We start from the raw sequence: 72089 nt of genomic DNA, 5'->3' as shown, positions 1-72089 counted from the left end.
CTAACTCGGACCCAACTCTTTTTAAAAAACAAATCTAGGCCCGACCTTTTTCTAAACAAAAAAACTTGGCCCATACCTGATTTTCAAAAAGGGCCAAACCCATATTTCAGAAGGGGGCTTCGGCCCTATTACTTAAAAATCCATACCAACATTTTTAAAGCAATCCAAGCTCAACCCTCTTTAAACTCAGGTCTTGACCCATCAAAAAAAAGCTTAAAGCCCATATTTTGAAACACCCGAGATCCAAGTGCACATCAAAGTTTACAAGCCCGCATTGAACCAACCTAATAGGTTGACTCGCCCGAGTTAATCCCAAACCCAGATCATAACCTGATCCTTCGTAGGATCTAAGTTACATGGACCATCATCAAGGCAAAGAATGGTTGAAGAAGGAATTGAATTGAATCAGTGGTCCATCAATGGTCGACTTAATCATGAAACCTTTCATTAGTCGATAGGGATTTTTTCAGAATTCTAGCAAAGTAGTTATTTAGGTCACATTGCATTCATGCACTTCACGCATAGCCATGCACGATAGGCTACATGCATGTTCATATCCCTATTTGCATATATTTTTGCACTAGTTACACCCATGCATAAACACCCATTGCATAACATAATCATGCATTCCATGCTTAGTTCCATAACCATGCATGCATAATTATCTCCAATAAGTCGGTGATCACATCCCTATTTTCTGTGAAACCAGTTCACTAAGGTGGTAGAATCAAGATCCAGAATCCTAACATTGAAAAGAAAAAGACCATCTCTCTGCATCCTTATAATACCAGGCGAAAGGCAAGAGAAATGAGCGAACAACTGGAAAATAGAGTCCTGGGCATAGAATAAGGATAGGAAGAATTGACTGAGAAAATGAGCAAAATCCTGGAATTGTTGATTAACAAAGGAAAAGCAGTATAGAATGATCCTGAGACAGATACGAACCTCACTCATCCTCTGGGGTTCACCCCGGTTCATGGACAAACATCAGCTCCACCACCTAGTGTCATGGGGGGTCCAATGCCAAATATATCTCCCTTCATCCCTACTGTGCCAGCATAGGGGTTCCTGGTGGCAGGAACTCCCCCGTTAGTAGCTTCTAATATTGGGATAAACAAATATGAGGCCGAGCATCACTGTGACATATTGGAAAAGTGCTTGAAAGCAATTGAAAGGTCTAATACTTTCGACTCCATTAATCCTAATGATCTTTTCCTGGTGCCAAAGGTCACTCTACCGCCAAAATTCAAAATGTCAGACTTCGAAAAGTTCGACGTAACCTGGTGTCCTCGAACCCACTTAGTGATAAACTGTCAAGCGATGATAGCTTACTCAGATGGCGAAAAGCTGATGATGCACTGCTTACAAAGTAGTTTGACCAAGTCTACTATCCGTTGGTACATTCAGCAAGATAAGGCCCTTGGAAGGACTTGGCCAACTCCTTTTTCACTCACTACCACTATGTGACAGAGATGACACTTGACCGAATGACTTTGCAAGAAATGGAGAAGAAATCCACTAAAACGTTCTGAGAGTATGCTTATAGGTGGAGGAATATGGCGATCCAGGTGGACCCCCCAGTAAGTGACCGAAAGATCATTTTTTTGTTCGTGAGCACACTAAAAGACCCCTACCACACGCATCTTTGGGGAGCAACTCCCTACGATTTCATGGATATTGTGGCTATAGGAGGGAGAATTGACGTCGACATCAAGGTGGGTCTAGTCAGGGATGGTGGAAACGAGAAATGGACAAATAGGAAGAAGGATAAGGAAGCTCATATGATTCAAGGGCGACAATAACAAAGAGCTCATAGCCAAGGGCCTAAAAGAAATCTTGTTAATTAGATAGCGCATACAGGCACAGGGTCTCAGTTTGTTCACTATGGGCTTACGCTTACACAGAAAAATGTTTAGACACAAAGAAATGGTCCTAATAGGGTGGAACCAATTCCTATGTCTTATTCGAAATTGTTCCCCCAATTGATAGAAAGAAGGCTCATTTCAACGATCCCTAGAGTAGTCGTACGACACCCCCTACCACAATAGTATGACCCGGATGCTAGGTGCGCACATCACTCCAATTCTTTGGGTCACACCGTTGACCTCTATTGGATGTTTAAGCACAAGGTACAATCGTTGAGGGATGTCAGTTGGTTGGTCTTCGATGATAAGCTATCAAGGATCTAGAGTGATCCTCTACCCAATCACGAGGAAAGAAATGGTTAATATGTTGTAAGAAGATCTGGGAGCTGAGGTCAGGCAAAAGAATATGTCAATTATGGATCCTGGAGTTCTCATAAGAAGCCTGAATGGATAGATTTACTCTTTGACCGTAGGAGCAAAAGTACACAAGGGGCAAGTTTTTTATTATCTAGTTTATTTCATGTAATGATGTCATTTTAATTCCCTTTCTTCTAGTAGTCTGTCGACACTATTGTCTCGGACAATTTCCCTTTCATCAATAAAATGAATTATGCATTTTCTCATATCACTTGTGTCATGAGTTCAGTTGCCAAAAATTTGGTTGCTGATGTTTTGTGCAAAGATAAGGAAAATGATAATATCAATATTCATAAGCTAGAAAGTGATGTTAATTTTGAAAACCAAACATGGGAGGTGGAAGTAAAGGAAGATGAAACAATTTCTCTCACCTTATGAACTCAGATGTTGCGAAGAAACAAAGAATCTCGAAGGAATTCAGTAAAAAATTTATGTTGTATTAAGAATTCCATGTCAATTCGTTATTCATGTTTTGATCAAATGATAGATGGTCATCCTTAACCAAACAGTATCCCTAAAAAGAACCAAATATTGATTTACCATTTGTTAACCCATTTGAGCCTGATTGTTAAACCAGTTTTTCTTAAAAGTCAGTTCATCATAAATTTAACCTGGGTTCGGGTCTCCTAGTGCTTGACAAGTCATTTGAGACAATAATTATTACCAAAAGGATGGTAGGTCATTTTTTTGCTACCCAAAAGAAAGTCAAGTAAGAAATCCTTTGCAAGCCCTTTTGAGCCTGAAAAATTCAATTCTTAATAAACCTGTCAAAAGATCACACCCCACACTGGGGAAATTTTAAAAAGACCAGTCCCAAATAAGGTACAAATAAAATACTAAAAAGCCCTTCATGAAAGGAAAAACAAAAAGTGCAGTAAAAGAAGAAGATGCAGTAAAAAGAGAAAAATAAGGAAAAAGAAAGAAAAAAATAAGGGACATATTTCATATGTGATCTTTGGCCAATTTACGCTTGATAAGATCGATAATTTTGAGCCTTATTTAACCCTTTTCTTCTTTAGCCTATACCCTCAACCTATATTACGGTCTGAATTAAAGTCCTAACCAGATTGGTATATATTGTTGTCTCTAACGATTTGTCATACTTAATCTTGAGTCTGAACTACGTAATGACCTGATCTTGATAAGGTACGTAGACAACTTGTTCAAATGACAAGTTTGGTCATATATCTTGCAAAACGCCTTAACTCAAACTGGGGCAGAAAATGTTATTATGGGATGGGATTTTTGAGCCTTAGTTTCCCTTTTTCTTCTAAAAACCTATATCCCCAAGCCTACATTTCATCTCGAGTCTTAAAGACCATCTTGAGATTAAAACATGGAATGAACTTGACTAAACTAAAGGCAACAGTTAAACGAGAGATTTCCAGTGGTTTCACAGCAGAGTGAGACGAAAAAGGGAGAAGTGGCCCTCGATAAAACTGGAGCAGTCGAGGATCAGTCATTCAGTCTGGTAAATTAACATCAATGTCATATGGCTTTTGAATACATGTATGAATTCTCCTTGTAATAGCATTGGAACATGTAAAACAATTATTTTGTGTGGGTGACCTTTTGATTTAACAAGTGGATGTCATAATTGCATAATCATTCCTCATTTGAAAAAAAAAAAAAAAAAAACCTTCTTACTCTTCCAAGCTTGAAAAAATGACGGATAGTCGAAGAGTTTCGGAATTACTAATAGGCTTCTTGTAGAGAAAGTCCCCGTTAGGAATGTATGATGCGGGTAAAATCAGTCACAGAGTAATCTAATTAGGGCAAATGTCATGATAAGTTTCACACGAACTGATTTAGAGATTTATTTCTTCAAAAGGAATTTAACAACATGGCAGTAAGCGGTTACAGATGCATTTAACTTGGGCAAATTCCATGTTCAGGTACCCTCATATCAGAGTATAGATTGAAGACATGGCTAAGATCAACGTTAAATAAATGCAACAGGGGCAGATCCCATGTCGAGTTCCAGTGGGGCCAGTTTAGGTGCTTTCCTATCATAAGTAAAAATTGAAAACATGATAGATAAAAGTGATTGGGGTATATATCAGGCTGAGTTTCAAGAGAGCCAATTTAGGGGCATTAACATTGGATTTGGAATTTGAAAGCTGGTTCAGATCAAAGATTGGGTTGTTGATTATAGGCACGTTGGATAAAGAAAGTTGACGCAACATTTTACATTTCATGCATTTCCATTGCATACAAAAAAAAAGGGAAAAGAATGCATACATTTCATATCATGCAACATGCATACATATCCCCATGTTCTAGTATCATATCAAACAGCTTGTGTGCATCCCCGCATTCTAGCATCATAAGTAGCAACATGCATACATCACATAGCATCATTCGTTCACACTTGTCTTATCATCCTTGGCTAAGCAATCCATGTCTCACTAAAAAATTGGGGCAACTGACCTAGGTACAAATTGATCCATTTACTCTGAGACTAAGCAACTGGCCCAGTTCTTAGTCAAGTCATCCACTCCAAAGTTGGGGCAATTGACCCTAGTCCAAATTTTAGCATCCACTTTGAAATTGGGGCACTAGCCTTTAAGAATTTAAGAATTTCATATACTATTGAGACAAGCTGCGGTCCCAATATCATATATATACTTTACATTAAAACATAGTCACCTATGCAATTCCAGTATTTTCACAATCTCATTCATGCATACTTTCATTCATACTGTGGTAAAAACCGACTCGTAACCTCTCAGTTTTACCCTTTTCTTATACTTGGCCCGGTATCTAATCGGCACCTATTTTCTGTAAATTTTGATAACCACTAGGAACCTTAGTCCCCATAGTTCATATACATGCATCTCAAATCAGTATAAATTCAATTCATATTATACATCACACTTATTTGGTCAATTATACATTTCATATAAACTAGTTCGTAAAATGTCATTTTTGCTACTACTAAGAGTTTCAAGCATCTCCTACTTTAATTTTAGTGCAAATAAAGTAGTTTAAGAAATTTGGAGATCATATGCCAAAAACCCCATTTTTGCCAAAATCGTAAAATGGTGAAAACGGTAAGAATTGGCATTTATACCCGGTAAAACTCTGCAAATAAGTAGTCAATAAGTACATATAATCATAAGCTATGTATCCTATGGTTTCTTTTTCTAAAAATACTGATGTAAACAAATCCCCTTACCTTTGTCCCGAAAATTGAAACACGAGCTTATTGATTCAAAACTACGACACGAGATCCTCAAAACCTAAAAACTGAAAAACAATACTTCAATATTATTCAATCTATTACAGATCTACCGAAACAAAAATGAATTCAGATCCTTACCTCAATTTTAGGGAAAATCCCGAAAATCTTCAAAACGACGATCGGATTCGCGATAACTGTAGAGTTTCCTCCCCTGATCCATGTAGAAACCTCTGATCGTCAAAATGGATGACGAACAGTGAAGGGTCATAGAGAGAGAGAGAGAGAGAGAGAGAGAGAGAGAACTTTTGGGTTTTCTTACCCCTTAAGCAACCAAAAATGATATTTATAGAGCCTTTGACCGAGTCAAACTTATTGACAAAGCGGCACCTTCGTCGATGAACCACCTGGACTGTTCGTAGACGAAGCTCTTCCTTCGTCGACGAACCCCATCCGGATACTTTCTTAGTTTGCTCGATATTTCTTCGTCGACGATGCTCTGAATTTCGGCGACGAAGAACTGAAGGGACTTCATCGACGAATATACTGGCTTCGTCTACGAACCCTGTTAAAATTACCTTTTTACCCTTTTCTTATTTATTTTCCTTATTTGTGAGTTCGGGTCTCTACACATGGTGACCCTAGTACCATAGTAAATGATGACTCGTACCAAGATGAACCCAAGTACCATAGTAAATGATGACTCGTACCGGGATGAACCCGAGTATCATAATAAATGATGACTCATACCGGGATGAACACGAGTAGCATAGTAAATGATGACTCATATCGGGGGTGAACCCAAGTACCATAGTAAATGATGACTCGTATCGAGATGGACCCGAGTACTATAGTAGATTGGGAAAAATCGTACCGGGCATGGAGACCCAAGTACCATAGAAAATAGGGAAAACTCGTATCGGGTATAGTGACCCTGGTACCATAGTAAATGATGACTCGTGTCAGGACGAACCCGAGTACCACATAGTAAATGATGAATCGTACCGAGATGAACTCGAGTACCATAGTAAATGATGACTCGTATCGGGATGGACCCAAGTACCATAGTAAATTGAGAAAACTCATACCGGGCATGGAGACCTGAGTATCATAGCAAATAGGGAAAACTTATACCGGGCATAGTGACCCTAGTACCATAGCAAATGAGGAAAATTCTAAAAAAAATCATTTGAATGTTGGAGACATGTTTTGGTTTTCAAAGACCTGTGCCCCAACCTCTTGGGTGGACGAAAAAATTTTGGGGGAAGGAATTAATTGGTCCTGAATAGCTTGCCTTAGTTTCAAAGTGGTCATTCTGTGTTTGGGGTCAGTTGCCCCAGTTTCAAAGTGTGTCACTCGGTGCTGGGGTCAGATGCCCCAGTTTCAAAGATTATCATTCTACACCTAGGGTCAACTACCCCAGTTTCAAAGAATGTCATTCTATGTCTAGATCAATTGCCCCAGTTTCAGACATTAGCAAGAAGAGAATGGCTCAGTATAGGATGCAAAAGGATTATTCAACCACTTATTCACCAGGACAAGTATGAATGAATGGTTCTCTATTACTATATGTATGCATGTTACTACTTGTGATGCTAGAAGGCAGAGATATATGCATGTTGCATGAGACAATGTGTATGCAATTTGTATTTTCTTTTCTATGCAATGCATGTCGATGCATGAACTTTCTTCTTCCAACGTGCCTATAATCAACAATCTCAACTCTGACTTTGGCCACTTTAAATTCCAATCCCATATAAGGGTCCTTGAATTGACTTGTTAAAGATTCAACCAGTCATTTGCCCCAGTTACATTCTTGACCAAGCTTTTAACTTCTACTCTGATGTGAAGATACAGGGACTGGCTATGGTAAGGATCAAATCAAAATTTGCCCCAGTTGTCACTGATCGTGGCCAAGCTTTCATCCTCTAACTTCCACTCTTACGCGAAAGCACTGGAACTAGCTATAATGAAGCTCATCACAAAATTTTCCCCAGTTACATGCATCTGTAACTGCTCCTGACCATGTTTTAGAATTCTACTCTGATGTGAAGGTACCAAGACTGGCTACAGTGAAGCTCAGCCCGAAATTTACCCCAATTACATGCATCTATAACTACTAATCTCTGAATTAGATCCTAATGAGCTTTGCGGGATACTTCTTTGACTATCCAATTATCTTTTAGAGTTTTTGGAGGACAAGAGGGGTTTTATGGATGAGTAATCATGCATTTTGAACATCAATTTACAAAGTCAAAATGTCATGTGCACAAAATAGATGTTTCACCATATTCATGCTATTTTGAAAGGAAAATTTTATACCAGTATTTGAAAGTCATATGACATTGATGTTAATCTATCGAGCTGAATGACTGACTCTCTCCTTTTTTCGATTATCCCAGTTTTATCGAAGGAAACACTTCCCCTCCTTTTGTCTTTCACTGGGAAACCAATGTTGCTTTCCTGTTCTATCTTTTGTCCATAATTTGGTGTAGCTTGACCCCTGTTTTGATCTCGAGATGGACTTTGGGACTCGAGATGAAACGTAGGACTAAGGATACGGGTTCTCAAAAAAATAAGGAAACTAAGGCTCAAAATTTCCTTCCCCAAATCATATCTTCCGTCCTAGTTTGTGGTGAAGCATTTGCAATGTATTGACCGAACTTATCGTTTGAACAAGCTACCTACGCACCTTTTCAGGATCAGGTCATTGCGTAGTTCAGACTCAACATTAAGTCTGAGAATTCATCTGAGACAACAATGCATACTAATCTGGTCAGAACTTTCATTTGGACCATAGTGTAGGCTTGGGGATAAAGGTCAATGAAGAAATAGGTATGATAAGGATCAAATTTTGCTGATATTATCAAAGGTAATCATTGGTCAAGGATCACATGTGATGTATATCCCCTTATCTTTCCTTATTTCTTTTTCTATCTTTTTCTTCTTTTTTCGCATCGTTTCTTTCATTATCTTCTCATGAAGGAATCTCGGCTCTATTTTAGTTTGAACCCCATTTGGGACCAAACCCTTTTAAAATTGAAGCAGTGTGGGGGTGTGATCATTTGACAGGTTAAACAAGAAATTGAATAGTTTGGGCTCAACGGGGATAACAAAGGGTTTTTCATTTCTCAATCCTCTTTCTAGGTAGCAAAAAAATAGTCTGTCATCATTTTAGGTAGTCAATTATTGTTTCATATAATTTGTCATACTCCTGAAATCCCAAACCCAGTTTAATTTTGGAAAATGACTTTTTAGAAGAAATGGTTTGTCATTTAGGCTCAATGGGTTTAACAAATGGCAAATCAATACTTGGTTTTTTATAGGAAAATTGGTCAGTCAAGGATGATCGTTCGTCATTTGATCAAAACAAAAGCAATGAACATCTTAAACTTATGGAACAATCAACACCATTTCATGCTTTTTGACGCGTGAATTCATAGGATGAGAAAATTTGTTTCATCTTTTTTATCCTTCCTTTCCTGACTTGAATTTTTCAAAAATTAACATCATTTTCTGGCTTATGAATACTAGTATTATTGTTTTCCCTATTCCTGCATGAAACAAGAGCACACAAATTCTTGGCAATTGAACTCATGATGCAAATGATATATGAAAATACATAACTTCATTTCATTGAAAGGAACGAAATTCTTTGAGATAGAAATGTCACAGGATTACAAAGGGGGAATGAAAATGGAAATAAAGAAGACAAAAGCACCATATGACGTGGACGAGACAGTCAAATTTCTGCCAATTTGTATTTATGCTCTGATGGCAAAAGGGTAATTCATTCAAGCCACATTTGATATATTCCTCCACCTATCCCTGGCTCCCAGATTTTCTCACAGCATGTTAACCACTTCCTTCCCCGTGATTGGGTAGAGGATCACTCTGAATTCCAGACTATTTATCATCAAAATGCAACCACCCTACATCTCTCAATGTTTTTACCTTGTGTTTGAATGCCTAGCAACGCTCGATGGTGTGCCCAGGAGCATTGGCATGATATGCGCACTGAGCATTTGGGTCATACCAATACGGGAAAGGTGGTAAGACAGGAGTCCCCGGAATAGTTGAAACCATGTTATATTCAATTGAGAAAATAAGTCTGAATAAGTTATAGGAAAGGGGTCTATCTTCCTAATATTCCTCTAGGCACCCCTTTCCTGTGTTCGGTCCATTGGTTAGGTGGGCATAGGCCTAGGAGGAACAAACTGAGGCCTTGTTCCTTCCTGTGCAATCTGATTAATGGTGGGTCCAAAAACAAAATTCTTCTTAGGCCGCCGATTTTTGCCTCCGTGATGATAATGCCCCTGAACCATTTGATCTTCCTCATCTTTCTTCCTACATGTTCATTTCTTGTTTGATTCGATCTCGATGCTATTGCTTTTGACCTGACCTACCTTGATGTCAGCCTTGATCCTTCCTTCGGCTACCATGATGTCTATGAAATCGTGGGCAGTTTCTCCCAGGAGATGCCTATGGTAGGGGTCTTTTAGTACTCACAAACAACGTGATGGCTTCCAGGTCACCTACCGGGGGGTTTACTTGAACCGCCACATCCCTCCATTTGTAGACGTATTCTCTAAAGGTCTCAATGGGCTTCTTCTCCATCTCTAGCAGGGCCATCCGATCTAACACCATCTCTAGCAAGGCCATCCGATCTGACACCATCTCCATAACATGACAATATTGAGCTACAACAGCATTAGCAAGATCTCCCTATGTGCGAATCTGCGCTCTATCTTGGTGGATATACCACCTGACCGCCATACCCATTAGACTACTTTGAAAACAATGCATCATTAACCTTTTGTCATCAAAGTAAGTTGCCATTGCCTAACAGTATAGTCACAGATGGGTTTGAGGACATTGGGTCTCGTCAAACTTTTCAAACTCTGGCACCTTGAACTTTGGGGGAAGCACTACCTTGGGCACCAAATAGAGGTCTGCGAGGTTGACAGAGTTGGACGCATAGGTCCCTTCAATAGGTCTTAATCGTTCTTCGAGTTTATCGTAGCGGTACTCAACTGCATATTTGCTTGCGCCTACCCCCGTAGTCATTACCGGAGGTACTCCAACTCCTAGTACTAGCACAGCTGGGATAAATGTGGCCATATTCGGTGGTGGGCCCTCTAGGATAACTAGCGGTGGTCCGGATGCTTGCCCACAGACCAATGTGAAACCTGAAGCGTGGATACGATCCATTTCAGCTTCATTATCCTACTTCTACACTATCTTTTCCTTGTCTAATAGCAAACCTAATATCCTTTTTATCTGACTACTCAACTCCTCCTGTCCTTACTCTATGCCCAGGACCTGGCTTTCTAATTGTTCTGCCATGACTTTCGCCTTTCTTTAGGTATTGTAAGGATGGGTAGAGGTGGGCTCAATATTGGAATTCTGATCTTGAGTTCGTCCTGATTTTATAGGAAATCGAAATGTGATTACTGACCCATTAGAGATGAAATCTTATGCATGGATGCATGCAATACAGCCTAAATAATCATTTAGCCAATGTCCCGAGAGAACCTCATCTATTAACGATCTCGGGAATGATCCATTTTCCCCTTGCAGGGTACTTTGGGAAATAAAATTTGACTTTCTATATATGAATTGGGTCTTTTCTGATACGAATGCTTAAATGGATGCAAGATGTATACAACACAAAGCATTTTCCAAACATATGTACAAAATACATGGATTACAATCATATGGAGAATGATGTAGCTTTTGTCCCAACCCCAAGGGTAGGTATATATACAAGGTTTTCTGCGGCTCTATCTTAAACAAAGGATTTTAGATAAACAATGTGTGGTTAAGCTCTAACCCTATAAAAAAGGTTCCCAGATTGAGACTTCATCCTCCCTCACAGAGGTCCGGACAAAGTTCGCACTGAGTGGAGTGGTTCGCGGGTCCCCATAAGCTCCGCCACATAGGGACTGACACTATTACACTCATTTCTAATCCTAGCAAGGAAACCCCGGGTATAAAGCTGTGAAATTGTGCGAATCTTAAGCTTGATCCCCTACCCTACATCCATCAATTCATTATTTACAATTAAACACATGTTTTATTCAAACAAATCATGTAAACAAGTAATCACATGTCTTTTTCCATCAACCATGGCAACAAGATATTCGCAAGCAAATAGATGTTTAATCAAGGTATTCACAATTAATTGTATGCTTATTCAGTCAATAAAGTCATCACCATCAGAGCCAAGTATTTACTTATTCACTTATACTTACTGTGGTTATTTGCAAAGAACCTGCAAACAAATAAACATATGAATAATATATACAAAATGGGAATGAGTAATCAAGAAGGCTTATTATATTTGAATTTCAGGATAATCCTCCATTAATCATCGGCTCAACTCTCAAGCATTCACAGTGGAGTCCTCAAACTGTCACGATGTTTTAGACCCGTCAAACACGCATGGGTGTTGTAATAACCTGAACTCAAAAAAAGTAAAAGAAAATAAATAAAAGGAAAAAGGAAAAATAAAAGAAAGGGAAAATAAATTTAAAATCTAAGATTTGCTCACTCGGGACCTCTTCATCAACGAGGGACTGAACTTCGTCAACAATCTCTAGAAGAACACTCGTCGACGAAGACAGGATATTCGTCGACGAGGTTTGCTATTCTTCCTCTTTTAAATCTTCTTTCTTCCCTTATTCTTTATTTATCTATCTCATTTACTATTTTTCCTAATTATTTAATCGTTATAATTTTTCGGATTGTTATAGTTTGGATCGAATAATTCGTAACTAATGATGGATAATCCGTCATTCTCATCCTTAAAATAATTTTTTTTAACATCCAATAAACAATTTATTTTATAACACAATAACTGAAGTTAATTTTAAAATTAAAATTTGGTAATATATTAAACATTTAATAACCAATTACAAAATTATAATTTTTTATTTTATTTTTCACAACATGAATTTAGAGATTTTTATTTTGATCACAAGAAAACTAAGTATTTAGGTTTGACTTTGAATATAGACATAATGTAAACTTAGAAACAAATATAGTAGTGCGAAGAGTTAAGAGGGTGAGATTAGACCTTAACTAATAGAGCTTATGCTAATAGGTTTGATGTCTAATAAGCGTCAATATATAACTCATTTAGAAGCAAATAAAAAAAATTTTAATTGTATTTGCCTTATTTAGTGTGTGAATAGATTATTATCAATTTAATCGGGTCAGATTCTACTTGGATTAACAAATTTTTATCCATTTTCGTCACTTCACTCATTAGAAACGTGATTGACGGCCTAGATCGATCTGGCTAAAATCTATCGTCGACTTGTGTCCATGAGATCGTTGCCCCGCCACCATCAAAATTCCTTTTCGTCCATTTCCTCAACCCTCCTCACTCACTGAGTCACTCCCTTCTCCGTCTGGTTCAGTCGCACACATACCTTCAGAGAGAAAGAGAGAGAGAGAGAGAGAGAGAGAAAGAGATCATGGAGACCAAGCCAAGTGAAATCGGCAGTTCGAAGATGTTCGGAGGGTACAACAAAAGATACAAGCATTTCAGCCCGACTTTGGGATGCTCCATGACTTTCCACATCTACTTCCCCCCTTCACCTTCCCCTTCCCCCAAATTCCCTGTAAGTTCTTTATCATTCTTCATTTTCTTACGTGCTCTCTTCTCGTTTCCCATCTCCCCCGCAAAATATCGAATTTAGGGGTTTACTGGGGTTTTATCTTCATCCTATTTAGCGTTTATGGACTATTGGTTTATAATTCATGCAGTTTTTGAGCAATATTGTGTTTGTGGATCATGAATGGTTGAATTCATGTTAATGTGCTGTTAGCGGTATCGAGATCATTGTTTGCGTGAATTAACGTGTGGCCCAAGTCATGGCCAACTTTTGGCAACCTGATTGGTATTGTTCTTTGAAATTATAAGGTGTGAATTCCGGTCTTATCCAAGGGGGGGTGAATTAGGTATTTTTAAAATTAAGTCTTTCAAGTTCTAATTATGAAAACTATCAATTACAAACTTGCAAGTTACTTAACAACTAACTCAATGTTTCTCAATTAATCAATTTAATGTGTGTATTTATCAAGCATATAATTTTACCCAATTACTCACAAATGTACCAAATGTTCAATACATACACAATAGGCAGATCATTTCAATGCAAGCAGAAATTAAAAAGAGTTAAGGGAAGAGAGATGCAAACTCATTTTTTACGAGGTTCAGCCTACCTCAGCCTACGTCCTCGTCTTGAGTAATCCATTCAAGGATTCCACTAAAAATTCGCTCCTTTAACTGGGACGGAGCTTCCCTTACAATATGTTGCTTACAAGAGGCGTAGCTTCCTCCTCAACCTCGGTTCACAGCCCAAACTGTTATATAAAATAATGAATACAATTTTTGCAATAACTCAAAATACTTCTAGCCAACGTAGTGAGTACAAGATAAATCCTAACACATAATCATATGATAAAACATGAAACTCAATATGTATGTCACAATATGATCTATATATGAAGAATGAGATGCTTCACAAATCTACCATTTAATCAATATTTTCCCAAAATTAATTTTTATAAATAAATACTTTGAAAAACTTAGGGTTTGATTTTAGAGTACTTTATGCAAGAATGTAAAATAAGATCCCTTGTAAAAATGGTCTTGAATAACACGTAGATCTAAGTTCTTGCTATCAAGTAATTTATAAAATTTAAATCTTTGAATAAAAAATGTGTCTTTGAATATTACAAAGATTTAAACACTATTTTTCAAGTACCTTTTGCACTAATAATGTTAATCTTTTGAATAAAAAATATAACTTTAAGTGTCACAAGGATTCAAGTTTTAGGATACTATTCCCAAAAGATTTTTCAAATAAATAATTATAGGAAAATAGGTTTCTTGCTCCAAATAAGATTTTTAGATAAACAAATAATGGATAAGACGACCGTTTAATAAAAGATTGAATACTCAATAAAATATTTTTCCAAACCTTAAGATCAAACCTAAATTAGCAAAAGTTGTGCGTGTATTCACTTGGATCTTGAAGATGCGAATGCTCAGACAAATATGAATTCTTTGGAGTGCAGGCAAAAGTTCTTAGTCAAGAATCAAAGCTCTCAAAAGTATGCCAAAGATTGATGCAATATGTTTAAGGCTCTCAAGAGATAGGCAAAAAGTATTCTTTTAGGGTTTAAGGTTAGTGTATATAAGCAATCTCACCATCTAAACAATTTCTGACCGTTAGATCATTTAAAATATTTTATTTACGTTCGTGTCCGCGCTGAAACACCGCTCTGCGCCGTGACCTTCGTCGATGAATGGGTACATTCGTCGACGAGGCCATGAGTTCGTCGACGAGAGCATTGTCTAAACTTTTTGAGCTCTCGGTATATTTTTGTCGACGAGACAACACTATTCATTGCCGAATGACCTTCATACATTCATCAACAAGGCCATGTGGTTCATCGACGAGACCTCTAAAATTTGCCTCTAAAAATTCTTTCAACCTAGAACTAATGTAAATGAATCTTTCATGAAATGCAGGAGGCCTAAAGTCATTCTAGTGAATGTTTGAGCTTCAAATTATATCATATGATATATGTAAATACATTCAATTCTGAATGCTCATTCCCATTGAAGATCTTGAACTTGAAGCTTGTTTTTTCATCCTTTTATTCCTCTAGTTCCATGGATTAAGTCAAGTGATATGTACTTTAAGTTCTTCATGGCTTCCATACAAGCTTACCGTTCGTGCATTTTAAATCATGATCTTGTTCACAAACTCAATTGCACAGGTCAAATACCAAGTGATTTGTCATTATCAAAATAGGATTGGACTCATAGAGTCAACACAAGGAATTCAATGTCAACAATTTTCTATATAGTTTGCCTGCTTTTGTAGCTAAATTGATAAAAATAGCCTATTTTTGCGAAGTTTTTAACTAGATTTTCCTTCTGAAATTGAAAGCAAATCATGTTGGCTCTTGTTTTTCTCTAATGTCTGCAGGGAAAAATTCTATGGTTGTTTTATAATTTAATTAGAAGGTGATGTCAACGGAATGAGGAAAATTATCAAAATTTCTTGTATTTATTTGATGAGTTTGTTTATAAAAGGGGCTTTAATGTTCTGTTCCCTCCCATTCCAGTAAATTTAATCTGTTTTTCCACCTTGCATATTAAGTTTGGTGTTTTGCATTTTAGGTTTCATACGAAGTATGGAATTGGCTGGCATTATATTTGTAGCTCACTTTTTTTTTTGGCCCCCATCCAATATTGTGTATGTTCATTATCATACAAGACACTGGAAAATGTTATGAAACTTGTGAAGCTAATAGTAATTATCCGCCTTATATTTAATGATTTTTCTAGTTGCAGGATGTCTAGCCTACTACATTTAGTTGCTTTGTGGAAGCTACCGTCACCTAAAACATATATACATGAACACCCATACACATACCCGACACCACATAGACAGATAGCTCCTTTTCTTAAGAAACAATTGGTAGCAATGAAAGTGATATCAATAAAACATGATCAGCTCCATTTAGTACTCAAGCTTTACTACCTGATTTATTCTAAGATGTGATTTTAATTTTTAATAAAAAACTTATCAATATACTATGGCTATCCACCGCAATAGTGCTGCCACTATTGTGCTGACAACATTGTTCCTCCTCTTCTATTATCACTCCTCACCAGTCACCACCACCTGCTACTGTTGTGGTACTGCATGCATGTGCATCATGTCTAGTGTCAGTCGTTTAAAGCTAAAGATGTTATCTTGTTGGAAGGTTCTACATCCTATGCCAACACATCATGTAATTTGTTGAGGTTCAGTTATTCTCGTAAGTTTCCTTTCTCTGCATTGCATGATAATTTTATTGATATTTTGTATTTCAAATGTTCATCTGAATCGTTATAATTATTTCTTTTCTGAATATTTACCATGTATGCATTTTAAAAATTCTTTCCCTCGCCTTTTGCAACTCTTTGTAAATTCTTTCTACATGGTGATTCTCATCTAAATTTTGAACTTTGAAGTGTAAAAGTTCACATATGAAATTGATTGCCAGTTTCAAATTTACTTCATCAGTTATTGATAAAGTAATCAATCATTGAGGGGCATCAGCCATGAGAGCTTTTATTAGTAAGGAAAGAAGGTTGATTTTCTCCTTCTTCTTTGTCTTTGCCTTTGCCTTTGCCTTTTTTTTCGGAAGTATTAACTGAAGATCATAATAGGTAACTTGTTCAGACATTTATGTATCAATTTTCTTGCTTCTGGATATTGATGTATTTATTTGTTTATAGAACTTATAAATTTGAGAACTGTTAGTTCATCTATAATTTATGAATTTATAAGCAGGTACTTTACTGGCTTTCTGGTCTTACCTGCACGGATGAAAATTTTATTTCTAAATCAGGAGCTCAGCGTGTAGCTTCAGATGAAGGCGTTGCTTTAGTTGCCCCTGACACATCTCCAAGTAATTCAGCTACCTTTTTGAACTTATTTTTAACATGATTTTACTGCATATCAATACCTTAAATTGGTTTGATCTAATTTTTTGGGTTCTTTATTATGTAACTTTTATTTTTATTTTTCTTTTCCTCTTCTTCCTTTTTATTTTTTTTGAGAGTTATGTGATATGCAGAGCACGTGAACTAATTTATGGGCTAAAAAGGACCATATAAAGCCAAGAAAATGCTCTTTCCAGTTTCCATACATTTGATGCCTTCTAAAATCTGGATTCAAGTTTGTTGATAGATCTACTACAAATTCAAAATTTTTTCCCATCTTGGAAGCATCAAAACTCGAAGAACCTCCAAGTGTCAGGATCAGACGAATCTTTGATCTGTACTGACACATCAGAAATTAAATTGAATGGTCTTATTTTCTGATGCAGCCTTGATATTTCCTGGCACAGCTCCACACATTTTGGACACAGCCCCAGCACTTATTGCCATGGCCTGGCACATTTTTTGTTTTCTTCTTGCATTTTGTTGCTAGATTACTACTTGTTCTTGGACTAATATGTTTTTTGCTCCCTTTGCAAGTTTTTTTTTTTTTTTTTCTTCTGATGGGGTTATTGGACTTTTCATTGTTGTTACTTTTATGATTATGTTATGAATCTGTGGTACTTTTATGTCTCTGTGGCATGAAATTCTCTAATATGAATGTAGGCAATGAATGTAGATGAAATATATTTGTAGATTGTGCATGAAGAATACCTACAGTTTTGATCGTATATTTATTTACTTCAACATTTGACATCTAAAAGGAAAAATCAATACAAATCTTGCCTGAATATTTATTCTTAAAATTAATTTACTGAGGTGTCTTTTTGAAGTGCCGTATCCTAGTTTTATGAAAACCATCATTTGCTTTTTTATCAATACCGTGTCATGTCCATGTTACGTGTTGGTGTTGGTGCTTCTTATCTTCCCATCAGAATCACTTCAATTTTTTTCCCAGTTTCAAATTATTGAAGCAGTCTTTGAAATTGAAAATCAAACATTTTGGCTATTTATGACTATATATATGGATAGATATTGACAAGATGTGGTACTACATTGAAGAGAGGTATGACTATATTTATTTGTTTCATTTAACAGTAATATTTTTGCAAAAGCCTTCTTATTGAGGCAACAATGAACCTGCACCTTTGAGGAACTAGAGTTTGACATAAGGAAACTTGTATGTTGTGTATTGTGTTAAAACCTGGTGCTCTCTTGCTGTTCCTGCGATAGTGCTATATAAAATTTACAGATCTGAACCTTTTGTAGGATGAAAACACTGCAATTCAAGTTACCAGAAATGGGCCTGATTATTATTCAGATTTGGGTCTTGGATTTGTTAGGTTATAAAGAGGTGTCCATGAATGAGATTCTTTGTTCCATTCATGTAATAATGTTATATGTAACTAAACTTGATTACTTTGCAATTTTAAAGTGTTACATGAATACTGAAGGAAACATAAAACAATGGTTTTATTCACTTCAACCTATGAATAGGCAGGGAGTTCAGTCAGGGGAATGAAATAAAAGCCACTGGAATTTTCCTTCTTCCTTTCCCTTGAAAGTTTTGGTGAATGGCAATAGAAGTGTTCATTCTCTCTCTCTCTCTCTCTCTCTCTCTCTCTCTCTCTCTCTCTCTCACACACACACACACACATGTTGTGGAATCTTTTTTTTCATGGAAAGAAAAAAGAAATTGTGCTGCTGAAATGAGGGAAGGGAAATTTTTTGTTATAAGAAAAAAAATTTCTTTCTTTTTGTCTTCTGTTCTTGGTGAGATTGGCATATTGGTTGGATCATTGCATGGTAAATGGATTTGGTTTGGGTTCAGTCAACATATCTGGTTTATCTGTTTGTGAATAGATCCTTAGGCTTGAAATGTTGCAGGCACTAGACAAGTCTGGGCCTTTCTTAGCAATTAGTAAATATACCAGGTGGTTCGCAGTTCTTATTTATTCACCATTGAGTTTTGACATTAGTGCTTGAAGCAATGAAATTTCGTTACTTTGTATTCTTCAATATGACAAATTAGAATGACACAGCAAATGCCTAGTATTTCTTTATGGTTTCAGGTGATACTTTGAAAGTTTTCCATTGCACAAACTATTCATTTTTATATGCTCTGTCCTTACCTGTATTATACGGGGTTGATCTGGTTGCTAGGCAGTTGCTTTCAATCATTATTGAACTGCCATTTTACTTGGAACCAAGATTTTTGGGTGTTTTTTTGGTTCTCTGAAACCAATGTCTTAAAAGGCTAAATCAAGGCTCATTTCAAGACAAGGCATGCCTAAAATGTCTGAAGGCTTATTCTAAAATACCAAATTTCAAAAAAAGGCCAAGCATTACACACTGAGGCGCATGCATTGGTATAGAAGGCATGCCTTTTGTGCCTTTAGTTGAGGCTTCTGCATTTTGAGTATATGTCTGTGTGAGTCTCAAGTTAGAGTTGGCCAGAAAAATTTAAAATGTATATACAAGTAATTTTGTAACATAAGTGATGCAGGAGCAGCATCAAGGTTCTGCAGCCGTGGAGAAATTAGAAGAGAGGAAGGAAGGGGAAGGGAGGAGAGAGGAGATACTAGGGGGGAACTCACGTTCAATTCAATTCAATTTCATCAACAACTGCCTACATCATGGCTTTCACACACTATTTATAAGAAAGCCTCTAAACATATGAAATTACACACATTGCCCTAGAACTACATTACATTACAAACATACCCCTACAATACACAATTACTACAAACAAGCCCCCGACATAAATAATCCTAATACAAGCAACTACATATATATACTTAAACAACTAAATAACTAAGCACATTTGGTTTTTGGACCCCAATAAACCATTCACTCAATTTTTTGACATAGGCCTCCTAATTGGGTCAAAATGATCCATCCAAATAGCCGCTTCTTGTCCTACATCAACAAGTTAACCTCAAAAACTCTTTATCCTCAACCTTTCCAAAATAATTTGAGTTGCATCTTAGGTCTTGAAAATAATTTGAACTTGGTAATGTTAAAAGTATCTCTTGGCATGATTTACTCATTGTACTAAAGTTAGTTTTTTTTTTTTTGAATGGCCAACAAATAATTCACCAATTATAAGTATTTTTTTTTACATTTTATTTGTAGTTTTCTTAATTTTTTCTTTATATTTACATATGTTTATCTAGAATTAAATTCTCAAAAGGCTTATGCCCCAGCGCCTTATGGCTTACGCCTTGTCTTTCAAAGGTTAAAATGTCTTGCCTTACGCCTTTGTCTTTAAAAACTTGCTTTGAAACAATAACGGGAATGAGGAAATTTTAAGAAAATGGTTCACTTCCTTAAGGCACTTTCTTTTTCTTTTCCTCGTCCCTTCCAAAACCAGTTCAAGGTTAATCTCTTGTTATGGTAGTAAATAAAATAAATGCAACGCCAATTGCATAAGGCTCCTATGGCATATTAAAGTTTGGGGAGAGCATGATGTACACAGCCTTGGAGAGGCTGTTTTTGTGACTTGAACTTGTGTTCAACACCCTTACCATTGAGCCAGGGCGTGCCTTCTTGTTCCTGAGTAAAGGTTGGGAAGGATAATAATAATAATAATAATAAAGTAAATAATCCATAACTTCATGAAACTAAATTGTGCAGATGGACAGGAAAATATTTTAGTGTGGAAATAAACATAATTTGTTTCTTACTCATGTTATTATAAAATTAATATATTTTTTAAAACTTCCTTGTATTAGTAGTTATGGTACTAGGAGCTGTGTTATTGACTTTCTCTTTTCTGAAAATTTTCTGTAGGAGGATTGAATGTGGAAGGAGAAGCAGACAGCTGGGACTTTGGTGTAGGTTAGTGGCACATATTAATCCATTGTTTATGACATGAAAATTTTATCACTACTTGGAATCTGAGCATTTATTTTTTTGTGGCCTTAATTCCATTTTTTTTTTATGTGTTGCTTGTGATATTGTTTTAATGACTCTGGAGTGCAGGGGCCATATCAATGCATTTCTGCAATAATTTATATGCGACATTGCCATTTTAAAAAAAATAATGCATTAGTGTTCCTATTAAGGTATAAGCTTACACAACCATGATCTATTTCTGAGCTGCAAGTGGTGTGCATGTCATGAATCACCTCCTCTTACTCTTCTAAATAAAGAAGTGTGGGTTCTATATTACACTAGTATGGTACAATTGAATATTGTTCAGTGTGCCTTGTCTATGTGAATGCTAGTGCAATGCCTTTATTGTTGAGGATATAATACAAGAAAACTTTTTGATAAGTATAGGATCTTCTAGTCAAAAAGCAGGCAGCATACAAAATATGAAAGGTATGGATCTCTTTGATCCATTATATGTATAATCCAGAACTCAAAAATCATTATGATTCTAACTCCATTATCGGATGAAATCCGAAGAAACAAGTACCTATTATAGAGGTAAAATGCACCGTCTTTCGTAAATTTTATCTCACTAGCTGCTTTAGAAAGTAGCAGCGTTAGTGCTTTATAAACAGCATAGAAAGTGTTTTTCTTGTGCAATTGTCAAGCTTTGATGCCCCTACCCATTCCAATCCAATTTTGGAGTATGGCACCCATACATTACAACCCTGGGTGCTAGGGAAAAGGATTAAGAGGTGAATAAAGCACTCTTGTGGACTATGAAATTGCTGGTTGTTCTGTTCATATGGATCGTGATTGATGTGGCTAGCGTTTCCTTTTATCTTATATGGGAGTTGTTGAAGGTGTTTATAAAAAATATAAATTATAAAAAATTTGATTGAAAGTCTCTTGATTTGTCATTCAATGGTAAAGGGCTTTTGGCTGCACGTAGCTCAACATTACTTGGAATAAGATATTTTGTTTTTCTGGTTTATTTTTCCCAAGCAAATGCCATGTGTGAATCTAAGATTATGAGGTTCAAAGTTTTTTAAAGCTGCCTCCTGTAAATTTTATTTATAGAGTTTCAAAGCTATTAAGGTATATGTTACTACCCAGTGGGCAGTTTTTCTTTTTCCTCTTCCAATTAGATCCTCCAAAGATTATTTCTTGACCAAATAGAAGATAAGCAGTAACCTGATAATCAAATTCATCTCTTGCAATGTTATTGGTGAAACTTCGAGGAGTGAACAAAACATCTGTAATTTTTTTGGTTTTGCAATGTAAACATTTACAGTATGTTCATGGGCACAGTATGATTCAACATATTGATCTTTCCTGGTTAACTGCATTGAGTGTCATGCTTATGATAAATTAAAAATTGAGCGGCACAGCTGAATGCTGCCTGACAATGATCTTTCTGTCCTTTGGTTCCTCTCTGTTGGTGATTACTATTATGTTTATGATCACAAAAATATTTAACTTGAATTCCAATTATTTTCTCGTTTGTTGTTAGAGTTTTATGATCACACTTTGTAAATCTCTAACTGATACTTGTGCCGTTTTAAATAAACTCTGAAGAAGAATACTTCAAGGTGGTATTTCTAATTGGTTTTCTTATCTTTCTACATGATAAATTTTTTTTTTTTTTTGTGATGGCATATCCTTTGTCTGAACCTTTGCCTCAAAGCAGACAGTTTTGTCAGCTTTCTGATGTTTCTTAACCAGCATGAAAACTAAAACATCCAATATTTTTCATGAAATACAGAACGTGAGAGGTGCTTTAGGGTGCAGTTATTTTGTAGGCTTAGGACCTGATCAGTTAAATGTTCAGTTGCAGTTTTTTCTACTTGGAATGGGACATAAAATGTACACAAAATTCACATTTGGTTAAGTGTTTTCAAAAAACTATATTTATAAACATATCCAAAAACACCCTAAAAAAATTGTAGGTTTTTAGGAAATGATTTTAAGGTGTGTCTTTTATTTCCAGACTAAATTTTACAGATACAATGAAAACATGGATGTGGGAAACAACAATAACCCACTTTTTATTTATTATTATTATTTTATTAACATTTGCCTCTTAGATCAACCATAACCAAACGTAGTTCTATTGTTTTCATTTCTGGAAACAATTTCGAAAACAGCTAAGAAAACATGCTTTTGACTATATTTCATTTTCAAAAACAACAATATGGAAACTCATTTTTAGATCATGACCAAACAAGCCTTAAGATTTGTAGAATTGGATTGGCTGAATACTATTGGATTGGACTAGATTGGAGGATAATTGTCCTTTCCAGTCTGCATCTATAATGGTTAGTATAGCAAATAGGTGATAAAATGGAATATTTTCTTTAATTTTGTTTTTATTCCCTTTAGGAAGGTGGACGAGCCAGCTCTAGCCCATGACCCTGTGAGGGGGCTAGGAAGCCTCCTCCTAGTCGGTCCTATCCTAAAGTTGTGGTGTACCAAACAGAGGCTAGGAGTGCTTAACCAAGCCTAGCCCATGAAAAAACCTGATCCTTATGTCTCCAGGTCCACTTTCTAAAGCAACTGTAGGTTTTGACATTAGAAAGATTGTTGCATTGCTGCTGCTTAAATAATATAGAAACTAGAAAGGGTTTTTCTTTCTTGCTTGTCATGCCTTGTTAGGAATGAGCTTACTGTTTTGAGCTATTGATGACTTGTTTTCAACCAGGTGCTGGATTTTATCTTAATGCTACACAAGAGAAGTGGAAGAACTGGCGTATGTATGATTATGTCGTCAAGGAATTGCCAAAACTTTTGGACGAAAATTTTTCACAACTTAATACATCACAGGCATCTATATTTGGCCATTCCATGGGCGGGCATGGGGCTCTGACCATCTACTTGAAAAACCTTGACAAGTATAAGGTATTTGATAATAATACTAGACGTGCACCTTATGCTATCAACAATTTAAATGTCAGTGGATTTTGTGGTTTTAATTTACTGTATAGAAATCAGTTTTGTAGTCAATTTTGCTTTGTAGTTTTTTCCCGTATTGATTCTCTGGTATTTAGATGAAATTCCTGACAATTTTGAAAATTTTAGCAGTTTTAATTTAAAAGTTCAATGTATTGCATTGTGATTTTAATTCTTTCTCACTACAAATGTACTTTTAGTTCTTTTTGGTCATTGTTTTTTTTCCTTCCCCACCTCCCCTTGGTTTTTCAGTCAGTATCTGCATTTGCACCAATTGCCAATCCCATAAACTGTCCCTGGGGCCAGAAGGCTTTCACAAATTATCTAGGCAGTGATAAAGCTGATTGGGAGGTAACATATTTAAGAATTCAAATTATTTACTGTTTATATTGTCAATGTGCTTTAAGTATGATCAATATACTCCAAATATTGCAGGAATATGATGCCACTTGCCTTATTTTGAAGTTTAATGATGTGCATGCTACCATTCTAGTCGATCAGGTAGCGACTCAGGTGTCTTTCTTTTATGTAACTGACCAACCAAAAATTGGATTACTTGCGGTCTTGAAATTCTGTTTAAAAAACAAGGTTCCTTCTTTTGTTTGGAGAGCTGAGAAGTGTTTCCCAAAGCCTAAAAGCAATAAAAATACTAGATAATTTATGGGAGATAAGGTCTGCTTCAAGAAGTAATAAAACAGTATTGGTTTCTTGCGGATCATCCGTCCTTTGGCTTCTAACATTGAAAAGCATTTACCACTGGTAGTTTCCATCTTTGCTTTACAAAAAGGAATTGGTCCTTGTCAATAAAAATCAAACAGGATAGACCATCACTATTTAACATCTCATGAAGCAGTCTTTAATAATCCATTTTTAAAGGTTGTTCCTGTGCTTTTCTAATTTGCAGCTGTATTTGTGCAGGGGGAGGATGACAAGTTCTTGCATGATCAGCTGCTGCCACACAAGTTTGAGGAGGCATGCAGGAGTGTTAAAGCTCCACTCCTTTTGCAGTTGCAGCCTGGTTACGATCACTCCTACTATTTCATTGCCACCTTCATTGATGATCACATCCGCCACCATGCTCAAGCTCTTCGCCAGTAATTTATAAACTTTAAAAATCTTTTCTACTCTGGACTATATCCTATTACTGTGATTTTATCTTCGCATCAGTTTCCAAATCCTCTCCCCATTTTCCCCTCCTGAAAACCCATCTCTTATATGGAGCCTGGAGGTGAGATCGATGAGCTCCTACTCCAAGGCTTGTCCATGTTTTAGGTATTTGTTCATCAAGAAGGGTTCATTTAGACATGCCCTTGCAAATATGACAGTTCTTAAATGCGACATATATATGACATGGGTGCAACTTGTGGTGTACGAATGATGTTGCTTATGACAAGGGTTTGCTTGAAATCTTGCTGCCTCACTGTTTTGCTTTAAGTATCTTAACGCCTTTGCGAAGACGAGATAAATTATACAGAATTGTTTGACAACATGTACATTTGGTGGATATGGATGAAGCTCCATACTCTGTATTCTGTTTTGTTTAATTTACAGAAATTTGGATTTCAAGCTTCCATATATAGGTATATTTTGTGGGATTATTAGCTGGTCATGTTGATTTGAAGTTTGTTTTTTCTTTGTACCTCTGCTTTTTCTTCTTTTCTATATGAAGGGACTGCCAGTAGTTATTTGCTCTTAATGCTTATGCCTAAACCATGTTTTTAAATTTATAAATGAAATGAGAGAGAAAATGTCGCAGTTGAGTTTCCAACTCAATTGGCAGAGCATGGAAAACTCTGATTGAAGTTTTGCACGTTTAAAGAAAATCTTTCTTCGGTATGTTCTTTTTCTGTTCATGTTTTATAAGAAACGGTCGGGTCTAGTCCTTTGTAGTATTTGATTTGAAACTTTGTGAGTAGCATGCACTTGACTGCATAATTGATCACACCACCAAACTAATGGTATAAATCAAAAGATGAATTGAATCATATGTTTTCCTTTTTTTTTAGTTGCTCGGCAATTGATTAGTATAATAAATGTTCTTTTTGTTCTTTCACTACACGGCTAAGAATTTATGCCAAAGAATAATCTACTGGTGCAATGAAATATACTTGTTTGAGGGAAAGATAACGATGGAAACAATAGGTATGGAGACTAAAATTGCTTCATTGGATTGGGCATCGGAACTACAAACTGCATTTGTTAATGATAGTTTATAATGGGATTATGATGATTTATGATAATAATGAGATTTGGATCTTGGATTCTCAATAATTTCTCGTTGTTTCAAGATTGCAAATATTTATGATGACATACTTGTACTCTAAATTAGACTTGATCAATTTTTTACTAGCTCTGCTTATAACTCAAATGAGAGAGCATTTTTCCCCTAGTAGATTGAAGCATGCCCTGGGTCTAGGCTTTCTAAATACACTTTTGAAATTCCAACCCTCTTTTCATTTCAATGCTAGTTGAAACTAAAGAAAGCAGCAAGGCCGACTCACTAATGGGTATGCATATGCATTGGCACATAATTGAGTATCCAAATCTTGAATTCCTTTTTCATAAGTTAATGAGACTAGAAATCTCTCTCCCTTTCTATGTTTGGACATATAATATTTATCCAATCCTTCAGGTCACCAAAATTAAATTTTTTTCTTTTGAAAATCCTCACAGATTCTCCATGCTCTAAAGGAACTTGGCCAGAGACATTTGAAGGGTTCGCTTATTTGGCATGTCTATAATCTTCATGTGGAGATCATGGAGCATTTATTTTGGCATTGCATGTTCATCAGCTTAACTTCTATCTTATCATAATTTTGGCATTGCATTGCCAGAGACGTTTGTTTCCTGCTCTTCTCAAAAGTAGTTCTTGGCAAAGTAGTACCCATTATTTGGGATATTTTAGACAGATAAATTATAAATCGTATTGATTGGCTTCATTATATTGAAGCTATCTAGGCTTATGCTCATGAATATTGCTTATTGTTGTCTCATTCTTACTGCATTAATCACACTAACTATAGTTTTGATATGTAGAAATGGAATGAAATCAAAACGATGGCTACCATCATGAGTTTTTTACAAAAATATTAAGAAAAAGCACAAATGTAAGCGGGTGGAGGGAAATTAACGGAGTTTTTTCCTGTTTTATCCCTCATTTTTTTAAATATATTAAATAATATCTTTTTTGAAAAAATATTTCCCAGAATAATCCTAACGAACGTAATCTCGCTACTTGGAGTAGCGAGATTTGCTACGTGTCATTTCTATAAAAAAAATTATTTAATATATTTTTTAAAAAAAATGATAAATCGGGAAATAAATTATTCTGCATAATAAATTATTTCCTGATTTATTACGCAAAAGAATTTTTTTAAAATATATATTTTTATATTAAATATAAAGATAAATATATATATTTTTGAACAAATCTCAAAATTTTAATATATATATTTTTATATTTTTCACTAAATCTCAAAAATACTATCTTTTGTTTAAAATTTTAAATTAAAGCGATTCACATATTATTTTGATACCACAATTTAATTTTTAAAAGTTGCTAACAAATGATCCTAGTTTAAATGTCTTGTTGATAATTAGGCAGAATTATATTTAATAAATAATAAATTAATAAAATGTAAAGAGAATTATTTAGAGTTTGAAATGGTTTTTATTTACCGTCCCGCGACAAATCCCCAAAACCGTCACCGGTTTTCTCTCCTCTCTAGAACATCGTCCCCGATTTTTCTCCTTTCTCAGCCAAAAATCTAATTTTTTCCAATTTCTTATATTTATTATATTTTCTGGGTATTTACACCCAATTTTATACCTTTTTTATATGTATATTTAAAATATTTTTTAACAAAAGCTAAATTTTATAGCTTTTTAAAATTTTAAATATTAGAAAATAAAAAATATCTTCCACAACTAAACGAGTCTTTAACATTTTTTCTCATCTCTTATAATAAAGATAATCCATCTTTACTTTGAATAATAAATGTATACATAATTATCATATCTTAATATTCTCTCATTTATTTTTATTAATTGAACAAAATAATAAGTGGAAACACCTAAGTAGTCTTAGAAAGTGTATTCCACATAATTAGAATCCACAAATAAATACATTAATTACACAAATCTTTGACTTAAGAATATTTAACCCCAAAAAAGCCAACACACTTTTTTTTTTTTTTTTGTCTCTTAAAAAGAATCAACTTTTTACTTTGATTTTTTATATTCATCGATTATAAAAAATCGGTTAATAATTAAAATAAAAATTATATTTGGGAATTTGAATTCGAGAGTCAAATTTAAATTTGGGTAAAATTATAAAAAAAATATTTATTTTTTGTACAAATGCATAAAAATCATATTCATAATTTAAATTTCAAACTCTAAATATATATTATTATTTTTAAACATTTTTTAAAAATAAATAATATTTTTGAATGTTATAATTTCTGTCCCTTTAACAAACTGTCAGTGCATATATATAGATATGTTGTATCAATAATACTTGTTGTGTCAAACTCTAAATAATATTTGTTGTGTCAATATATATATATATATATATATATATATATATATATATATTAATTTTAGGTACAATTAAAATTGATAATTTAAAATAAAGTTCAAATTTTCAATAATTTATACAATAAAATTTTTAATATATTTTTAAAAAAAAATGATAAATTGAGAAAAAAATTATTCTGCGTATTAAATTATTTCCCGATTTATTACGCAGAAGAATTTATTTCCCGATTTATCATTTTTAAAAAATATATATTAAATAATTTTTTTATGGAAATGACACGTGGCAAATATCGTTACTTCAAATAGTGAGATTTGCTTAAATCTCGCTACTCCAAGTAGCGAGATTACGTCAGGGTTATTTCGGGAAATATTTTTCCAGAAAAGGTATTATTTAATATATTTAAAAAAAAGAGGGATAAAATGGGAAAAAACTCGAAATTAATGGCTTTAAACTCAACCGACTTTTGGAAAGTCGATTGAGTATTTTTAAAAGAAAAATAAAAATAAAGAGCAACAAAACCGTCTTTTCAAAAGTCGGTTCTGGTGTACGAATGACAGCCCACTAACACCTGCACACTCTGTGCACAAAAAAAACAATAAGTATATAAATGAAAGCATGCATAATCGATTTTTCAAAAGTCAGTTTTGAACAAAGCCTGCTCCCCGCTCCTTCCTGAGGTAACTGTGCGGAAAAAAAATAATAATACAAGTCAAAATCGATTTTTGAAAAGTCGATTTTGACATGCACGGGTAGAACCATGCAAGTATTCCCTAACCCCCCTTGCTAGCCGCGTGCCCCTTCTCCTCCCGCCCCATCCTATTTATTCTCCTTCACCCTACCACTTTTTTTTTTTTATTTATTTACTTTTTTCTACATAGGGGCAGGCGTGTCAGCGCCTTGGAAGCAAAACCAAGTAGAATCCACTTTTGGAAAGTCAGTTCTAAATACTTTATTTTGTTTTTTTTTTTTTTTTGTGCTCAGGATATGCAGGTATTAATGGGATGTCATTCGAACACTAGAATAGACTTCTAGAAAGTCAGTTATGTTACTTTTTGTGTTTTTTTTTATATACTCGACTGACTTTTCAAAAGTCACTTGAGTTTAAAACCGTAAATTTTCTCCCACCTACTTATATTTTAATATTTTTCTTTTTTTTCTTAATATTTCCGTAAAAAACTAGTAGCATCCCCATTAGAAAATGTACATTGCCCAAGTACTACCATGCCTCCTCTAGGGCTTCCCCATTACTGTAAATTTTCAGATATAGAATATGAGATGGATGGCTTTCTTTTGTAGCTTAAGGCTTCTAATGGACCAAAAAAGTAGTTTGCAAGTTTTTTACACTAAACATAAGTCATTAATTAAATAAATAATACATGAATGACTCAAAGAATAAATAATAAATAAATGACTTCAAGGAATAAAGATGAATACAGCAAAACAAAATTGTAATTAAATTTTATTATATGAATTTAAATAAAGCTCAACATGATTCTACATTGCATTTATATCCAAATTTACATAAATCAAATCACTCTAATTTCAAAGGTAAGATAAAAACTTTTAAAATGCAAAATTGCAATAAGATATATAAAAAAAAAAAAAAAATAGCAGCTTTTTTGGAAATTTACCTAAGATGGTTAAATTATGATCCTCGATATACCACCATAGTGGAGTATCATAGCATTTGGGATTTCCAAGGAGGTGAAATTCTTTCAAACGGATTATAAGTTTTAAAAAAATTATATTTTTTTATAAGAAAACAATCAACTTTTTTCACAAGTGTTATTGAAATTGATTGAATATGAAAAATTCAACCAAACCTATGGTCATATCACTTGTTAAAAAATCTGATGAATAGAAAAACTCTTTAAGCATCACAATAATGTAACGATATCTTTTCTTATCTCTCTTGAGATTTGACAAAAAAAAAATACCGATATCCCTTGAAGTTTCAAAAATTTCATGGATCTCCTTTAAAATTTTATGGCTCTCTCAAACCTCCCCTAACATTTGACTTTTGGGACATTTATGTTTCTGAAAACCCTTACTTTTTCACAAGATATAAGGGCAGGTTAATGTCTTTTTGGCAAACCTCAAAGGAGGTTTGTGGAATTCTTGAAACCTCAAGAGAGGTGTTTGAGATTTTTGAAATCTTAGGAGAAATCAGTGTCTTTTTACTAAATCTTAAGAAAGGTCAATGTCTTTTTTCCTTTCTTCATTATTATGCACATTTCATAAAATTTTTTTAGAATGTTGTAGGAAAAAATTGACCGGGTTAACCGAATCAACTACAACCTCGACCACTTGTCAAGAAGCAAGAGAAAGAGGCTCAGAGGACCCAAGGTGTACTCCGAGAGATCACCCCCGATGCCTAAGTTAAGGAATATGGAAGGATTGAATTATTACAACAGTAAAAGAATATGTTAGAATGAGACACCTTGCCCTCTCTTATGGAGTCCCTTTTATGGGCGTTTAAGGGATACCCTTATTGATTTCTTCATAAATGAGAAATTATTGGGACTATGGGAGTTATGGTTTGACTTGTGGGTATTTATTGGGTTTAATTGATTTAGATGTCATATTTGTCACCACTAACTCGTATTGTTCCTCGATGCAGATTCTTTCTCTTTAATCTTTTGCAAGTCAACATTGGGATCATTTTGTGTAATATTAGTTCCTCCCCACTCTCAAGCTTTAGAATTACTTTCTCTGGCTTAAGAGTGGTCCATATTATTCACTTAATCTAGTTTCATTGGAGTCAAAAAAATTTGAACAATTCTTCTTCAAAAATTGCTTAATTGAGTTGCACAAAATCCAAGCCAACAAATGAGCCTCAACTTTTTGAAGGAGTCCCACGCTAGTTTTTTGGTGAGGCCCAATCCAAACCTAAATTTAAAGGTCTTGAGTTAACTTTGGGCTAGATCCATGGCGAATCATGAACAACCGAGTCACGTTTGGTATGGATGTCTCAAACCGAGTTATTATATGGGTTGCTAAGCTAACATGAGTTGATGCAACTCAATTTGAACCACTGAGTCGATATCCTCTAGATGTAGCTCATTTAGAGTTGTTATATGGGTTTTCAAGCCAGCATGAGTTAAGGCGGCTCAATTTGAGTCGTTCTGTTGAGTTGTCCAGCTGGCAAGAATGAATATGGCTCAATCTGAGCCATTTGGTTCAGTTTCCAAGCTAAGGTAAGTGAATGTGGCTCAACACGAGCCATTATGCTGAGCTACTGCATCAACATGAAGAAATGTGGCTCAATCCGAGCCACTTTGTTGAGCTCCCAAGCTAGCAAGAATGAAAATGGCTAAATTTGAGTCGTTCAGTTCAAATGCCAAGCCAATATAGGTGAATATGACTCAATATGAGCCGTTTTGTGTTGAGCTCCCACATTGGCGTGATTTAAGGTGGCTCAATCTAAGTCATTTTATTGAGCTGCCAAGCTAACAACAGTGAATATTGCTCAATATAGCCATTCCATTCAATAGTGAATTAAGTTGAGTGAATGTGACTCAATTCAAGTTATTCTACCGAGTTGTTGCGTCGACATGAATTAAGGTGGCTCAATCCAAGCCGTTTTGATGTTATACTAGCTCATCCAAGCCACCAAGTTGGGTTTTAAGTCAATCCTTTTAATATATATATATATATATATATATATATGTTGTTGGCCCTAGAGTAAAGTCTAGAGGGAAGGTAAATGGATTCTTTTGCGTATTTTCGCTTTTCTCTACAAAATAATAAATTTTGGAAAGATGCAAGAAATTATATCACAATATAATCAAAGTAAATCATACACAAGATATAAATTAACGAGAAGGGAAGAAAAGTTACACCAATGTTTAACGTGGTTCAGCCTCTTGCTTACGTCCATGCCTTAAGACACACTCAAAGATTTCACAATCCACTATGAACTCCTCCACTAGCAGAGAAACCTTTATAACCGGGAACAAATCCCCTTCGCTCATCAAGAGCCTCAAGGTTCACCAAAAATCCTTGCACTTCGGTTCACCAAGAACCTTCAACCACAGTTCACCAAGAACCCTTTGCGATCCAGTCCATCAAGAATTTTTTACAATTTGAAGATGGAATACAAAACAACTGCTCCTTGAATGAGCTGAAAATTAAATACAACCAAAACCTCATACAACACTCTCAAAGTAATGATTCACAACAAAGTTTAGGAGCAAGAGAGAAGTTGAGCACTTGAACTATGAACTAAAATGTGGTGTGCTTGGGAATGATATATGAACTACCAAATCAATGTTTAAAACAAGTCCTTGGACTTGTATTTATAGGTAAAATGGAGTACTAGCCATTGTATGGCCGTTAAGTATGTAAAATAATTATTTCCTTTGAAAACTAGCCATTTATAGTCGTTGCGGACTTAATCCCAACGCAAATCGTCAACTATTTGACCCAATTAGTCGATTGTTTACCCCAATTAGTCAACTGTTTCATCTAGGCCACATTTTGCCTAAAATCGTGGATGATTTGCCCCAAATCGTCGACTGATTGCCCAAATCAGTGAAAGTCTCAAACATGAAAGTTGTGATATTTTTTCTTAACTTTCCATAGTTACCAAGATCGTCATTTGTAAATTTTTCTAGAAAAAGTTATGCTCCAAATACTAAAAGGTGTTTAGGAAATTTGAGAGGTGTATAATTGAGGTTTTAAACCTAATCAGGACCAAGTTGTTTTAAAAGATTATAACACTACTATGATTTAAAACTTGTCTCATATAAAAATACATTTGAGTAAAGGATATTTTTATAAAAGTCTTGTTTTTACTTTGAAAACTCATAAGTTCTGAACTTATGATTTGGTGATATCCTATATACTCTTATGAACTAATATGCACATGCATTTGCTTAACTCTTGCTCAGTAAACATGCGTGAAACAAAACTGCAAGAGTTACAATAGTTCCTACCTCAAACACTCCCTATTACTCTGTGACTTTGTTGGATGTGCTTGAGTTCTTCCGAGTGAATGTCCATCTTGATCTTTGCTAGTACTTGAACGACTACTCGATCCAATCTTTGCCTTTGATCTAGTACCTTCATGTATTTGTCATTTGTACATGCTAACTTGATCCTGCAAAGATGGATTACACTTGGAACTACAAATAGGTTAATATCATCAAAACACATTAAATATAATTATGTAGCCATTAAGGCTAACATATATATATATGACCATGTTTACCGATTGGTTCTTAGTTAAGCAATCTTGCCTTTTCTTGATTCGAGCAACCTTCTGGCCTAATTAATGATTTTTTATGCTTAGCATTTCTTTATTTCCTGAACAATTCTTTGGTTGAACAACCTTTATTTTTTGAGTAACTATTTTATTTGCTAAGCAATTCTTTGATCAAACAAATTCTATTTGCTTAGTAGTTTTTTGGCTGAGCAGATTCTATTTGCTGAGCAATTATTTTATCTGCCAAGCAGTTCTCTAACCGAGCAAATTTTTTTTGCTAAGCAATTCTTTGACAGAGTTGATTCTATCTGCTAAGAAATTTTTTGATCAAGCAGATTATATCTGCTAAGCAATTCTTTTATCTGCTGACCAATTCTTTAGTCGAGCAATTCTATCTACTGAGAAGCTCTTTTATTTGTTGAGTAGTTCTTTGACCGAACAAATTCTGTTTGCTGAGAAGTTTTTTAGTCGAGCAGCTTCTATCTACTAAGTAGTTTTTTTATCTACTGAGTAATTCTTTGACTGAGCAAATTCTATTTGCCGAGCAGTTCTTTGACTGAGTAGATTTTATTCTAGCTGAGTGTCTCTTTTATCTATTAAGCAGTTCTTTGACCAAGTAGATCCTATCTGCTGATTAACTCTTTTATTTGATAAGCAGTTGTTTGACCATGCAGATAAATGTGGCTCAATCCAAGCCATTTTGTATATGTATATTATATATATATACACACACACACACACACACACACATACACATATATATTTAAAATAAAGTATATAGACCATGTTTGTTGATTGGTTCTTGGTTAAGCAATCATGCCCTTTCTTGATCATAGCAACCTTTTGGCCTAATTAATGATTTTTTTTTGCTTAGAAGTTCTTTTTTTAGCTAACCAATTCTTCGGCCAAGCATACTTTATCTACTAAGCAATTCTTTTATCAGCTAAGAAAGTCTTTGATGGAACAAATTTTCTTTGCTGAGCAATTTTTGGCCGAGTAGATTCCATTTGCTAATCATCTTTTATTTGTTAAGCAATTCTTTGATCAAACATATTCTATTTGTTAAGTAGTTCTTTTATGTGCTGGGATGTTAGTTCTTTGATCGAGCAGATTCTATCTGCTGAGCACTTCTTTGATCGAGCAGATTCTATCTTCTAATCAATTTTTTTATCTACTGAGAATTATTTAGTCGAGCAATTCTATCTGCGGAGAAGCTCTTTTATTTACTAAGAAGTTCTTTGACTGAGCAAATTCTATCTATTGAGAAGTTATTTGGCCAAGCAGATTCTATCTACTGAGTAGCTTTTTTATCTACTAAGTAAATCTTTGACTAAGCAAATTCTATTTGTTGATCAGTTCTTTGTTGAGCATATTTTATCTACAGAGCAGCTCTTTTATTTAGTTGAGTAGTTCTTTGACCAAGTAGATCCTATCTACTGAATAACTCTTTTATTTTATGAGCAGTTCTTCAATCGAGCAGATTCTATCTGCTGAGCAATTCTTTTATTTGTTAAGCAGCTCTTTAATTGAGTAAATTCTATCTACTGAGCAGTTCTTTAGCTGAGCAAATTCTATTGTTGAGTAATTCTATTTTCTGAGGAGTTTTTTGACTGAACAAGTTTTATTTACTAAGTAGTTCTTTGGCCGAGTATATTTTATCTGCTAAGCAACTCTTTTATCTGTTGGGTAGTTCTTTGATCGAGCATATTCTCTCTATTGAGTAGTTCTTTGGTCAAGAAGATTCTATCTACTAAGCAATTTTTTGACTAAGTAGATTCTATCTACTATGCAATTCTTTTATTTCCTGAGCAATTCTTTGGCTGAGCATATTCTATCTATTGAGTAGCTCTTTTATCTTCTGAGCAATTTTTTAATCGAGTAGATTCTATCTACTGAGTAATTATTTTATCAACTAGACATTCTTTAGCCTTATTTGTAGCATTTATCTGATAAATAATATTTTGATGAGCTTGTACTCATCTCGTGTTGCCTCACGAGTTATGCTTATTAGGTGGGCTATATTTTGGTGAGTAGTGCTTACCTTTGGTTGCCTCATGAGCTATGCTTATTCGGTGGGCTATATTTTGGTGAGTAGTGCTTACCTTTGGTTGCCTCATAAGCTATGCTTATCTTATGGACATTTTTGGGTCTTATGAGTTGTACTCATCAGATGAGTCATATTTTGGTGAGTAAAGCTTGCCTCTTATTACCTCACGTGTTATGATCATTAGATGGGTCATATTTTGGTGAACAATGCTCACCACTAGTTGCCTCATAAGTTGTGCCCATCAGATGAAATTTTTAGGTCTTATGAGTTGTGCTCATCAGATGGACCATATTTTGGTGAGAAGTACTCGCCTCTATTGCTTTATGAGTTGTGCTCATCATATGGACATTTTGGTGGATTTTCCAAACAAAGCATGAGTCCTAAAGAAGCATCGTGGTTCGTGCCACCCTTTCTTCTTATAAATAGTTCTTCTCTACTTCTCATTCTTCACACTTGGAAGGAAGTGATTTCACTAGAGGTATGTTATCTCATTCCTTCTCCTTGCTTCTTTTCCTTTGAAGCATGCCTTGAATGTTTGAATTTTCTTTGAATATCCTTTAGTGTTTCATCTTTGTTATCAGATGTTCTTCAATGTTCTTCAAATTTTCTTGAATGATTTTGAATGTTCTTGAATTTTTTTCAAACATTCTTGAGTATTCTTTGAAAAATGTCTTCTTTTTGATTCCTTCAATGACCCAAAGATTATTATTATTATTATCAAGCAGACCAGTTGTTCGTAATAATGGAACCTTAAGAGGCCTAGTCATCGATCATAGTTAGTGTAAGGAATGTTAGGTCTTGCTTGACTTAAGATTATTCAAACCTCCTGCTTACCTTGTACTTTATCCTAGACTATGTTCACCTCTAGTCTCCTTCTAGCCCTGAATCTGCTCTTTGGTTAGGTCCAGATGAAATATGTTTGTATGCTGATTTTTTTCAGGCTAGGCTCAAGTTGCCCTTTCATCCTTTTATATCTGATGCTCTATAGTTTTACAACATGTCTCCTAGTTAGCTAGCTCCCAATTCTTATTTGAACTTAGTTTGTTTGGTGGCTCTACTCATCCATAAAGGTGACCAACCCTCTGCTAGGCTGTTAAGGTCGTGTTATCAAATGAGAAAGTATTCTACTGAAAAGAGGTATTCTACTTCAATTGTCGTCACTACATTCTTTTTAGCTCTAAGGCTTCGTCTAATATTCAATCTACTTATCTGCAGTCTGCAAAACTCGTTAACACCATTTGGTCCCCACTATGATAACTACTGAACAAGACATTATCAAAGAAATCTAACAAGGAACCTATCAAGGGATCATTCCTTGCACCGAGTTAATGAGAGAGTAAAATCTTGTTCTTTGCAGATTAAGCCTCGTTTGTTCTGCTTTTTAAAAAAAAAAAAAATTCCTCCAAACACCCCTTTTTTAGACACCAACTAGATTGAGTTTAAGGAGATGATTACTAAGAAAAAGAAAAGGGATGGTGGTTCCTCAAAGAAAAAAAAAAAAAAACGGTTCATTGGGAATTATCTCAAGCATAAGAGGCCCTCTCAGATCAAGAGTAAGTGCCTCCTATGGCCTCCTCCAAGTTGATGTATTTCTAAGCTTGTGTCATTAGTTCCCCTATATCAGTCAAGGGTTTCTTCCCTAAGGAATTCAATAAGTGACAAGGTTGTAGAGCTATTGTCAAGGTAGCTACTACTACTCTATGGTCCAAGTTTCTGATCTCCAAGGTTGCATTGACAGAACAACATATAAACTCTTTCAATGGCTCATTCTCTCCTTGAACAAGGCTCATAAGGTGGGTTTGGGGTTTTAGCCATCTTTCAACTGCTAATGAAATTCCTGTTAATTGCCACTCCATTTCAAAAGACGACTCAACCGAGCCAGGCTTCGATGTCTGATACCATGCCCTAGCATTTCCTTTTAGAATTGCTGCAAATGCTTGACACATAATTGCATCAAGTGCACCTTGCAATTACATCAACATTCTAAAAGTGCCGAGATGATCTAAGGAATTTGACGACCCATCATATCCTTTTATGTTGGGCATCTTAAATTTACTAGGTAGAGAAATCTCCATTACTTTCTTGGTAAAAGGGAAATCGAAAGATCTAGCTAAGGTTTCACCCATCAATGATTGGTTGCTAACTTCTTTCACCAACTATTCTAGTTGGTCAATTTTCTGAAGTTTTTCTTCAAATTCATGGGATTGTTGCTCACTAATACCCACACTATTGGCATCTTCTACTCTCTTTGCCAGGTCTGAAATTTTCAAAGCAACTTCCTATGGTACCACTATCCTACCCTTAGGTGTTATTTCTTCTTGAATAACCCTCTATCATATTCTGTGTTTTTTTTTTGTTGTAAAATCATGTTAAACATATCTTCCACCTTCTTTTCGAGAGTTTTTCAAAATGTACACTTTGTGATGAATTGTATGGTGGTGGGGAATGAACCGACTGGGATGATTGATCCCCAACAATGGGTTCATACTCGAAATTATGTGATGTGTTCATGATCAAGTTTTAGAAAGAAATCCTTCCAAAGTTTCCCCTAGATGGTGTCAACTGTTGCAACTAAAAATTAATCGAATTAACCAGATTGACGATGACCTCGACCTCAACCTCTCGTTAAGAATCAAGAAAAAGAGGCTTGAAAGACTTTGGATATTCAGTGCTTTCGACATTGGGATTAGACTTGACAAAGCGGATCGGGCCGGATAATCCGTGGCGGATAAGGCGGATTATCGGGTAGAGAAATCATAATCCATATTCGACTCATTTAAGTGGCGGATTAGGCAGTTTCAGGTCGGTTAATTCATGGTGGATGGGCGGATAATCCGCCATTCTCAAATATAGTTTTTTTAATAATTTATTTTGTGTCATAATAATTTAAATTGTATACGACAACTTACGATTAGTTTGTGTATTAACTTTTCTAGTAATTATTTTAATCATTCAATCGTTTATACTAACTAACAACTCCTGATTCATGTAAGTAAAATTGTAAGTATTAAAAGATAATAAATTAGTCCCAATCCAACTCAAAATAGAAACTCAAACCGTGTGATTTGTGTGAGTCTCTCTAAAATCTAAATTGAATTGCTAGTCAAATTGGATGATTGTTCCTATCGTTTTAAGTGCCTAGGTTCAATCCACTAGTACACAAAGTTTTATCCAGATCCTTTAGCAACTCATAAAACTTTTTGACATTCTCATTTGGCCCTGTGTAGGTTCTTGGCTAGTAGTCTCTTCTCTAGGTGAGCCTTCAAATTCATTCTAATTGTGCCTATGCATTTGAAAGATCTCATATAGCATCTCATGCATATCACCAACAATATTTTGGACTTATTGCACTTAACTTTCATTATTTCTAGTAAAATAGCTACTAAGAATGGTTTATAGTAAAAACAATTAATTATTATAATTTAGATTAATCCCACTGAGGTTATCACACACTTTCTTTTTGACTCCACCACCATGCATTTGTGCGCTTCACACAAAAACTTGTCCTTTTATAAATTAGAAATATAGAGTAGATGATTACCGCCAGTTGAAATAAAATTAAGTCATAAGAGGCAAACCCTCTGATGTTTAACATCAAAATAAGTTTGAAGATTTAATTAGATTAATCAGCCAAATGAAGATAGACCACAAGTTTGAAAGATTTATTTAAATCATTCAATTGAAAATAGATCGTATTAGACATAAGAAGAAGTAAAAGAGTATTAATAATGAAAATTACCTACAATTTGCAATGCTTTTAAGGAGGGATTAGGTAAGAAAAATGGAAAGGATGAATAGGTGTTTGGTGAGGGTTTTGCTGGGTGTATACTCTGCAATGAGTATCCAATCAAAATTCTACAACCTTTCATATTTTGTAGCTTATCAATAGCTCGCCCACACCTCATCCTAAGAAAAAATCAAAATCAAAACAGAGACATTTATTAACTCTACAAATTGAAGGAGGAGGAGAGTAAGAGGAGAAAATACCTACAGAGGGCTTGAAAGCAAGGGCCTGGAGATCGAACAAAAATTAGGAAAGAAGCACCGCTGCTGCAGATATTTGGATTTTCACTTGGAGAAAGGAGATTGGAAATTATTTTGGAGGGGCGGCAAGAACTGGGAAGGTAAGCGGGCAGACTAAATAAACCACTACTGCGTGAAGGAAAATACCAGCAATTTCATGATAGCTGGCGAGCGCCGAATGGGCGAGTGACTGGGCGAGGCTGCGAGGGAAGACTGGGCGAGGGAATCGTGGCTCGTGGCCATGGGTGGCAGTCGGCTATGGCAGTGACAGTGGGAATCGTCATCGTCGTGGGATGCGGCTGCACAGCTGGAATTGAAAGTTTGAACTTTGAATCAATGAAACCCTAATAGGATTTGAGATTTGGGACTGGGCTGACCTGGGAGTGGGAGGGACTCCGAGGGAGGGACTGACGGACTGTGGGCAGTGGGCTTGTGGCTGTGTGGGCTACTGGGCTATCTATGTAGCGTGGGCCGTGTGTGCACTGCCGCACTGGGCTCTCCATACCCGGGCAATGGGTTGTGGGTAGTTGGACTATTATATGTTAATTAGTAATGGACTTTTAAACGGTTTGGTAGATATCCGCCGGATAAATCCGACCCGACCCGCTAAGAAGGCGGATATGAAAATGGAAAACCATATTCGACTCATTTAACAAGCGGTTGATTATAAGTCGGTTAAAACGGGTCGAATGCAGATCGAATTAACGGATTTTTATCCATTTTGCCAGGTCTAATTGGGATCATTTTTTTGTTATATTAGACAAAAAAATGTTTTATGCAATATGTTCCTACATGAAATGATATTTAGTATGTGGTTGTGAGAGATAGAGGGAGAGAGGTTATAGATATTTACGATCCAGATATTTTTAATAGAGAATGTTAGACTAATAACAATTTGTTGGACTTAAGAAAGTTCACTTCTTATGATATTAGATGTTTGTTTTTTTTCTTAATAAATTTTACAAAGATATATGAAAATGCAAAAAAAAAAAAATACAATTTAACAAAAGTAGAACACGATTATATTGCAGTAAACTACAAGAATGTGAGTGTGCCCACACACACTAAAATGATGTAAAAACATTAAATAAACAATTTCTTTCTTAATCTTTGAAGATTGTCCAGGATAATTATTAAATTTAAAATATAAAAAGAAATCTTAACAAGATTTTAAAATATGCCTCATGCCCAATTCTTAAATTTTATTTTCCTGGTTAAAGAATATTTTCAATATTTTAAAATCTTTATTCTTGCTCTCGCTACTTTAAAGTTAGGTTTTAGAATTAAAATTATTTTTAATTAATTCATATATAGTTGATAAGATTTTATAAATGATTCTTTAATTCATTTGAAAATTAATAGGCAATAAAATTGTCAAAACAACTTTGTATGCATGAAATTGAAGAAAAATCTCTGAATAGTTATTTATCAAGCCTTATGTTAAGATCAAGTTTATTTTTAAAAATACATGCAAAAAATTATAACCAAAGAGATTGTTTGCTATATGTGTGCGCAAAAGCATGGATGTTAACACATGTGAATGCTTTCGTCGCTCCTACAACGTGCATCTTTTGTTATTTTGCTTTGTAGTTTACCTAAAAATTAAGAACGACTAATGACATAACCCAACATTAAGTAAAGAGGTAGGAGAGAGAAAGAAAAGGTTCACGAGTCATGAGTTTACGAGTGTCAACTTGGGCCTGGTTCGATTTCATTGAAATGCACTTGGCTCAGTTATGATCGAACCGTAAAAGCCATCCACATAGGTTTCTTTTGGTAAATCATACATAAAATAAATCATTTTTTGTAAACATTTCTTATTAAAAACTGAAAAGTATGTGACTAATAGTGAATTATCATAAAGAAGGAACCACATTGATACAATCATACAACCTCAAGCATGTACCAAAGAGATCTCAAGACTTCATGGGTGAGCATGCACGGTTAAACAAAGAAATTATAATAATTTATATTTTAAAATTTTCATTTATGTGCTAAAAGTTCCACATCATAAATAAAATTTCGCATGAAACAAACATGTTTACGAATGACTCAAACGAGTTCATCTACACAAGCTTGAAAATTGTTAAAATGATAAAAGAACAAGGGATGAGAAACAAATGAAAGTGAGATTTACCTCAAGTCTACATATTGATCCCACCAGCAAGCTTCCAAACAAGCATAAACTCAACCTCTAACGAGCCCAAAGCAACCTTCCCCTTCACAAACCATTCATGAGCCCATGGATTCCTAAGCAACCAAAGTTTTGAGAGAGAGAGAGAGAGAGAGAGAGAGAGAGCATTCTTTTTTTATAACATTCGAAAAAGCTCGTATTCTTGAGGCTATCGACAAGTTCTTTTCTATATATATATTATATATATTGCTTACAAGCCAAAATAATGATTTAGGAAGACAGCAACAACTATACAGATCCATGCCTTCCGGCGAGTCCGGCACCAAAACTGGATCAAAATAATCTGTACAAAACTATCTTACAGCTATACGTGTTCCACTGTTTCCGCTAGATGAGCAGTTTCTAGGCAGAAACAGGATTGGATGAAGGCGGACCGGAGGTCTGAAATGCCATGTCAGACACTGAGGTGAATTTGCAGACTTTCATTAAAAAAGAAAGCAGGCCCGCAACTTCATCAATTATATTAAACCAACCAGTTTCGTAACATTATCCAGCTAATCCATTGTTATGAGGTGCGGTGTCATCCCCAGCTCCTCCTCTGAAACCGCCAGAACCCAACTCATTGATGGATGCAAACTGGTTCTGCTCTGTCAAATGCGTGCTAAATGCAGGTTCAAGATGTTCATTTACACTCTTCTTTGGCCTCTTTGGCCTCTTGGGTTTCAATTGTGGTTCATTGTCTTGTAAGGGATCGTCCAACTCATAATCAACTTGCATTGAGTAGGATTCGTTCATCCCAGGATAGGAATCTCCATTTTTTGTAGCTTTTTGAGGATTTCTTGGTCTTGGAGGAGACTGCTTCCCAGCACTAGCTTTCCTCTGCAAGTAAAGAATGATCAAATGTAAAATATACAAAATCACGAAAAGTCAAGATTCTGGCAGTTCTAATTCCTAAATGACAAACTTAATATATAACCAAGAGTTTTTTCAACTTAATATTTAGTCTAACATTTAATGAATTTAACCATCAAACAATAAACTAGGATATAGGATGTGCAACTGCAAAACCTACTTTTAAGCACCAATGAGTCATCCAATCTGAGGTAAATATCATAGAATTGTCTAACAAAAATGTGGCAAGAGGATAATTCATTTAATCAAGCAACTCAAATGCAAGGTGCCACGTGCAGCTATATGCACATCCACAAAGAGACTAATACTGCCAATAATTTTCCCACAAAAGGGGAGGGGAGAAGGGAGACTACTGCACATAATATTTGTGCCTCATAAGAATCATCAAGCTATTATAATTCAGGACCAAGTGAACTGAACCTCTTATCAATCCTGCATAATTTGGAGCAATGCCTACCATTTCATAGTATTTCAGAGACTACATAAACTTTCACTAATACACTCCCAACAACGAGTCTAATTTTGACTGGCTACTAACAACTTGATTCCAAACAATGCACTTCTTTAACCTGTGCAATTCTTCCGAACATCTCAAGAAATCATAAATTACCTCGCTTTCACAACACAGTTCCACATTAATTAATAACAAAAAACACCCTAAAAATTCTTCAATCCTCTAACCCACCATGATCAAAATGGACCAGAACATAAAACATGATTGGACATGCCTCTCCTTGGTAGGTGATTAAAATCCACATGACCAAACTACTATAATTAACTCTATTTAGTATTTAATTGCCAACAGATTTCATCCATAACTTGTCTCAACTGCAAAAGGAATAATGCAGTCGTGTAACATTTGCACCAAAAAACATTCTGCTTGCTGTGCTATAAAATTACTTCTTTAGCAAAATATTGAATGTGCCATAACTCAAAAAAAAAAGTTAAAAACTCCAGATAGCACCCACCATCCACTTGCCTAAAACACTAAACTAACAACAGCATGCTTTGTCACATAGAAGACGATGATAGGAAAATCCCAGTAAAATATATATATATTTATGAATGGTTTTAAAACCTCAACCGGTGAGCAACCAGCAAAGCCGATGAATCAATTGCTCGGTCAAACTGGCTAAATCACTAGTTAATTAATTAATTAATTATTATTATTATTATTATTATTATTATTATAGTAAAATCCCAGTAAAATATATTTTTATGAATGGCTTTAAAACCTCAACCGATGAGCAACCAGCAAAGCCGATGAATCAATTACTGGGTCAAACTGGTTAAATCACTAGTTAACTAGTGGTAGGAGGGAAATAAATATTGAAAGGTAAGAGTGAGAAAGGTTCAACTTAATCAAAATTTTACTTGAAGTTGGGGCGTGTATGAGCGTATGTATTATATATTACCTCATTGTGTATATGAATTATTTATTATGCAACTAAGCAAACAGCAAATAGTAAATGTTGGTAATCCATGGCTTTAGCATACCTGAGGTCTTCTCAGGTTTGACTCCCAGCAGCAGCACTATGAACCCTTTTACTATTATTTAGTATTTGTCTGACCAATAATAAATTATTATTATTATTATTAAACCCTCATTGCAATATATATAGTTTTATTTATATACATACATATTTATATTCATATTTATATATTTGTCACCTTGAAATCACTAATTTGACTCCTTGGTCTGACCGGTTTGAGCAAACCGATGGCATTTCCAGGTCAGTCCAGCCTGGGTTTTAAAAGCATGATCTACACTATATGTAAAAATATGAGTAGCGTAAATTATTTGACTGGACAAACCATGAAAATCATGCACTTGTTGGACATAAGAGAAAAACATTGATTGGAAAAATATTTTTGATTTTGTCTCATGAGGTGGAACTAGTTACTCTTAAGAACATTATTCACATCCAATTCATATGACTATAGGTAATCCAATCTAGCTAATCCAGAGTAGATGGATGGACAAGATTTGCATGGGCAATTCAAAAATGCCAAGTCCATAGCTTAGTTTATTAGACTAATAATTACTAGTCCATTCATCCAAGTGTAATAAACTATCAATGCATCATAATAGAGAAGAAAATACAGAACTCCTTATTGTGATTCACAATGAAGTGCAAAATGCATATGTTCTGCACATGGACAGAGCAAAGCCTGCGGCAAGACAACTGTACAACCATTGATGAGGAAGCCTGATATCTGGTATTTTATATCAGTGTAGCATTTTTACAAAGTTACAGATGAGTTTATTATACATGAATAATGAAATTCTAGTGCTTAATTTGGGCAGCATACCAACCAAGCCAAACTTTTGGGTGTTCAAGCTTGACTTGGTTTAAAATATATAAGCCAGCACTTGACTCGAGGACTATTATTCATTCAAACTAAAGCTTTAAATGAGCTTAAGAAGCTCGCCCAGCTCAGTTTGGCTTACTTTTTTGCTTGCTTTTTATAGTCAAGCTAACCCAAATCAAGCTCAACTCAAGGCTAAATATATTGAATTTTCCTAAATTAATATTTAAATTATATTATAATTTATAAATATATTATAATAGTTCTTTAATGAGCAACCCAGAGGCTAAAAAGAACTCCGAAAAGAGATCTCCACTATTGAATTAGAAGCACAAGTAATACCTATGCATCAAACTAGGCATCATCTAATCATGGTGGCCCCCACCTGTAACAGTCAAAGTTCAAGACTTTGCCTGATTGTACATTGTAGAGTAATTTTGAAACTACTATAACTTTGATTGCTTTGATTCCCACCCCTCGTCTAATAAGGTCCAAACTTCATTGGCAGGTAGGATAGGACACAAGTTAAAGCTTCCAATCCTAGAGTGAGTGTCCCTTTTCACTGCAATTGTTTGCTCATATAAGAAGGCTTAAGCAAATAGTATTTTCCAAAACACAAAGCCCACGCTCAGTTCAAGATCATTGCTATTCAAAGCTGAGGCAATCTTTTGAAAGCCAAACTAAAGCAGTTCAGAAACAGCCAAGTTCACCTGCATCCATCTTTGTGAAAGAAATTTTGAGCAAGTTGTTTACCAGGAAAATTACTAAGCATTTTAGTGATTATTTGATTGGATTTTAATCATCTTATTCATGGAAATGATGTAAATAAACACCAGTGATCATCTAATTTTATTTTTGGCATTAAATTAAGATGCTTTTTGAAAATGTGCGAGTTGAGAAGTTCATTTCCAGTGAACTAATTTTACAGCAAGGTGATTTTCAGGAATAAAGTGTTTCGTGTGTGTTAGATTACCACTTGACCTAAAAGCTTAAGCTATTAGGTTGTGGGCCAACAATGTATATCAAGTTTTAACACTCCCCCGCAAGTGCAGCCTGATAACACGTGAAGAGATAAATACACAACAAATAACGCACATTACAATGAATACAATAAGCTTTTTTAAACACCACACAATAAACCCAAGCGACAAGAATAGAACCTAGGCCCTCCTGGTCATCAGCTCTGGTACCATGTTAGACTACCACTCTTACCTAAATGCTTAAGCAATTAGGTTGTGGGCCAACAATGTATATCAAAGCTTTTACAATGAGAAATCCTTAGTTTGGAGAGTTTTACGTATATCAAATTTAAGCAAAAAATGGGATAAAGAAAAACTCTTAATTATCTGATCCCACCTACTGGGACTTGAGGGTTGGTAAAAACTCTAATTTTTAAAACTATAACCTGAACCCATTTTTATAACTATACAGCATAATAAAATACCAGTGTTTTAAAAGGCGTTCGTGAGGCACGCCTTGAGGCATTTTGAGCATAAAATGCCCTGAGGCATAACTTGAAAGGCATAAATCTTAAAAAGCGTAAGCCTCAAGGGATAAGGCGTTCGCCTCAGGACAAAAGGCGCATCTATTACGCCTCATATTGGAAGGCGTACGCCTTTTGGGAGCAGCCTGATTTAAAAAATTTAAAAAAACAAGTAAACAGCCTGATAGGGCTTTGATGAGTGTCAAAACCCCCCTCTCGAACGAAGTTTCTTTCTTCCAAGCATGGTTTAAAATAACAGTCGTGACCATTACGTAACGATTTTTGGATTACCGATACCGTTACACACCACGAAATCGGTGGAAAGAAAAATCATGTCTGTAGCGGTCGTTATGGTCCGAGACTGTTATGTAAAGGCTGCTACGGCCGTTACATAACCGCTACAAGATTGTTACGTCAAAAATTTATTTATTTCTTACTTTTTCATCTCTTTTTCCCTCTCTTTCATAAATCATTCTCAAAATACCATGTGGCGAAAGGGGGAAAAAATTATAATGAGGATGGCAATGATACAAAATTTACTATTTTTCAAAATACTCACAAGAGAAGCATTAATTAACAATTTGAAAATACTAACTCGTTAGGAAAATATTTTATTTTGATAATATTAGTAATTTGACATTCATGTTCTATATTTTTCAACTTCAACCTTCTTTCTTTTCTAGTTATTTTATATTTGTATTACTCGTATGTCTTATGTGTCTATTAAGAACAATGAGAAGAATAAATATGCATACATAGGTAATTTTTCTATCAACGGTGGTTAAAAAAAAATGTAAACTTATTGCCCTTACCAAATAACTTAGTCGAACTAAGGGGCCCTAAATACGCTAAAACTCCTTCTAAGAAGAGTTAAAAGTTTAAAACATGCAAGTACGCTAATATGCACAAGGTTGTGCATGCTTCATGATCGTTACACCTACTTCCCGTTATGTAACATCCGATACTCCCGGTTCTTGTTAGACCCGTTACCGTTACATTACGCTACCCGCTATTGCGATTTAAAACCATGCTTCCAAGCTTCCGTCTCTCTCCGATGACTCCTCCAGCTTCTCGTCTCTCTCCGACAAGTCGACAACTCCTTCCGACGTATCATCTCTCTCCGACCACCCCTTTGGAGCTCTCATCTCTTTCCAAGCTTGCGTCTAGCTTCGAAGACTCCTCCAGCTTCTAGTCTCTCTCCGACGAGTCGACAACACCTTCCAACCTCTCATTTGCCTCCGACAACCCCTTCCCATGTCTTGTCTCTCTCCGACGACCCACTCGGACCTATTGTCTCTCTCCAGCAACCCTCTACAGCCTCTCATACCTCTCATATCTCTCTGCGATCCCCTACAACCTCTCTGCTTCGAGATCTCATCTCAGTCTGAGGTCTCTCCTCGAACTAATTCGAGTATTCAACTCTGTCTCCCTCCAGTGTTGTTCGTAGCAGACTCCCATGAGACTCCCTGCCAGTGTCTCTAAAACTCGAGGTAAGCTGCAGCTGCTTTTGATTTGTTTCCGATTTCACTTTTCATTTTTCGTTTTTTAATTTTCAGTTTTAATTTCCTGTTGCAGCTGCTGATTGTTCCTATTCAATAAACAAAAACATGTCTGAATGTGAGTCAAACAGGCAAAAAAAAGATTTTGTTTGGAAATGCATAAAAGAAGTTGATGGAGAAAAATATTTTAGATGCAAATTTTGTGATCAAACTTGCAGTGGGACTGTTACAGAATTTAAACATCATTTGGCAGGTACAAGAAAGGGAATAAAACCTTGCCCAAAAGCTCCTCAAAATGTTAGAGATGAGTGCAAGATTGCTCTTGAAAATTTCCAAGAAGAGAAGTGTAAAAGAAATTATCTTCTTGAAGAGATTGGGATGGGTCCAAGACTCCAAAAGGAGGGACTCAGAGTACTACTTCTCCATCAGTTGGAGATCTTGAGCAACAAAACAGTGCGACTGGCCTTAATCCTAGGGCTAGAGGTCCAATGGATAAGTTTTCATCTTCACTAACCAAACAAGTCATTCTAAACTCAAAATGGAAGAAGGAAGAAAGAAATTAAGTGTGTAGGAAAGTTGGCCATTGTGTGTTCAACAATGCTCTACCATTTAGTTTGATATATTACGTATATTGGCATGGTATGGTGGATGGTATTGCTAATTACGGGCCAAGTTTCAAGCTTCCATCTATGCAAGAGACGAGGACATGGATCCTTAAAGAAGAAGTGAAAGACATCGATAGCATGTTGAAAGAGCACAAAAAAGCTTTGAAGGAATATGGATGTTCTATCATGGTTGATGGATGGACTGATGGGTGTTCAAGTGTCTTGGTTAAGTATATGGATGAGGTGATTGAGGAAGTTGGTGAGGAGAATGTTGTGCAAGTGATAACTGATTATGCAAAGAACATGATAAATGGTGGAAAGAAGCTTATGGAAAAGAGGGAGAAGTTCTATTGGACTCCATGCGCAACACATTGTTTGGATCTCATGTTGGAGGATATTGCAAAATAGAAGATCCATGCAACCACAATCCTAAAGGCTAAGCAAGTTGTGAAATTTATTTATAATCATTCCTATGTACTTGCAATGATGAGGAAGCATTTCACCAACAACAAAGAACTCATCCGCCCTGCAATGACGCACTTTGCTACTGCATTTTTGACACTTCAAAGCATTAACAAACAAAAGTGAGGCCTTCAATCTACGTTCTCTTCGGAGATGTGGTGCACTTCTACATATGCAAAAATGCAAGAAGGTATAAGGACTCGCTCAATAGTTTTATTTGACCAACATTTTTGGTCTCACATGGCTTATGTTATCAAGAGTGTTGTACCTCTTGTGTGCATTCTACGAGAAGTTGATTATGGGGAAAGACCAGCCATGGGGTTTCTCTACGAGTTGTTGGATTCGGCGAACGTAAAAATTGCTGCAAATTTTTCTAGAAATGCCAATAAGTATGGAACCATTTGGAGAAAAATATATGATAGATGGACTCCACAACTTCATCACCCTTTACATGCTGCAAGATATTATCTAAATCCCCAATTGTGTTATAAGGAGAACTTCTCTGATTGTGAAGGAGTGAAGAAAGGAATATTGGAATGCATGGATAATGTTGAGATATGAGGAGAGGCTAGCTGCAGACATCCAATTGGATTTGCTTGATAATGCACGAGGAGAATTTAGGACTCGAGTGGCTATTGGCTCTAGAATGTTGAGAAGCCCAAGTAAAAATGATACTTCAGTAAAAATTAGTTAATTAGTAGTACTCTATCCTTGTTTCTTCTTATAACTTGGATCTTCAATATGTGTTTTTTCTTTTGTAGCTGATTGGTGGAAGTGTTTTGGGACAAAGACCCTAGATTTGACGAAGTTTGTTATTCATGTTCTTAGCTTGACATGTAGTGCTAGTGAATGTGAGAGGAATTGGAGCACATTTGAGCAAGTTCTTAGTTTTTACGAATGCCACATTATTATCATTTCGCTCAAATATGAAAATATCTATCTAAAAATTTAAATGGCTTAAACTCAATAGTAGATTCATACGAAAAAGGGGAATAGATTAGAGCACAAGAGATTGAATGCTCTAGTTTACGTGAAGTACAACACCAAACTGAGGGAGAGAGCTCTAAGAAGAAGACAAAATTATGATCCAATATTGGTGGCGGAAGTAGCTTCAGATGATGAGTGGATCATTGAGAATGAAGAACCTATCCTCCCAAAAGATACTTCTTGGTTTGATGATGAAAATCTCCTAAAAGTTGATGCTGTTAGAGCTTTGCCCGTGGTAGCTTTTGAAGGAGATGATGCTCAAGCAACACAAGCTTCTAGTAGCTCGCATTCTATAATTCCTAGCAAAAGGAAGATTACTAATTATTGTTAGAACTTGAGTACATGCATATCAATAGTCATTTTTTAAACTACTAATTTATAATTCTCCATATCTCCTAACTTCTAACATAGCTTTATTAAATATCTAAGCATTCAAGACAATGCAAAAGGCCAACATTGATCACAATTGAGGAAGACGATGATGTTGAAGTGGGAGAGCAGGAATTTTTAAGTGGAAGAACTCCTACTATAGATGAATTTGAGGAGGATGAGGTGAAGACCTTGATAGTTCCCTCTGAACTTTGTTGAATTAGATTTTGATTCTTAGAATCTTGGATGATGAGACATTGTGATGCTTTAATTTGGCTTCTTTCTCTTCTTTTTGTAATGTTATGGCTCATGCTTATTTTTTAACATGTATTGTTTTGAGTTTGTTAGCTAAAATAGGCCTATATGATTTTTATTTTTTTTTTAATTATTTTTTCTCCATTATTCTTTTTTTTTTTTCATTTTTATACTATATATAATTTTTTTTTTTTATATTAAGTATTTAAAAAAATACAGTCCCAAAATGCTTACGCCTTAAGGCTGTAAAATACCAAAAGCAAAAAGTAGTCCCAGAAAAGTGCGAAACACTTGTGCAGAAGTACACTAGAGTCAGTAAAGCCATAAAAGTAGATTATAAAAACAGATTTCCCCATAACAAATTGGAGTAGCTTCTTAGACATGACCGCAGCTATCATCACAAAACAAGATTAACAATTTGAGATTCTTTAGAGAACATTATTCAACATTATTTGCATACCTTTTTACTACTGGACTTGGCTCTCTCTGGATCCGGAGAGGGTTCAGACCCAGTACCTTGGGATCCAATGTTTGCAAGATCCTCCAATGATGCATCCCCTTCAGCATTTAATCGGATACCCTTAGACCCGCGTTTGTTCTTTTGTTTATCCTTAAGCTGGCAAGGAAAAGTAAATGCAACAAAATTTATAAAATACTGAAACATGTGTGTGCGCGCACGCATGTGTCTGTGTGAGAGAGAAGTAATATATTATAAACATGTCCTGAAGCTTAATGAAGGCCCAACCTGCAATGGAGCTTCTCTCAGTTTCTGCTCTATCTGGGCATCATCCAGAAGTAAAGAAACAACATCCTCAGGAGCCAAAAGATCACCCTGAACATGACCACCTGTCATGACAAGCTGTTGGACAGTACTTTTTTGACTCGCTCTTTGCAAAATCTTCTCTTCAACTGTTTCTTTACAAATTAATCGGTAGACAGTAACCTATACCATGGAAAAGTGATTTAATAAAAGAACACAAAACACCACATTCCAATTACAAACAAATCCACTCCAATTCATTTCAAGTGAGAAAAATGTAAACAGCAAGGATACATAGTAAGAAAAGAATGTCTTCCAATTAAGAAAGTTTACAATCAATTAAATAAAAATTAACTTACAAGCCACATTGGCGGTGGTGATAATTTCCAGATGGAACATACATGTTACAACATACTAATTTACAAACTTTCCACTTCAAAAGAGGAGCATATAGAGGCCTTGCAGGGATACAGATATCATGTTTCAACATAGAAACATCATGCTAGCCATAGCAACTCCAAAATCTATAGAACACGAATGAATCTGTAAACATTTTTTTCTTTAAAATTGAGTGAAAGCACAAGTTATGCACATGCATAAAAAAATTGTTTTCCATGCATGTTTCAATATGAATTTAACTCTCTGCATGCATGAAAAAGTGCAAGACTATTTCAAAGGCATCCATGGCAGTACTACTAGTTGGTAGACACAATTCACAGAGGACACGCCCACAAAAATGTCAATTTTAAAAAGGAATGGTCATACACATAACTGGAGTTCTTTTTTTCCCCAATGTAATCATAATTTTCGAGAATACTGTAATGGCGCATTTGTTTCATGTACTAGACTTGGCTAAGCACTCTTGGCCTAATGTTTGGTACAGCACAGCTATAGGAGGAGGCTTCTTAGCCTCCTCACAAGGGCTAGAACAGGCTAATCCCGCCCGGCGCCCCCCCCCCCCCCCCCCAAACCAAAAAAAAACAGCCAGCTCGGGGTAAGGACTAAAGGAGCTAAAAGAAATAAAAACCAGGAAAAAAAAAATCTACCTGCCTATCCTATCCCTCATAAATGGCATACCAGACACGGAATAGGATAATTAGCCTATTCACCCCAGTCCAATACTATTCACCTACTCCAATCCTACAAACCTTGGGTCCTTAGCCTAAAAAACAAATGCACCCTAATAGGACCCGCACTTTTGATACTTAATAGTTGCTGGCATACTTCATCAAAGTTACACTACTTACACAAAGGAAACATGAAAATTCCAAGAATCCAATAGAACAAATAGCATAAGAACAGCACAAAAGAAGATGGAAATGTCAAGAAGGTACTAACATTCTTTGTCTGACCCAGCCGGTGGGCTCTATCCATTGCCTGTAAATCCAAGGTTGGATTCCAGTCACTTTCATAGAATATGACAGTGTCAGCAGCTGTCAAGTTAATACCCAGTCCACCAGCCCTGGTACTCAGCAAGAATACAAAGATATCACTCCTGCAACAGAAAATTATGAATTTGTTATCAACTCTTAAGAACTCACACGATTGCATACTGCAAAGAACCAAGAAAAGAACTTCTTCAAAACCATATACCAAAAACTAAAAACTTTATTTTAAAATATACATATATATATCCACAAAACCCAATATATGCCATATAAAAATCCATACCGATGCTGGAAGTCATTGACCATGTCTCTGCGATCCATAATAGTGGAGGATCCATCAAGTCTAAGATACCTATATTTCCTATAGTTCATGTAGTCCTGCAATTAGAAGGAGATATCAGGATCACCTACAACACTCTTCAATAGAAAACAAATGACCTGCCAACTAGCTTCTTGCAAGTTCAACTTAGATGAGTCAAGATCATAGGATGAATCAGGATGTCAACTGATGATACCAATGACACAAACATGATCAATGCTTACTTCTATCCCACATTACACAAAACCCCGAGTCTAAAATATAAAATAACTAGATCTCCTTATTGTTGTCCCTCCCTCATTTGACTCATCACAAATGTGTCAGTTGATGGAATGACAGGTATAAGCATCTCTATGAAGGAAACAAATCTTATATACTGAAGCTAAATGCAACAGTGGCACACCCGTAGAAAAAAAAAAAAAAACCCCGGACCCTTTAATGGATCTTTAGCTTTGCCTATCAAATATTTAATTGAACTTTTGGCACATAATCTTGATATTACACTGCCTTAATTGATGCTGAATGTTATCATCTGAACATCCTGATCAAAATTGATGCATACAAGAATGCAACAAAGTGTAAATATTTTTTTAAATGTAGCTCCATCTGGGTGATTGAAAATACTAGATCATAATCTCCGCAGTCAATTAGCAAACTAAAACAGAGCTTTCAGATGTAGGGCTACAAAAGAACTTATACAGAAAATATTTGAGGTACCTCAAGAATATTCAACATTTTTGTCATTTGTGCAAACAATAGAACACGATGATTTTCTGCCCGCAGCCGTTTTAGTAGTATATCCAGTGTCCGAAGCTTCCCAGAGTCCTATAAAAAAATTTTCAAATATCAACTCCAGCAAGCATAAACAGAAATGGTAAGTCATAACAACACAAAAGAAGAGAAGGGAAGATCGGAGGAAAATAAAGCTTACTGTCAGCAACTTTGCTGGGTCAAAGCTTTGCATTGGTGGACAAGACCCAAATATCTTATATGTCAACTGAAGGGCAGGCTGTGAAATAGGTAATTCAGAATCAATCTCTTGAATCAAGTGATGAGGGCCACCTGGTTTCCGGGGTCCATTACAGTCAGATGTGCGGGCAAATCCAATTAACAACCTCTTAACCCATGGGTGATGTAGTTCTTCTAGCATTTTGTAAGCAAAATTTCGATCTGAGCAATGAGCATTTATCTGTCAAGGAAAAACAAGAAATCTTACACATCAAGATACTGGTGTTGTTAATAGCTACTAGAAATGGATAATAATAAACAAATAAACTAAAACATACTGGGGGAGCTCTCGTTCTAGGAATGAAAGCATGTGCTGAATGAAGAACCCTTATGTTAGACAGAAGTCTATCCTGATGACTGACAACCAAACCCTCAGATGGAGCATGGCCAGGACCTGTTGCAAGATTCCTTCTAAATAAATTAACATCAGATCTTGAAGGCATCAGTAACATTCGTGCAACAGCTCTCACTGTTCCCTTTTCAAGGTGACTGCAGGTAAGATCTTCATCAGTCTCTAATAAGGAGTCTAAAATTCCGTCTAAAAATTGATCGTCCCATCTCACAATGGAAAACAGTAGCCTTTCCATAAAAGAACCAGTGGCCAGAAATGAAACCTCTGTTGGGGACAAATCCATCAAGCGGGTAAAACCAAATGACCCGCTCATGCCAGACAAACCATCCAAGCTACTGTCTCGTTGGACAATGGATCGATAAATATTTTCTGCAGAAAATATATTAAAATGTTTCTGGAAGAACTCTGTGCAAACAGCAGGCCCGACAGCTAAGCTTTGTGCAACTTCTTGGTGGATAAGCTTTGGAATCTGAAAGAAAACAGTAATCAGATCAACAACATATATGGAAAACATACCCTCCCTCACACATGCATGAACACACAAATGCACATGACAAACAGTCTGTTCTGTACCTCTTCTTCAGAGCAATTAGAGGTGAACAAACACACACAAAATGCATGTTAATAAAAAGAAACAACATGCAGTACATAAATTTGGAAAAATTTCAACTGGATGCACTTGATAGAATAATTTTAAAAAGCGCTGCCTTTACAGCCTAATAATTTCAAGAAATTGCCTCCTCTATTGCATCAATAATGTTCAAGAGGAAAACAACGATTCCACCTTTCACCATATGAACTTTCAAATGATTAAAAGTGCTAAAACATTAGAAATTTCAGGGATTGTGTATGCTAAGTCTTCCTTCACATGTCCAACATGAAATTTCTCTCTATATGTGTCTTCTCAGAATAATATTTTAAGATACTCATTTAATGCAAACGAGGGTATAAATGCAAACACCTAATGACCCAACCAACTCCTCCCAACCCCCCAGAAACACACACACTAAAATGCGTGCACCGAATTCTGCTGCATGTGCCTATCTTTAAGTGTGTTAACATTATCCTAGAGTTAGTTACATTCTACATATATATATATATATATATATATATATATATAATAAAAGTAGAATTTCATTAATAGATTAAGAATATAAAGCCAGGAGAATACAACATCTCCTCATCAAAATCTGGAAAAATCCAGAAAAAAACAAAGATAAAAACCGGAAAACTAAAAAAAGACAAATAAAACCAGCACAAACTACCAATCCAACACAATGCGAATTGTGATGAATATCAGTAAAGCTCACCCACTTAAAATTCCCCTGCCCCACACACCAAAGAGAAGCCATATAGTGTATCCTTTCCCAAAGCATCAAATGCGACGATTTCTTCCCTAAAAAATATGTGCATTACGCTTCATCCATAATAAGGAATAACTATTCCCAAATTTCATCATAGAGATATTTATTCCTTTCTTATTACATGTTGAATAAAATAATTAGGAATATGTATGGAATAACTATTCTTTGATTCCCAAAATTTAAACTATATTCCATCTTACTCCAAGGAATAACTACTTTACATGCCTACTTAAGACACCCAATGCAATAACATGCATGCATAAATACAAATCAAATAAAAAATGAAAAAAAAAAAAAACTACCCGACAGATCAAATGCAAAAACACAAGCATAAATGAGAATAAGCATGCATAAATACAAAACTAAACCAAAATATGATAATTTTAAAAAATTAACAAAACAAAACAGGTCAACAACTTCAAGAAAATACCTTGTATGTAATAGGATTCTGACCTCCAGCATAGTGTATGTCCTCCAACTCCCCAAATGGAGGAGGCAAAAGAGAATTTGGAATTACTCCAAAATAAAGGTATGTGCTCCCCTCATTCCTTTCAAATAACTCTGGATGATTGCAAACCTACCATGAAAAAAAAAAAACATTCATTGAATGAGTGGAACATTTTGATTATAATACACATGTGCCAACAATTCTTAGCCTCGAAACAAATAAGTACTATTTAAAGGAAAAGCGTGAAGAAAAAAAAGATGCAAGAATCCTCAACAAGACTAATAATAGTGAACCTTTCTCAACTGGATAACAATATTCATTAAGTTGAGAATTTTCTTCTCATTTAAATGCCCACGGTTGCCATCAAACAACTCAGCAAGCGATATCTTGTTCTTTATAGCTTGATAAAAGACCTGCTGCCGAGAACTTAATTTGCAGTGCACTGTAACCTCTGTTTTCCCAGTCAGCTCAGAAATCACATCTTTCTTAACTCGTCGAAGCATGAAAGGCTTTAAAACTGCATGCTGTAAAAAGAGGGAAGCAGCCAAAACACAACTCAGAAACCGCTCAATAACCTAAACCTACAACATTCATATCAAAGTGTAACTGTTCAAATATCTTCATCCAATGGCAAGAAGGATTGCAATTATAATGTTTTTATAAATCTAACATGTAGGTTAAGGATGACAGAAGAAGAGTGACACAAATATATTAGCAACATTAAAAAACCAACAACCAAAACAATGAGAGTATGAATCAAATGCCAGTATTTTACAGCAACACTATGCTGTCATCGGTGTGGTCTTTTCCAACTCAGAACTGTTCCAGCCCAGCCTACCTAACTAACAAGAGTTGCAGTCCACGCCAACCAAGATTCTAGCCCATATCAGTGGCTATTGAATTGATTCCATTTCAGTTGGAAAACTTCTTCAAAATTATTATTAGAAAAAATGCAGAGGGATGTTTTCAAATTTGTTCATTCTGGTGAGTGTGTACTCATACACATGTATTTGTGAATACATGCATTGATGTAGAAGCACCATTTGAGTGATGGAGAGGAAGAGGGACTTTCAGCAGAAAACCAGCAGAATCAATAAAGGGAGGAGAGCATAATGTTTCTTGGAGAGAGGGAGACAGAAAGAAAGAGGGTGTCCAAGAAAGAAGAAGTTCAAATTGGGAAACAATTGTGCCCCTCTCCAAAAAAAAAAAAAATAAGAAGTATAATGGCACTACCATTCATGAACATTTAAGTGCTCTGGAGAGAAATGACACAATGCCCTGGGGGCTATGCATAGACACATAATCAAAACAGATAGCAAACAGTCAGTAAATTATGAAGTAGTTGAAGAGAAAACCAAAAGAACAATGGAAAGGCATAGACACCTATCAACATGTTTCTCGTGTTTATCCAGAAGCACACATAATAAATAGCACCCAAGAGGATAACATATTCCCAAAAGAATATTTTAAGTCAAATTTCATGAAATTTATCAACTTGACATGTAACTATTCCCCCAAAAAGCAGTAAAATCTGTGAAAAGTAAAAACTGAGTGCCCCTTCCAACAAGATCAAGATATTGGCATAATGCCACATATGCTTCAACAGTGACCTTTCCTTTTCAACCAAAGTTAACTTAGGAGAAAAAATAGATATTTCCAGTTTTCACAACACATATTCTTATGACAAGCAGTATATGAGATACAAATACAAATACCCCAAACCAGCAATTTATTCAGTTATGCTATCGGGAATAAAAATGCACTCACCAATCTGTTCAGCTGGTGCTCATTTAAGGTGCCCCCATGTTCTGCATGGTTCTCAATTCTGGAGAGATTAAAAGGAAAATGATTTAAAAAGAATTTACTTATAATGTGAAATCTGAATGCGTTTAGCATACAGACTAGCCAAAGAAATATACCCTTTAGAAAACCACTCATTGAATTGTTCATGGCTGTCAAATAAAGTTGGCATTATGAAATGAAGAAGGGCCCACAATTCTGCCATGTTATTCTGGATCGGAGTACCAGTAAGAAGCAAGCGATTTCGACAATTAAAACTGAGCAATGTCTTCCACCTTATACTGGGAAAAAAAATAATTTCAATACGAATACAATATAGTTTAGAATACAGCTTTCAGAGTACTGTAGTCACTATATGCAGAACAATCATGTAACAGTCCCATAATCTAAAATATTTGCATGAAAGCATTTGCATGAGTACGCACACGTCACAAAACTTTACCAGAAAATAGAAGGGAATGGACACAAAGAAAGAAATGAACTTTTAACCTCAAAATTTGGAGTCACGGAGCAGAAGGAAAAAAGGGAATTTTAGGGGAAAGATTCTTTGTTACGCAGGAAAAATTCTACCGTCCAAGTAGTTTATGTTTACTGAGTACTATTATGCTCTAAACACAATAGAAACGGACTTATGAAAGTGTGCCAGAACAGTGATATGGAAAAACAAATCCACATGCAGCAATAAAACCACAGTAAGATATAGCATGCTGGTATGCTGCCTGCTACCTTTACAGGAGTAATCATGCATAATAGATACTCATAAATTAAATGCATCCAGCAACTTTTATATGATATTCAAACCTGTTCGAACTTTTGATTGCCTGGGCTTCGTCTAGCACCATGTATTGCCATTTCACACGTCGAAAGTACTTCTCATCAGACACTAACAGTTGGTAGCTGGTAATCAGTATATGGAATCCAGCTTCCCTGGCCAAAAAAACCGAAGAGAAGTGATAGAATTACAAAAACAGTCTAACATGACCAGATGCTCAATAAAAGATTTCCAAAAAAAAAAAACTAAAAGCTAATTTTTATAACAGCTTGTTGTCGTGGCATAACAGTGTCAGAGGCAAAATTATAAAAAGTGCCTGCCCCTCCATGTGCCCGTGTGCCTCTTGTTTAGATGTGAGACATGTGCTATGGGTATAATTTCCCCAGTGTCAGGAAGCTGACCCAAGAAGCAAAAATGAAGGGTTCAAGAATAATTATTTAGTTATTTGGAGAATAGCTAGTTATATCTGCATATTCCTGTCAAGAAGGATGCTTCCAAAGAAGGAATGGAATAAGTCAAAACAGTGTGAGTGCTTGGAGTGCCTTACTGCTACTTGTCTTTAAGTCATAATAACTCTTTCAGACAGTAGCTTCTGCTTGATAGCAATGTATGCGAAGCATGCCAAAATCAGCCAGCCCTCTGCTTCGACTCATTTGAAAATACGCAACACAGATAATCCTCTTCTAAAAATCTTTTTCTCAAGTGCAAGTGTGTGACCATTTCAGTCCCCAACATGTTTACACCTATTTTTTACCTACAAGGTGTTTGGTGGGGGGGGGGGGGGGACCAAATCTCATCCTTGTGTCAGACAAAGAACCTCATGTCCAGACATAGTTATTTTTTACAAGTTTTATAACAAGGTAAAGAAATTTTTACCTTCCTGTGATTAGCACATTTTAAGCACAACCAAAATACTTTAAACTGTATCATTCCATGAAAAAAGAAAAATAATCTTTACTGACAAACAATTACCTACGGTAAAGACGCTTAGGGTTGATATTTTTCCTAAGTATTGTCCGCTCTTGAAGCCCACCCCAATATGGAAGAGTTTTCAAGTCAGGGCAGAAACGACTAATTTCATCAGCCCAGTTGTTCAAGACGGAAGCAGGAGCAACAACAAGGAAAGGCCCCCATATATTTTTTTCCTGGAAGAACAATACAAGTTACTACAGAGAAGAGCTCAAAGATTCAAAACATAAAGTAAAAAAAATTACCTCTGCCAAATGAGCCAAGAATGCCATGGCTTGAATAGTCTTTCCCAGGCCCATCTCATCAGCTAGAATACCATTTAAACCCTAGGAAGACAAAACAGAAACCTCTAAAGTCAACAACTGAAAATCTAAGCAAATTCAGGAGGGAAAACTAAAAGTAAGTACAAATTATAAATATTGCAAAATAGCACACATTCATCAGGTATCGCTTACCTGCTCATAACAATTAACCAGCCACTGAAGGCCTTTTAGTTGATATTCTTTGAGGCAGCCTTTAAACAACTCTGGTGTCTGCACTGATGATGTTACAGGCATGGTAGAGCTGAAAGTATAGGTGACAGAAAGTTCAATATACCAAGGCTCTGTCTGGAAGTTGGAAAACAAGATGGAAAGGAAAGCAAAACATAAAGGAATCCACTCTTTCTTGTTTACTTATCAATGAAAATGAGAGAAAACAAAATATATTGTAACAAAATTTTTAGTTTTTACATCAACCTTTCATTATTCTTAATTTGCAATCACATGAAAATATTTTAATTCTTAATAGTGTTTGAGATGGACAGAAATACAATGAAACTGATTTCTTTCTATTTTTGTTTCCTTCCTTTTGTCTCCCAAAACCCTTGTCCACATGGAGACAAACTGATCAAAGAACAAAATGCCCCCACAGCTTAGCACTATCCAGAAAGAGCAAAGACAAGGAAGAGAATGAAGAAGAAAAACTCACGGGTGCAGAAGATCTATGCTGCTAGACCCTGCAATTGAGGCATCCTGTGAAGGTGCCTCAGGTTCGGCAGCTTGTCGCAGCTTCAGGCATTCATTATCAAATGCACTAGTAAGCTTCTTCTGCTTAGAGACTGCATCTTGAGCAGCCTTCAAAGCCTCCATTTTCAGTTCAGCTTCCTCAGGATCTTCATCCTCTCCAGACCTCGCATCAGAAGAACCCAAAGCTGCATCTTCTTCATTTTGTTCATCATCTCCTACAGGTAAAGCTTCAGAGGGCTGTGAAGTTGGCTTGTTCTGCATAAAGTGACTGTAGAGTTCTGTCTGTGACAACAGAAAATTGAGCCTCTGCTGTTGTCTCTTTGCTTCTCGAAGCTCTTGTTCACGCCTCAAAGCTTCTGCAGCTTCTTTTTCCTCCTTTTTCCTCACTTCTGCCTGAACAATGACACAATGTGAACTCTAGCAGTCAAAATATTGGCAAAGGCATGCAATATGTAAGGGTCTATATGAACTTACAATAAAAGTTTTATTCCAACTTTCATCATAATTCCTTTTGTTCTTGACTATCAGGATTCAGCTAAATCCAGGTGGTTGAAATTATCATACCATGTTAATAAAACATATGGGTAGTAAAGACTCCAAATTCAAATTTTAACTTGGTAGGATACTCATCCAACATTAAGAATTAAAAATGACAGAACTAAGGTCCATTATTAAAAATTAAAAAGGGGGATGTGCATGTCATTCAATGCGTGATGCATTGTAGAAATATAGAATTCTGTCAACAAACAAATGCAGGGAGAGGGACAGAAAGAGCATTTAGTTCACATTGACTGTGGACTTCTCCGAAAGAAAAATAAATATTTATGGCTGATTGATTCATGAGGTGCATTTGAATAACTTCACAAAGGAAATGAGAATAATACCATTTCTTTATCTACTCTCTTCCAATATACCAGCATGTCTCTTGCCAGTTTCCTTGTGCGAATTGCAGCGCCTCTCATTAATTTAAGTGATCTACTCACCTTCATTTTCACCTGTTAAAGAAAACTAACTGCAACTATAAATTGCAGAGTCCAAAAATAGACAGCATAAAATATCTAAAACTCAAAAGGACACAGAAATAATACACATGCCTCTCTTTGACAGATTTCTGAGCACCTCTTCGCATCAGTTATTTGCTTCCTGTGAAAATTAGTAAAAACCTTATGATGTTTGGGTATGTCTCGTCTGACAATGTTTACCCATACTTTTCCAATCTTGTCCATTTCCTCCCTCTCAATCATAGAAGGATCTTTCTTCACCTTTTGTTTCTTAGGTAGACTTCTTTCAATGATCTGTTGCCAAATCAAAATGACCAAACATGACTCTTAAGAAAAAGAAAATAGAAAAGAAATCCCACCACCCTAAACAAGAACAACTTGTTAGTATCAAATACCCAGAAAAGGGAATGCACACCTCATATGTGTCTCCTTTCTCCAAAACTTTCACGTAATAAACTTGCAATGTACCACCCTCAGACAAGATAGACCTCTGTATTCCTCCTGCTGCACCCTCCGGGATTGAGGAAGAATTCAAGCCAGCATCAGTGATTTTAAGACTAAACTTCTGGGCCGAATTAGAGGCTGCTAAGGCCTTCAATCTTGCCTGAAGTGATTCATATTGGGGATGCAGATCACCTATCCCTCCTTGGCATTTAGGCCCAAACCTTTTATCACTGGCCATCATTGCAGCCAAGGATCCTAAATCTAAGGTACCCTTCAAGTAAAATTCTTCCACCCGAATATCTGAAAAACTCGGCAAATTCAGTGGTCCTGCCAGCTTGTCATAGGTTGGAGGGATCCTATAAGTAATACCCTCTCCAATATCCAAAAAAGAAGGTTCATAAAATTTCCTGCGAAAATGTAAAATCTGCTGAGAAAAAATTTATTTTCATTGAAAATATTGAATTATGTTAATCTATATTTTATAATTAATTTTTATTAACAATCTTAACATTGAGACAAGGCTCACCTGGGAATCGCTTAATTTTTCTAAAGTCTAAAAAGAAAAATATTACCACATACACAGTTCTACTAAGAGAAATTTCAAATGTAGCTAGTTGTTAGTATTTTGAAACAAAGGGAGGAGGCATATGCTGCATACCTATCACTACCATATTCCGGTGCAAAATGTGACCCATGATAGTTTCCAGGCTTTGGACAACTATCAGCAGGGTACTCAGCTGTAGTTTCCGAGTCATGCAATCCTCCTCTGTGTTCATTCCCCAATTTCTTGCCTTTTAAACCTAAATTACTTTTTGGAACTAATATCCCCATTCGGGCAGATGCAGGACTTGTTGAGGAATCTTTAAGCCTCCTCTTATATTTCTGAATGTGTTCCCCAAGCATTGATCGATACTGCTCCTCTGTAATGCGTGTCCCGTAACTGCCACCCTCGTCCTCCTCTTCACTATTTGCAGACTCAATGCGGGACCGCCTCTTCATATTCCCATTGCCATGTTCCACCATTGCTCCACCTGCGAGCAAACATCAAAAAAGCAACAGCAGCATACCTAAAGATAAGTTAACATGCCTCAATCAAAACATAAATTAGCGGGGAGAGAGAGAGAGTAGTTAGTGCAATTTAAGTGAATTTTGAAGCATTGAATCCTATAAGATCATCGTAGCTTGAACTTAAAATTCAAAAAAAAAAAACAAACTTCCGCGACTAGAAAACAGGAGGAGTAACAACAAACAATAATTCGTAAAAAAAAAAAAAAACTCTAAGAATCATGTGCCTACCTTGGCTACCTCTGCTCTCATCCTGACTACTATTCCCATAATAATCAAAATCATCATCTTGTTGTGGAAGTTGAAAGTTCATCAAAGACTACAATAAAATCCAAAACAAGAAAAAACTACAATAGAATCCAAAATAAAATAATACATAGAAGAATGTACAAATAAATAAATACGTAAAACAGAAATATAACAACTATTAACACCCCAACGCCCATTGAAACACCCATAAACACAAAAGCAAAAAACCACAAACAAAAACCCTAATTTCTGAAGAAGCACTCCAAACTAACAGCAACAACAACAAATTCTTCAATTCAATGACCCAAAAAAATTAAAATAACCCATTTGAGGATATGGAAAACCCATGTCGCATACCTCAAGATTGAACAGATTCGAGTAGGAGAGACCGTTGCTCGACGGGCGCTTGACGTCCATGGAAGGATGCGTCGCGGCGACAGAGTGTCAAGAACCTCGAGAAGAAGTGAAACCCTCGGTTTCTGAGAAGCATGGAAACCGTAGGGCTTGGAGATGGGAGAGAGAGATTAGGAAGCAGTCCTAACCCTAGACGAAGAGCGAGAATGGGACAGCGAGGTGGGTCTGAGGCGCAGGATAACGAAGAAGGTAGAGAGAGAAAGAGACGGGCCGTGGACACAGAGGGCACAGAATGCATCCCGACGTGCTAACGTACGCAGTGGCGTGGATCTTCGTTAACCTGCACCCACCAGGCTCCGTCTCTCTCTCTGTTTCAGAGTTGCAAAGTGCCTAGGAGAGAGTGTGGAGGCGAGATCGAGTACGGTCGTACAAGGACGCGAGATTTCGTGACAGTCGTACACGTGGCGACTTGAGCTATCCTAAGCCGTTGATCGGTTGACGGGGTCCCCAGTTTTGCAGGATGCTGGTTCAATCAGAGCCGTCGGATCGGGTAAGAAGCGCCACAATGTCATCTTACAAATAGTGCTTTCACTTTCAGCTTCTCAAAATTTGGAAGCATCATTTAAATTTTATTTTCCTAATATTTAATTTCATTAACAAGGCAACCTTTTATTATTTAATCGTTAATTAACTATTAAATATATGTGAAAAAAAAATTTAACCATAAGAAAATAATATTTTAAAATGGCACAAGTTTTAACAAATTAAATTTAAAATTTTAATTAATATAATATCCTAAAAACTAGTTAAACAACTTGAAAACGTGATTTTTTCGTTTCCTTATATTAAATACTCAGTTTTTACTTGAATTATGATAAATTGTTTTTCTTCATTAGTGAGATAATTATCCCACCAACCTTTGAGTTCGCTTGTAAATCCTATAATAAGATTTAGGGCAATTGCATGATTATTGTTTGTTTTAATTCTATGCACTATTACAGTCATAGTCATTTTAAGTGTGTCGAGAATTTGGTATTCGATTTGACATTTGATTTGCAAAATTAATGGTAGAATGATATTCCAGTTGGAATATGATTCCTACAAATAGCATAATCGTGATTCTAATTCAAATGGGGTAGAATCTATCCTCATTTCATGAAATCAAACTCATTTTTGTTGTAAAAAGAATGGTGGATGTCACCGTCCCCATAAATGTCTTCAACACACTTGTCCTATCTTCAATCTCTCTCATGTTTTCCATGTGAATCCATTATAATTATAGACAAACCCACTTGTCCTTTCAATTATAAAAGAATAATTAAATATATTACTTGCTCCTCCCATGGTTATATAAAAGGAATCAACTGATTGAGATAAGAGGAGGAGAAACTAAGAGTGCAGAGTGCAAAATACAGAGTGTAGAACGCCAAAAAAAAAAAAAAAAAACACGCAGAAAAATAGATAAGAGAGAAAATAGAAAGTGAAATATTTTGTAATGTAAGAAAGTGAGATATTTGTACAAAAGTTAGGTATATATTGTAATTTCTCTTAACATAGTGGATTTCTGATCTCATCCGCCCATGGAGTAGGTATAAACCGAACCACGTAAATCTGGTCTCACTTCTTATTTATTTTTCTACTTGTCTTCGTTACTTTCTGTTTATCCCAATTTATTTATTATTAATTCTTGTTTTATTTTAGAATACGTTATCAACACAATGCTCTACCCAACTGATATATTTATATATATATATATATATATATATATATATATATATATATATACCGCTTTAATGGACGGTTTTATTTTTGTTTATTAATACCACCTCAATAACTAGATTTATTTCTATATTGCCTATATGTATATATATATTACCAATTTACAAAAGAGATGGTAAAATAATCTTCCCGAAGAGGTTATATATTTAATCTCCCGAAAAGATAAGTCTCCTAAAGAAACATTATATTTAATCTCCATAAGAGATAGTAATTGTTTACAGTTTAAAGAGGGTATATTTTTAATCTTCTGAAAAAAATATATAATATTACTATTTCTGCATTATTTCAGTTAGTATGTTTCGTTTTTCTAAATCACTTGATTATTGTTAATTTATTCAGATATCGAGTCTAAGCAAAGTTGAGTTTGTTCCCCTTAACATCAAATGCAACAACTATCTCTCATGGATTCTTGATGTAGAAATCCATTTGAATGCAATAAACTTAGGAAATACAATATTAGATGGAAATATCGCATCTCTGCAGGATCGCACTAAAGTCATGATCTTTATCCGACATCATTTAGAAGAAGAATTGAAAATGAAATACCTCACTGTTAAAGACTCACTCGTTTTATGGAAAAATTTAGAGGATAGGTTTGACCACCAAAAAGCAATGATTTTACCAAAAGCTTGATATGAATTGTTGCAACTAAGGTTGTAAGATTTTAAAACTATCAACGAATATAATTCAGTTCTACATAAAATTAGCTCGAAGCTAAAGTTTTGTGGAGAAAATATTACTGATGAAAACATGTTAGAAAAAACTTTTACTATTTTCCATCCCACTAATGTACTCCTACGACAACAATATAGGGAAAAGAAATTTACTAAAATTTTTGTACTTATATCATGTCTTCTTGTTGCTGAACAAAATAACGAGCTTTTGATGAGAAATCACCAAATTCGTCCAACTAGTTCGACCCCATTCTTTGAAGTGAATGTAAACACATCTCGTGATCGAGGGCGAGACAGCGGGAATGGTCGTTGGTATGGTCGTGGTCGTGGTCAAAATAATTACTAGCATCGAAGTGAGGTAACAACCCCTAGAAGAGCGATGACCCCCAGAAGTGGGCAAATGATCAAAATCAGCGACTCAGACACTATGAAACTAAATGTTACAAATGCGGAGGAAAAGGCCATTGGTCATGCACCTGTCATACGCCCAAACACTTGGTAGATTTATTCCAAACATCCATAAAAGAAAAAGAAAAAAATAAAGAAATTGAAACAAATTTTGCCGATAATATTGTTCCAATGGACCTTGATACCAAACAATCTAACTTTGTGTATCTTAATGTTGCTGATTTCCTTATAAATCCAGATGAAAATAATGATGTAATATTTTAGGACATATATATAATAAGTAATACTGTATTTTGATAAATTGTTGTCATTATTATGGTAATGAGTTTTTAAAATATTTGTTGTAGTGAAAATTGTCTTAAAGCTTTGAACGAGCCTAAGATATCTATGAAAGAAGTTTGTTTAACTGACAGTGCTACAACACACACAATTCTTTGAGATAGAAAATATTTCCATTATTTGAAAATATCATTAACTTATGTTAATACAATATCTGAGTCTGCAAATTTGATTGAAGGCTCCGGAAGAGTTAATATAAAGTTACCCAATGGTACTTTATTACAAATCAATGAAACTTTATATTCTAATAGATTCATAAGAAATCTGTTAAGTTTTAAAGATTTAAGACTCAATAGGTATCATATTGAAACCACAAATGAAGGCAGTAAAGAATTTCTTTACATTACTTCAATTATTTTTAAGAAGAAACAAATTTTAAAAAAGTTGCCAACCTTATCTTCTAGACTATATTATACAAAGATTGAAACAGTTGAATCATATAATATCTTACACCATAAGTGCAATGAACCAAAGTTATTTACACTTTGACATGATCGTCTTTGACATCCTAAAGATGTAATGATACGAAAAATCATTAAGAACTCATATGGTTATCCACTAAGGAACCAAAAGATTATTTTGCCTACAGATTTCATATGTACTATCTGCTCTCAAGGAAAATTAATTGTAGCGACCTCAATTTCTTAATATAAAATGTCACATAATAGATAAAATGGTCAACTTGAACCCGTGGGTAACGGGGAGACCTGTTAATCACAGCGGAAACCTAAGCAGCAGTAATCATAAAATTGAAACCATCCATTCATCAAGCATAATACCAGAGTTTACTACAACATCATAATACTGTATTTTTATACATCCTCATAAACATCAAAATAACTCTAGGGTCAAACAGAAAAATAATTCTGACCCTAGTACAAAAATCTTACCCTCCTAACGGGGTAATATCCCTAACTCAACAGTGGCCACGACCCGCCGGTCACTCCGGGTCTCCTGAAAAATTAATTAATATTGAGGGTGAGACACATCTCTGTAAGGGAAAATAAACTAAATACAGTTATGTGGCAACATGAACATCTAATGCAATTATACATATACAGTACATTTCATATTTTCGTAAACGTTCATCATATCATACTGAATAATCGCATGCTTTCATATTTTTTAGTAAATCGTATCATACATAAAACATCTGTTATACTGATAATATTGAAAACATACCTATGATGAATAACTAGTTAATGTCATGTATTACCTCCCATGACGGGTTGTGCAGCCCGAAGGCGGGACCCGATAATGGCTGGCCGACCACTGCCGAATCAAATATGTCTGTAAGTACATCGAGCCCGCCACACCTTGGTCCGGACTGCTAGTAGACGTCCACACTCTATTGAAAGTCATATCAACTATCCATCTCCCACCCCCTCGTGGGGTGGTTAGCACTAATCTAAACATAGATATCTGATCTATATAGCTACGGTACCGAGCTCATGAACTGAACTAAACTAACATCCGGGTTTTGATAACATATAGTACATGATTATATAGCATCTTTTATAATTACGGCCTCGTGCCGAACATATCATAATTATGGCCTTGCGCCGATCGTATCATAATTACGGCCTCGCGCCGATCATATCATAATTACGGTCTCACGCCGATATCATACATAAATACGTCATTCTGAAAATATTCATTTTATGATGCATTTATAAGAATCACAATGTAGTGTATACCTTCATAACCTCTTAGATGATATTGCATTTACATCATTATCATATCAAAATATTTCTCCACATAAAATAATATTCATGCCACACATTTGCTGTATTAAAACTATTCATTGCATTTGAAAATCATGATTTCTGGCATCTCATACGTATATACTCGTTCCAACATAATAATAATATTTTTCCTAAAAGTGCATTAATTCCACAATATGCTAATATCATACATATTTTCAGGAAATCAATTTACTCATAAATAATAGTAATTTGCTTGAAAAGTAACTGCTTTAGTTCATTCCCTTACGTGGCTACTGAGAAAAGCCCCTATAAACTATAATCTCACACTCGTAGGGTTTCTTGATCAATACCCTGAAACTGAAAACTTTCAGCATTAAACTTTAGTATTTTTACGTGTACATCATTTCCTATAACTGTCGTAAGACCAAATTTGGCTTAAAAAACCTTACCTCAACTCAGGGATGATTTCCAACTTGCTTTCACCAAAGATCCGCTCCGGCAGATTTGGAGAGAACTTCCCCAGGAGCGTCGTGGTGACTTCGGAATGTTAAACCGGCATAAATCCAGCCCAAAATCGATGAGAGAAAGAGAGAGAACCGAAGAGGAGAGAGAGAGAGGGCGAAGGTTGCTTAATAATGAAGTTAAAAATTCATATTTTTCTATTTATAGAACTGGATTCGTCAATGAGCCACATCATTCGCCGACGAATCCTTCAATAATTTCGTCGACGAAATTCAGTCATCGTCGACAAAATTCAGTCGGATCAAAACTCTCTCGGTATTTCTTCATCGACAAAATTCAGTCTTCGTCGACGAATTTTCTTAAGCCCTCGTCAACTTCCTTCCTCTGTTACCGTTTCTATTTCCCCTCCTCTTATTATTTAAATCCCATTATTATTTGGGTTGTTACATTAATTGTCAAACCATCTGTTTCGAAAGTAAATTTTGAGTCACCCAGTTTCTTACAAAAAATTCATTGTGATATATGCAGACCAATACATCCACCATCTGGACCATTTAGATATTTTATGATTTTAATTGATGCATCTACTAGATGGTCACATGTTTTTCTGTTTCTACTTGAAATGTTGCTTTTGCTAGACTTTTTTCTCAACTGATTAGATTACGAGCTCATTTTCCTGATTATCCAATTAAATCGATTTGTATGGATAATGCTGGTGAGTTTACATCCCAAAATTTTGATAACTATTGCATGTCACTTGGAAAAGATGTTGAACATCCTGTTGCTCATACCCATACACAAAATGGTTTAGCTGAATTTTTTATTAAGAAACTTCAACTTATTGTTAGACATGTGATTATGAGAACCAAATTATCCATATCTGTTTGGGAACATGCTATTTTCACGCTGGATGTTTAGTTTGTATAAGACAAACTACTTACAATAATCTTTCACCCATGCGATTAGTCTCTGGGCAACAACCTAATATTTCTTATTTAAGAATTTTTGGTTGTACAGTATATGTTCCTATTACCCGATCCTCAACGTAAGCTTGATATTTATGTTAGTTTTGATTCTCCTTTTATTATTAGATATTTTGAACTTTTAACGGGTGATTTGTTTAAAGCACGGTTTCAAGATTGTTATTTTGATGAAACGATATTCCCTGCATTAGGGGGAGCAAAATTAGTGCTCGAAGCACAACATAAAATCACATGGAATGTCATGAGTTTATCTCATTTAGATTCTCATACAAATCAATGTGAACTTGAAGTTCAAAAGGTTATACATTTGCAAGGGATTGCAAATCAGTTACCTGATTCTTTTGCAGATACCAAGGCAATACTAAAATCTCATATACCTACTACAAATATTCCAGCACATATTGATGTTCTTGAAGGATAACTATCAGCTAATAAATCAAAGCCGTAAGTTAAATGTGGAAGGCCTATTGGTGCAAAAGATAAGACTCCCAGAAGGAGAAAATTGAAATCTGTAAACCCTCCATAAGAGGTAACAGAGGTAAGTAATCCAATTGACATTCACAAACCCATTTCTCCTAAAAATGAAATCTCTATTATAAATCTCCTGAAAAGAAATCTCCTCCTGAAGAGGGACCTCCTGAAGAAAAATCTCGTGAAGAGAAAACTCTTGAAGAGACATCCCTTGAAAAGGGATTGGTACTTGAAACTAATAATGAGATCTCAATACATTACACATGAGACATGTGGGCTAGAAATAAAGTTGTTGTCAATAATACATTTGCATCTACAATAGCTACCGACATTACCAAGAGTAATGAGGATCTTGAACCTAAATCTGCAGATGAATGTCGATATAGAAGTGATTGGACAAAATGGAAAGAGGCTATCACATCAGAAATAAACTCTCTTTTAAAAAGGTAAGTTTTTTGACCTGTGGGTCAGACACCAGAAGATGTCCAACTTGTTGGATTTAAATGGGTATTTGTGAGTAAGCAAAATGAAAATAAAGAAATTACTCGATATAAAGCAAGGCTTGTGGCACAAGGTTTCTTGCAAAAGCCCGAAATTGATTGTGAGGAGACATATTCTTCACTAATTGGTGGAATCACTTTTAGATTCTTAATTAGGCTAGCAGTCGCAGAACAACTGAGCATGCATCTTATGGACATAGTAACAATATACCTATATGGATTGTTGGATAGTGAAATTTATATGAAAATCCCTGAAGGATTTATATTGCTTGAAGAAAAATTAGTAATTTATATTCAGTCAAACTCCAACTTTCCTTATATGGATTAAAGCAATCTGGACGCATGTGATACAATCGATTAAGTGAGTACCTAGTGAAAGAAGGATTCATAAACAATCCAATTTGTTCATGCATTTTTATTAAAATATCAAAATCTGGATTTGCTATAGTTGTTTTTTATGTTGATGATTTGAATTTAGTTGGGACTCCTGAAGAGCTCACTAAGCTGCTAATTATTTAATGGCAAACTTTGAGATGAAAGATTTAGGAAAGACAAAATATTGTCTTGACCTACAAATTGAACATTTAAATGGCGAAATTCTTGTTCATCAATCTAAATATACCGAAAAAGTATTACGGTAATTCTATATGGATAAAGTTCATCATCTGGGATCTCTATTAATGAGTGTGCAATCACTTGATGTTAAGAAATATCTATTTCGACCTCGTGATGAGGAGAAGGAATTACTTGATCTTGAAGTACCATATTTAAGTACTATCGGTTCTTTGATGTATCTGACAAATTGTACAAGACTTGACATTACATTTACTGT

General features: G+C 35.4%; 2 protein-coding genes and 1 long non-coding RNA gene across 4 annotated transcripts; 1 reads left to right on the top strand and 2 right to left on the bottom strand.

Annotated features, from left to right (window-relative positions):
• The first annotated feature begins 12792 nt into the window (after window positions 1–12792).
• On the top strand, window positions 12793–26785 carry LOC131167894 (S-formylglutathione hydrolase). Its single transcript, XM_058126954.1, has 8 exons — window positions 12793–13091; window positions 16830–16947; window positions 20771–20818; window positions 23556–23752; window positions 24056–24154; window positions 24239–24304; window positions 24722–24897; window positions 26477–26785. Exons 1-8 carry the CDS (start codon window positions 12945–12947, stop codon window positions 26490–26492), a joined length of 867 nt encoding a protein of 288 aa, XP_057982937.1. The 5' UTR covers window positions 12793–12944; the 3' UTR covers window positions 26493–26785.
• Window positions 26786–32127: 5342 nt separating this feature from the next.
• Window positions 32128–40050, bottom strand: LOC131167893 (uncharacterized). 2 transcript variants are annotated; one of them, XR_009140176.1, is made up of 3 exons: window positions 39584–39977; window positions 39336–39502; window positions 32128–33469 (listed from the first exon to the last, which is right to left on the bottom strand). It is a non-coding gene; the product is annotated as an uncharacterized LOC131167893 (long non-coding RNA). The 2 variants fall into 2 exon arrangements; XR_009140177.1 differs by lacking the exon at window positions 32128–33469 and having other exon boundaries at window positions 39238–39502; window positions 39584–40050.
• A 1855-nt stretch (window positions 40051–41905) lies between these two features.
• Window positions 41906–64327, bottom strand: LOC131168133 (chromatin-remodeling ATPase INO80). The gene is made up of 23 exons (XM_058127367.1): window positions 63939–64327; window positions 63564–63651; window positions 62926–63298; window positions 62239–62674; window positions 61917–62117; window positions 61707–61817; window positions 60785–61215; window positions 60271–60379; window positions 60061–60141; window positions 59819–59991; window positions 58876–59001; window positions 58194–58355; window positions 58042–58099; window positions 56568–56798; window positions 56257–56403; window positions 54389–54931; window positions 54034–54291; window positions 53820–53927; window positions 53067–53161; window positions 52734–52890; window positions 51381–51578; window positions 51096–51251; window positions 41906–42632 (listed from the first exon to the last, which is right to left on the bottom strand). Exons 1-23 carry the CDS (start codon window positions 63996–63998, stop codon window positions 42300–42302), a joined length of 4635 nt encoding a protein of 1544 aa, XP_057983350.1. The 5' UTR covers window positions 63999–64327; the 3' UTR covers window positions 41906–42299.
• Between the last annotated feature and the right edge of the window lie 7762 nt (window positions 64328–72089).

Source organism: Malania oleifera, chromosome 11 (assembly GCF_029873635.1).
Source record: "Malania oleifera isolate guangnan ecotype guangnan chromosome 11, ASM2987363v1, whole genome shotgun sequence".
Classification (NCBI taxonomy): Eukaryota; Viridiplantae; Streptophyta; class Magnoliopsida; order Santalales; family Ximeniaceae; genus Malania; species Malania oleifera.
The sequence above is the reverse complement of the archived record's forward strand: the minus strand, read 5'-3'. Positions and strand labels throughout refer to the sequence as shown.

Bases quoted from the DNA above. Each gene is read 5' to 3' on its own strand.
- LOC131167894 (XM_058126954.1), top strand. From the start codon at position 12,945: ATGGAGACCAAGCCAAGTGAAATCGGCAGTTCGAAGATGTTCGGAGGG. The intron at 13,092-16,829 runs GTAAGTTCTTTA...ATTTATAAGCAG, and splicing joins CCCCTTCCCCCAAATTCCCT to GTACTTTACTGGCTTTCTGG. The intron at 24,155-24,238 runs GTAACATATTTA...CAAATATTGCAG, and splicing joins GTGATAAAGCTGATTGGGAG to GAATATGATGCCACTTGCCT.
- LOC131168133 (XM_058127367.1), bottom strand. From the start codon at position 63,998: ATGGACGTCAAGCGCCCGTCGAGCAACGGTCTCTCCTACTCGAATCTG. The intron at 60,380-60,784 runs GTGAGTTTTTCT...CTATACTTTCAG, and splicing joins AGCATAGATCTTCTGCACCC to CTCTACCATGCCTGTAACAT. The intron at 53,928-54,033 runs GTAAGCTTTATT...ATTTTTTTATAG, and splicing joins ACCCAGCAAAGTTGCTGACA to GACTCTGGGAAGCTTCGGAC.